Source organism: Argentina silus (assembly GCF_951799395.1).
Source record: "Argentina silus genome assembly, chromosome: 16".
Lineage (NCBI taxonomy): Eukaryota > Metazoa > Chordata > Actinopteri > Argentiniformes > Argentinidae > Argentina > Argentina silus.
The window spans coordinates 17,000,430-17,072,518 of NC_139670.1; the positions used below are offsets into that span (position 1 = coordinate 17,000,430).

Genomic DNA, 72,089 nt, shown 5'->3' on the forward strand with positions numbered 1-72,089 from the left:
AAACACAAATCGTGATCATGATCATCTAGTGATTATAATAGGCAAATAATAGGCTAGGCGAATAATAATAATAATAATAATAATAATAATAATAATAATACAAATATTAAATACAACAACATTATTGTTATCATTATTAATAATAGTATATATGTGTTTAGTAATAACAATAATAACAATATTAATAACAATAATAATAACAATATTAACAATCATGTTTATTTAGTTTTGCTAATTATAATTTAGTTTGGAATTCAACATCCACTGGGCTACTCCTAACGTCAAGGCCATGTGTGGATTTAGTTGTAACGTCGATCATGTTAGATCTCATTTGGAGAAGTGTGCTAATGGTGGACGCTGGACAAAAGCAAAGTTAGTCATGCAGAAGGTGTGTGGGTTTGAATAAGATTTGCTTGGTGTTGCCAAGACCTCCCGAAGAAACGAGCCTCCTCCTTATTGTGTGTGAAGTGTTCCTTTTGTGTGAATTTACGGGGTGAGGCTTCAATGATCCCCCCACAAATTTGCATTTAAATAGCGACATCAACCGATTCGCGTGCCACACACCAGTGGGTTCCCCAGATGTCAAGGCAAAGTCAGTCAGATGGCCATTGCCCAGCTGTCCTTCCAACATCATACCACAGCACACACAAAGCTTCAATATACACGGATTTCCTATTTTCATCTCCGATCGGTAAATCAGCGTGTGGCTATAACGTTGTTATGGCAGGCGAACAACGAGAAGGAACAGAAGCCAGTGAAAGGAAACGATACGATAGCCTAATATTGGCCTGTTTTAAACAAGGCATGATCTAGCATCCAAAGACAATCTAGTCTACTTTTGGAAGCTAAATCAACTCTCACGTAGGTGATAGGCTGTAAGTTTTGATAAAGTGACCGAAGGTTTGATATTGTTAAAATTTGTCAAAATGACAGGCACATTTGAGGATGCCAGTTTGAATAGCCTACACGACTCTTCCAATTGAGATCGGTTTTATCCCATGACAATTCTGCCAATAAACTTGCCGCTAGATGTGATCTGATAGTGGGTAGGAGTTGCATGATAATAGGGCCCTGCGTGAGCTCATGTTCGAGCACAAATCAACTTGAAATACTGTGTGTAGCCGTTAGAAAGTGTTTTAACCATGGGGACAGAATTACAATTAGCATGTGGCCGTAGCCCACGTTTTGATGCAACCTATATATGTTAGGCCGAGGCCTATAAAAATATCTCGAGATGTCCACAGTTTACCTACCCTTTGGCCATGTCATTGACGCTATTAGATGATCTACTTTTAGTGTGTGTGTGTGTGTGTGTGTGTGTGTGTGTGTGTGTGTGTGTGTGTGTGTGTGTATTGGAAGTGTATTGGAAGTAGGCCTGCCATCATTAACCAACCCAAACGACATGCTGAATGACTGCGCATCACAGAGAGTGAAATAAATCAATCCCAGTTCTCGGTAGGCCATATTAGCCTATTCCACGCCCTGATCGTCGTATAAGAAATGACATCATTCATTGATAAGACATTAAGTTGAAATATCCACTCACTGTTACAGCGGATGGAATCTGATTTCAAAATGAGCTGCGACGAGGGAAAAAAACATGTTTACCTCGTCGTTGACCATGAATAGGCTAGATCCCTAATTGCAATTAAAAGGTTAACATACAGAGCATCCTTTTTTTTATTTTATCACTGGTTTTGGTCTTACATTTGCTGTTTATTTGGAATACTTCTGAAAGAGTAGGCTACTGCAAATAAAAAAAACTGTTTGGAGGCAAAAATGTCCTCTCTAGGCCTATGTGGCGACTTAAATTGTATATAGTACCGACACAGAAGTCAAAACAACAACCCGGAGTCAACACATAAAATAAGATAACAAAAGAGAGGAAGGAATAGTAGCCTGAGTATGGACTGGCAGCCCAGCATCTGTAACCTCAGGCAGCACTGCTGCGACTTTGGCTCGAAATTTGATGAAGAGCGCCTCCTTTTGGCAATTGTAAGAATCAGTCCATTTCAATTTCCAGGCAAACTTCCTGAAAAATCTCCCAACCCTGTACAATTTGAGACGCGAAGGTCTAATGACTTAGGGCAAATATATCACAGCCTCGATCTGTTATTTTCATAACATCGTACTCGTATAGCATAGTGCCAAAATAATATTTGCTTGATCGAGTTTTTTTATAAGCAAATAGAATCGCCTTTAATTAGCCTGTCACCACAAACGATAAATAGGCACTACAGGCCTGTTGGCATCATTTGTAAAAACATAAATCATAAAAAAAATAAAATAGGAGAGCCTACCAATTCTGTTGAATTCGACTTAACTGTTAAACGTTTATATAACACTTAAGCAATATTATATATATATATGAAAAAAGGTATGGTGTGTATCGAGTATGGTGTTCCCAAACACTTCTTAAGCTACTGTACAGTTTCGTTTAAATGCTTAACTAGAGCCCCTATCACCATTTCAATTCAGAACCTTAGGTTCCAGATATTGGACAATTTTGATAAGCCAAGCATCTTGTATAGTATGTGTCCAGCTGTGAATCAAAGGACTATCTGTTTCAAAGGCTTTATGAGAGGGGAGAACGAATGATAGCCAGTGTCATTATAGAAACAGGGTTCGATTAGGTAATTCTAGATATTCTAATTGGCTTTAATTAAACATGCATCGTTCTAATTAACTCTGAAATTTAAGCAACCGCTGAGACGTTGTCAGATTCAATGTAGCCTAGGTCTAGTCCAGATGTCCTATAAATCAGTCTTCAATTAGAAGTTGGGATCTTCTTTCTAAAGAGAATTTGAAACTTGTGTTTTATTTGAAATGATGTAGATCATGGGGCAATTATATGGGAAAATGAAAACACGGGAGACACTTTGGTAGTTTGGAGTTTTGAACGTTACAAACCGCAGCTCCCAACGTCACTCTCTTATCAACGGAGTTCTGATACCAACATTACTCCACCTGCACAGTTTCAGATTGACTAGGTAGTGAAAATGTATTTTTTTTTACATGTATTTAAACGTTTTGTTGTCCGGATCACCAACATATGAACACGATTGTCATTACAATTAGGCTTTTCTGCTTTTTTGAAGCAAAATCAAAATGATAACGCATGAAGATGATAATGAATTTCTATAAATATAATTGTTATTATAAAGGCAGTCTATGCTACAGTAGTCTGATGGGCTACTGTAACATATACTAACGACACAACTAGAATCCAGCTGTAGAAATAAAACATCATCGATAAGAAATTATTATTATAAATGTCTTTTATATTAACACTGCAGAACATGTGAAATGGTGAGTTATGTCAAGGGCCCGGGTTGCCATATCATTTGCATTTTCATTCTGGTGCTAAAATGAAAAGAGAGATGCTGTGCGGTGTGCCGGAGGCATAGCCCGAGGCGATACTGATAGAAAGAAGGAGAAAAAATGAATAAAGAAACCGAGACCTATTCTTGACAATTAACATGTAAAATATCCAGTGGAAATCGAGATGGAATGGAGAGTGGTTAGGTCAACCGCACCTCATCACTGTATATCAAATAAGAAAGACTCAGGCTGGCTCATTGAATAAAAAAGTTTACTTCCGTAATTAAAGATTTGACAATGTGCACCTGCTCACCTCCTCATCACTAACTGGGGTGTTATTGCTCTAATCGGGTTTATAGATGAGATACAGGTTAGGGCAATCATCGTGCTTTGTGGGATGAGCCCATGTAATCTATAAAATGCTTTCAATCAAATTAAGATTTTTTTTTTGATGATTCAATGCGTTTCCCCTCGTCGATACTAGATGGGCTGTAACTGTTTGGGAGAAAATGTTCAAATCAAGTGTGATCAACATAACTACCCCAGGCCATTCTGCGACCGAGAATCCCTTCCTCCGGTTGAGGCGGCAGCTTTGCCCGCCTGAGAAACGCCATTCCGTGGTGACACTGCCCCACCTACTGGCCTTGACTGTCATGGAAAATCATTAAACTCAGCAGAACTTGCATTTCAAACATTCCAAATGAATCTCCGCCTAAATAGGCCTTGGCCTGGTAGTCAATGTACCAGAAAAGTGACATTATTGGCTTGATTATTATTATTTGTATACTTCATTTCAACCAGGAAAGTGGAAACGCATGGCTGCATCCTTTTGACAACAAAAAAACTGGTATAGGTACATTCTCAACCCTTAAATAACAAGTCGTGGGACACCTTGGCCTAGAACTTCTGTAAATGTATCAGTAGCCTATGTAATTTTTATTTTTTATTTTTTATAAAATAAAGGTATCTTGTATCCACCTAATTTTCAAAAGCCGGCATATCACAAGAGAAGAGGAGTTTGTGTAGACTGTTGTATTATAAGCAGGCCTCTCAAGATGTGTCTGCATCTAATTGCCGTTTGGATCCCCTCCCCTCCTCACTAGCCACACCAAATCAGTGTTGTACATGTATGTGTGTAGTAAGTCTCCACATGGTGTGTTTGAACTTTCTATTTATTACATGGTTTTCTAACAGCAGTATTGGTTGATGCTATACAGCACCCAGTAGGCCTAACCCTGAAATTGGTGCTGAGATGACTGCAAATACCTAGCTTTACATTTTGACCTGTCAGAATATGAAATATGAGAAAATGTATGCTACTGCCTCAAACTTCTCACCTGTGTCTTTATGGACAGTGAAATGTAAAGGTCACATGATTGAGCCATTCAAATGTAATTCAGTGGTTTTAAAATATTTGCATGTGCGTTGCCTAATTACGCCATGTAAGATATCAAGCTTTAATTTGTCTTTGAAATACTATCCTTGTATCGATGTCTCATGGTTTTCAATGTATATTTAAATTTCTCTTGTGTATTTGTTCGACTGCTGCGTCAACATTGAAATGTAAAAGTACACTGTTAAAACATCCATGTATAAAATGATGTTACAAAAAAATATGTGCTGTCATCGCATATTTCCTCTGATATACAAATGCTGTAAAAAAAATTAAAAAATAAAATAAAAATCCAAATTTGGAACTGTCTACTAAAAATGAACCGGCCATGTTGTTTGTACACACCAAGCTTATATTGTAGATAGTTTGAGACGTTTGTGAGCCACACATAGTGAGAAAACATGAACAATTGGAACTAATTCAAATGTGTGAAGCCTCTTTTGTGAACACATAGAAAGGACTCGACAGAGCTGAGGAGGAAAATGCAAAGCAAAAGCTAAAAATAATCATCTGCAATCTCCCTCAGAATAATGGTGGGTGGCTTGGGACCCTTTGAGGTGGCAAAGTGGCGAAGAAGAGGAAACACTCCTGAATTAAACTGTGAAATTCAAAATCCGAGTTTAACAGCCTCACTCCTAATTTGCAGCATCTTTCATTTCCTTTTGTGCGTGTGTGTGTGTGTGTGTGTGTGTGTGTGAATGAAAGAGGGTGGGAGAGAGTGTGCACATGTGTGAACATGAGAAAGTGAGTTAATAAGAGTGTGTGTGTTTGTGTGTGCGTGCGTGCGTGCGTGCGTGTGTGTGTGTGTAAGAGAGAGAGAGTGAAAGGGATTCCGGACACTGAAAATGTGTGCGCTTTTACACAAGTGCTTGTTGAAATATCTGAAAACAAACAGAGACATAATTATTGTAAACAAAACACCCATGTGGTGACTTGCCCTACTTTCTGCAGCCATGTTTTGGGGGGGCCGGGGGAACGTGCATGCTGGAGATACAGTGGCATATGGACTACTGCATCTTCATTAGGACTGCGGTGATAAATAGATTAATTGGGTAGATTAAGAAGCCAAAGCTTTGATCAGAGATCCTCATTTTAAAACAACATCTCTGTTGTTATTCTGCATGACTTTGTTCATTAGGACATCCCGTTGATTTGAATATGTTGTAGCGTTTACAGTCTGGTCTGTTCTCATGTACTGTGAGGAGAAATGGGAGAAAAACACACACAAACAATTGTACGGTTCGTAGTTACAGATTTTTTTTTTCTCTCAGAGAAAACAGAATATTTGCCTGTTTGTATGAATACTCCTCTACAAAAGGCCTAGAACTGCAGTTCAATGCCTACTAATGGATACTTTAGCATCATGCGCCTTGTGTTGCCGTTGTGATGATCATCTCTGGATGCTGGGGGTAAGTAAATAAAGCAGGCTGATACAGTGGATGTGGAGAGGCCGGGATGCAGACATCTGTGGAATGACAAGTGTGATATTATGTGGGATAAAAAAAAAAGAAAACGTTCCTCTCTCCAAGAGCGGCAAGCATCTTAATTCCCCCTTACTTTTCACCCTCCCCTGGGAATTCCATTCGGCTTCTCCCATCTTTGACACGGATTTGATTTAACCTTTTAAGCAAGGTGCACCAATCCTCAGTAAACATTCCCAAACAAATTTACAACTAAAGGTGTTCAGATACAAACAAGCGACGTGGAGGTGAAACACCGAAAAAGCATTACTAATTCATAATGTACTTATTATTCGTTATGGGGGCCCTGGGATGACATAAAACACTCGGCATTAATAGTCTTGGCTCCCCCTCCTCCACTATTTGGCTCGTCTGAAGCTTTGTTCAATTCAAAACTACCTGCTCCTCTTGACACTCTGCCTGACATTAAGCTATCTTTGAGAGTCCTTTGCTTTCATGTGTTTGGTAACACTTCCAGCACCTCCACCATTAGCGGCATCTGACTTGTGACTGACAGGTCGACACAGCCATGACTCTCTACATACTTTCATGGCGCAATGTATGTTGCGGAAATCTTGAGGGATTGCTTTGAGGTTGGTAGAAGCGCTGTGAGCGCTGTCAAGGCACAGCCAACGCCACAAAGGTGATTTCAGTTAAGTAAATAACCTTAAAATATAAGAGCTTGGTTTGGTTGTGTGGCAAACAAAAGGTCTGGTTGAGGTCTCTATTCCCCTGGTGTGAAAGGAAAGGTGGATGTTGTTGTGCAGAAGAGAAATTAAGTTGCTGTGTGAATCAGCCTGGCACCCTTTGATTCCCTTTTAAAATTCAAGCAATATGCTTACAGTGTGTGATTGTGCTCATTATAGTCCTTTGTCCCTATGATTATGATCACTAACCTTGGAATTTGGAACAAAATGTCCCCCCCCCCCCCTCCAGTTATGTAATTAAACCAGATAGGAGGGGAATTCAAGGTGTACTTTGAACGGTCATTAAGTATGACAAGTGGGTTTATGATATGTCATGTTTGCATATATTGTTTAATATATTTACATGTGAATTAATTAGGAGGACCTACTGTAGTAATTATTTTGACAACAAAATAACCTAGCAGTTATTTTGCTGTTATTATATTTTGCATGGTGATGTCAAATGTTCTTCAGCTCTATTAGTTGTACAAAACCTAATCAATTGAACTGTTCTACTTTTTTGGTAAACTTTTTTTTCTTTATTTTTTCTAAAACATTTTTACAGAATAGGCAGATTTTTGGGATTATTACAAGTCTTTCCTTTGAAAACCATAATCAGAAACCTGTAACATTTCCAGAGAACAAAATTTACCATTAAAGACAGCATCAAATTGTGCTTTTGTGCATGACCTTTTGTTCTGCATCTTTGTGGAGCTCTGCTACTACTAAAGGGGACTACTTTTTGAGGCGAACAAGAAAAGGCTCCACGGGTATAGAGTTGCCATAGGGAACAATGACAAACGGTTCACCTTGCAGTACATGGGTGTAACTTTAACTGGAATATTGTGGATCAAAGACCCATAAACAAAGTAGGTGGAAATGCTGTAAGAGTATGCGATCCAGTAAAGGACACATTCATGAAGGAGAACAGACTTTAGGAAGTGGAGGAAGCCACTGTGTCACCGCCTCTCTCAGAATACCGATTTAACAATGATTCACTGAATCTAAAGGACAGATTCATAGATAAATACTGAATGAAAAACAATGCTTCTTCAAAGCTACAGGGGTGATAATCAGCCAATATTGTTTTTCACATGTTTCACGACAGGGTTAAACCGAATGAGGGTTTCCACAATCCACATCATACTGATCTGATAGCAGGGAGAAAAACAGTCAAGTGGACGTTTTTCCTCCAAGCGTAGCACCATGACCCTGTGTTCTTCTGCAGAAAAACCATTACAGTCCTCTAGTTCCCACAGGAGAACAATGGCAACTTGGCCACTTATGAAAATGTCAAATGAGGGTATATAGTTGCAGTAGAGGGCTACTGACAGTGGATGTGGAAGAAATATAAAGGGGGCCAAAAGGTAACCTCAAAATAAACAGATGTGCACTTGTCTGAAAACCCCCAAAGGAAATCAAAATAATTCGCATCCGCATTGTGCACATAAAATGATCCATGTCAGGGTTGGTCAGCGTGAAAAGCCACACCACAGCCTTCCCTTGTAGCCCAGCTCATTACTCTCTTTATGAAGTGTTCTTTTGGGGCACACACTTGATCTCCAAATATGAGTCTGAGGGTATTTTCTCTTCTCTTTATTAGCAGCTAAGCTCTTTACACTTGTAGCATATTGCAGCAGGTTACAAGCCTAAGCTTTATTGTCTGACATTATTGAAAACCACGGCTCTCCGAGCCGTCTCCCTGAGGTCAAGCTTAGGCTGAGAACACACTCATTTCTCCTTGTACGCTGGCTTGTAGCTGGGGGAGGACAGACAAGAGATACTACAGGCTGGTGGTAATACACTTAAATCCATCTTGGTCGACTTTCTTCAAACTTTAGCCTTCATCAATAGCATCTGTTCAGCTGAAGAAGAAAACATAATCAGCTGATACCCATGAATAGCCTGCAATACATCATGGATGTAGCTCAATGAAGGTCTATTAGACACATTATAATTGGTAAACGATGATCATTTCTGATTGCAATCCAAATGAATAACACCAATAAACTGACTTAAATCAATCCTGCCATAGCCATGTGCCAATATTTCTGATGACACAGCTATTATTCATTTACATAGTTTTGAAAATCTGAAGAGTGAAGAATGTTCTGTGTATCGTATTGTTTGAGCTTGACAGCAGAACAAGCTACATTCTTTTGTTGCTGCCGGACTACAACAACGTTTCCCTGATCAACGGCTGTGACAGTGATATGGAAAATAGATTTTGAGGATTTTAGAGCAGAATATAAGAAGAATAATGTCTTCCAATCAAACAGATGAGGTGGGGGGGGGGATGTATGGTAGTTATGTAGAATTGTTTACTTTAAAATCCTCTGGTGAACTGAGTAGACTGTGCAAGGGCACATAACTCCATAATGTACAACAGAGCGCCACCTGGTGTCCACAGAGGAAGACATGGTCGAGAGTAATTGAGTTTATGATAGAAAATGTGTTGTCATTTAATTATTCTGCCTAAAAAACCATTTTAAATAGAACAAATGAGATAATAATATGTGTAAGTAGCACTGTAGACACATACAAAAAAATCTAAATGCCCACACAAATGTAATCAATATTCCTTTATAGACAGTTTTATACTGCTTTAAAATAGTCACAATTTCTCTAATCAGTGTCAACTATAGCATACTCCTTGCATAAATTAACTGGTTAGCAGAGTGAAAACTGGCATTTAAGTGATACATAAAACAACATATATAAGGTAAACGTCACAACAAAATCAAGGTGAACTAGCCTGGAACTCTACATTTCAAATGCAGATTAAACTATTCAGGTGACTTAAAAGGTCCAGCAAGAACCTCTGACAGCACACACATTAATAGAGAAGGTTTCGGCATATGGTTCAATTCTGATCGCAATGGTTAATTCAGCCATTTCAGTCGTAATTTACACTCAATATCGAACATGAAAAAGTTCCCTCAAAATGTTTTCAGAATCATTTGTACTATTTTTTTTTTTTTTTTACATTCCGTCAATTCAAGTTATAAAAATATACAAAATATTTCTTCCCAAATAACATTTTTGTGTACAGGATCATCCATTTTTAAAAACAAAAAAAAATATCTTAAGAATCTTAACTTTGGGACAGACAAAGTTACTTGTGTAATACAGTAGATCCATTTGTTCAGAATGTGTTCCCTCATTATACACACATTACAAAGTTATTCATTATGGCACGGCCACTTCCTTATCTTGGCTGTAGATGTAACTACACTGCAGAGGTATTCATGTTACCATTCATAACAGAATGTTAATCTTTATGACATTGTCTATCGAAGAGTAACCCCCCCCCCCCCCCCCCAATACCAGTGTGTAGTCATGTAAACACCTGAGGCTAGATGAAGTGATACAGTACTTGTGGTAAAAGCTAGAATATGTAAGGCACTCTAAAGCGAAAAAGTCAATCCGTGGCTTGATCCCTCCTCTTCCTCGTGGTTATTCAGAGGTCACATGGTTATCAATATCCCATGATGTGGTTGATGTGCCCCTGAGAGGAGAAGAGACAGAGCGTCATGTGACACACAGGTAATCGTTACAGAACCACTTACATTAACATAACGTGTACAAGTACCCTTTTTAAAACTGAATTTCAAGTGTGCCATCCTGAGTCGTCGAGGTGAAAATTAAGTGCAAAGATCAAATGGCAGGTGCATTAGCCTGAGGGCCAACAATTCAAAATGTGCATATTTTATTATTCTGAATATACATTGATTTCATGAAAGTGAGGATTTCCCTGAAGAAACACAATAACCTGCATCAGCAATGTTTGTTACTATCTGCAGAATTCCGTCATCGTACTACTGCTGGTGACAAATGTTTCAGCTTTGACTATTTTACAATTACGGTTGTTTTATAAAAACTGACATTGACGGTACCAGTGTCACCAAGACTATGCCTGCTAGGGGATAGAACAGAATTGCCCAATGTAACAAAGTATGACTTTGCTGTTGTGAATGTAGGTGTTACCATGGCTGCCCAATTGATCTTAAGGCTTTGGAAAAGTCCTACCTCTACAAAGTGAAGAGAGTCAATGTTTGTATCATTGTATTGCATCATTGACTCTATCACAGGAACACATGTTGGCTAGACTTAATGACCGAAGTGAAAACTTCAAGAGAACCTGGGATCGCTTCTTCCATGTAACCACTGGAATGCTGATTTCATCTGGGTTTTTTTTTAATGTTATTTTCTGTATGCATTTATGTTTAAACATTTTCTCTTTCAGTTAGATTTCTGTAAACATGTGCTTCATTGACGTGTGTGTGTTGTTCATGCTGTGTGTGCAGTTTACGCTGTCTGTTTGTGCTTAAGGGTGTTAAAAAGAACTTTAAAAAAAATCTTTAAATCTTTAAATTACAAAAATATATATATTGTATTATATATATTGTAACCCAGTCCTCCATCCTACTGGATGTGAAGTGTTCCGACTACATACCGGCTCCCCTGCCATACACCGTGGACAACACTGCGGATGGCTGCCTTGGACTGCATACCCCTGTATAGGACAAAAACACAGTATTATTATCTAAGACCAACTGAAACTCCAGAGAGGCAGAAAAAGAAGAATAACATTATTCCTGGGCGACTATGAAGCATGTTTTAAATACTGTTCATTTAGTTCATTTGACTCAAGATAGGTCTCCTCCTTCCATATGAACAACAACAAACCACTACAACAGCAATTGTGGCATGACACCATATGATCTTTTGGAGAGGGTTTGTGATATCCCAATAACCACATCATGACACAACGTTTCACTTTGACTGAAATAGCTCACATTGTAAAACAAACAAAACAGGCATAGAGATAGGACAAGTTTTTAGAGATAGGACAAGAAACGTTGCGATGACTCATGTGTACTTCACTCCCTTGACCACTAAACGGTTACCACAACAACTTTAACAACTGGTCATAATAATAATAAAATAATAATAAAAAAAATCAACGATAAGAAGAAACATGCCTACCATTTTAGAGACGGGGTAGGTGCTGACCCCGTGGCTGTTGGGTGGGAACCCCTTCTGTGGCAGATCGGTGTCCCAGGTCTCCATAGGACAGTCTGTCACCGCGCCATATTCAACCGGGGGACAGCCTCCGACGCCGTCGCACAGCCGCTTCTGCTAATCAAAACAATACCGCATGGTTGGGCTTAGACACCAGAGCACACGGAAACACCGTGGGCTTTCAAAAGCACAACACAACACATCGACGTGAGTTAGCTACCATTTCCCCCCCCAGACCATCACAATGCAGCATGATAGCTACAATCGCTACACTAGCTCACATGCCATAGCCGATTGCTCGATCTTATTCAACGATGTACACGTCGCTTTATTAAGTTGGTTTTAGCTAGCTAGCTAGCTAGCTAGCGACACGGTGATTTCAGTGAACAAATGCAATCAGCAAGCGTTAGCTAGGTAGCTAGCGAGCTAGCAAAAGCTTCGGCTCTCCTACCGCTTGGCAGGTATTCCAGTTTTCAAGGTCCCCTTCGTGGCGCCTCTTCTTCTGAAGGGGTGTTATGTAATCCATAGGGTACAGTTTAATCAAGTATTCCTATTTAGAAAATGATAGTTAGTTCACTTCAAAAACAACACTGGTGTGTTGGAGAAACCGGTACGCGAGTTAGCTTTGTTGCTAACACACACGAAATTCAAGACTGGTTTGCTATTAACAACCACCAAAGCAGTGGAATTGCAAATAATAATCAACGCGGATGCTCATTGTGCAACTATATCAATTTTGTAATGAAAAATCTTTTAAAAATAAATGCTTGTCGGGTTTGATCTCTAGTGCAAGGACATGTAACGTCCTTGTGTCAGTTATTTCTCTCTGTCTGTCTTATCTGCTCTGGGACGGTGTCCTTGCTGTTAGACGGACAGTTACGACAGCCAACCCGTGTCGTTTTCACGCACTTGCCCGGAGAACAAAGTGGTTTGAATTATGTGATATGAAATCAGCGATATCACATGAATATCCACCCATGTTCTTTGATAATATCATATTCAGAATAAATAATAATACTAATAATGCTCTGAAAATAACCTATAACTTGGAAACTTTACAACTTTACAACACCATTCAAGCATTTCCTTGCAGTCTTTGTAAAGAGGGAATCTATTTCTGGGATGTACTTATATATATATTTCTGAAACTGGATGCATAATTGTGGTTTTTAGAACTTGGCTTGGCTTTTTCCCCTTGCTACATCAACAGATTTGTTTCATGCTCATTGGAGTGGAAAGATCGGTACAGTCGGTGCAAATAGTTATGCCTTGTTCCATCCCAACCTATGACACAATGTGTTGGTAATCGACTGCACTTGTCTGGAAACATGGCGAATTTTGTGGACGCTACATCCTCGCAGCAATTTGAGAACTTGCTATCAAAGTCTGGCAAGTATGTCGCATCATTTCATACAGAGATATTGAAGATAATACAACATCCATTTGACTATGAATGTAATGTGATGTCTATTGACATTGATTGCGACTTTTCAGTATGTTCACATGTACAGCTAGCATGTGATAGGCTAACTAAGCTACAGTAGCACATCATGCTGCTATCCATAATCTTGCACTAGCTATTTAGCTAATGATAGGGTTAGGTTTAGGGTTACAGTTACAGTCAATATTTTCACGCCAACAATGTCTAATTAACTTTGATAGCTAGCTATAATAACCTGTATCGCAGTTTGGGTATAGCTAATTGAGAATTGCACATGTTAGTGTGGTTTAAACAGGTCTGAACTGTCAGTTATGTCATCAGTCCATGATGTGGTGTCATGATGTGAAATTCCAGTCTTTACAGTGACATTTCACATGCGGAGAAGTGGACTTGTGTGTGTTGAATCTGAATGGGGAGGAGAATAAGCTGAATCATGATGACGAGGTTTTGTCATACACTGTATGTGATATTGAGTTAGTCAGTGATAATAACATGCAAGTATTCTGAATGAAATATTGTCAGCATCTTCAGCAAGATGTTAATGATGGGTTGTCGCTGTTATTAGAGCGCTATACAGTGCCTTCGGAAAGTATTCAGACCCCTTCACTCTTTCCACGTTTTGTTGTGTTATAGACTCAATTTAAAATGGATTAAATTAAAAGAATTTACCATCAATCCACACACAATACCCCAGAATGACAAAGCGAAAACACGTTTTTGGAAATTTCAGTAAATGTATTCAAATTGAAAAACAGAAATACCTCATGTCCATAAGTATTCAGACCTTTTGCTATGACACTCTTAAAATAAGCTAAAATGCAAAAATGTCATCAACAAATCACTCTTAAATTGAATTGAGTCCATCTTAATGCAAGGATAATAGTTAATGTAATTTTGGAATTAATATCTTTGTTTTTGTAGGGTCTCTGATTTGCATAGGAATCAGTTACAAACTGTACATTTAGGAGTACATTTATTGAGTGAATGTTGATGACATTTTTGCATTTTAGCTAATTTTAAGAGTGTCGTAGCAAAGGGTCTGAATAGTTATGTATTTCTGTATTTCAATTTGAATACATTTACTGAAATTTATAAAAACCTGTTTTTGCTTTGTCATTGTGGGGTGTTGTGTGTGGATTAATGGGAAATTCTTTTAATTTAATCCATTTTAAATTGAGTCTATAACACAACAAAATGTGGAAAAAGTGAAGGGATCTGAATACTTTCCGAAGGCACTGTACATGTCATCCATGGTCTTCCTTATCATTCCTATTAGGCTTGGGCCGGGATTAGAATTCCCTCTGTATACAGTAATAGCTTTTAGCATGACTCGAACTTGTAGCAAATCTCTTTCTTTAAGTCAGAATTATGACCTTGTCCACCCCCTCAGACAAGAGTGTTTGATCATGCCTTGTGATGCTTGTGTGCAAGTTCAATTTGGAGGAAACATGGCGAAACCTGGCAATATTTATTAAACAAGTCTTGATGGGTATAATAATGGTAACATATAGGTGGAGTCAGTATTGACAGAAATAAACTGGGATAAGTTGAAATACCTTCTTCACTCAGTAATACCTTATACCTCCCCAACCCTACTACATATCTGTTTCAGGTCCCTGACAGTAGTGCACTTCCAGGCAACATGGGCTCCCCAGTGCATCCAGATGAACGATGTGATGTCAGAGCTGTCCAAGGAACACACCCAGACAACGTTTATCAAGGTACAAAACCCTGAGACCATCAGAGTTTAAGTTAAGTTTAACTTAAATTTTTCAACTCTGTGCTACTAAAAAATGGCTAAAAGCACCAATGGTACATTCTACTTGCCAAGAACGAGCTAATACCCTTACTTACAAACAATGACAGGGCCAGCATATTGACCAGAAAAGAGAATTAAAGCAACTTTGAATTGTATGCACCTGAGGTAGGACAAGAAGACTCTAGCCTAGGCCTATTTCTTCACTGAAATATGTTTATGTCAGTTTGTTGCCAGTTGCCAGTTACACCCACGTTTTACAGTGCTGTGAGAAGTATTTTCCCAGAGAGGCAGGCTCGGGCCACACGAGCCTGCCGGGATCATGAAACAGTGTGTTGCCTGACTGGTATTCATAGAAGTTATCTCCCAGCAGCTGGAAGATTTGATTTCATTAATTTGTTGACGTAGTCATTTAGAATAACCTCAGATCACCATCTCATAGATGTGTAGTCTAGAGCGTCCTGTTTACAAGACTTGGTATTCCAATCCAGACCAATCATTTTTCATTGTGATAGCCTATTTTTCCCCCCCCCATCTCCTCTCTCCATGGCCCCTCTCTGTATCTACTATCTACCCTCGAATTTTGTCTGCTGGTCTGGTCCTAATGTGTTTCACTTCGGAGGACCCACAGGACCTGCCATACTGTGCTGCTGGCTCCCTCTGACCTTGCCTGCTTTATGAGTTGACTACTGTACAGTATGTTCCAGGGAGTGAAAGGAGAAGATGTTCTAAGGGTGTGAGAGGGGGTTGATTATGTCCCATATATGTTGTAAATAATTAATAATAATAATAATAATAATAATAATACATTGCATGTGGAGCGCCTTTCTAAGGACTCAAGGACGCTTTACAGACAGAACCAAAAATAACAGACAACCAAGAAGCAAAACAAACATTTCAGTAAAAACTAAATCTACGTTCAGAAAGATTGGATGATGTTCTGGGACGGTGTGAGAAGGGATAAGTTTCCAATCTATGGTGGTAGAGGAAATGATGAAGACCTAGGCCTATGGCTCAAATTCAGTGACAAGTACAGTGCTCTCTGTAATTGTTGGGACAGTGAAGCATTTTTTTTTCTTTTGTCCCTATACTTCAAAAGCTTGGAATTGAAATCAAACCATTACGACAAGGTTAAAGTATGTCTTGGTTTCACCATTTAGAAATTACAACACTTTTTTATATGTAGTCTCCCTATTTAATGGCACTAAAAGTATCGGGACAATTGGCTTGACAGGTGTCTTCTGGTTAATCAGGTGTGTTCCGTCACATCATTTGTGTAGGCATAAAAGAGCTGTCAATGTCTTGTATTGATTCTAGGCTGTGCATTTGCCTTTGGAGTCTGCTATTGAGGACAACATGAGGACCAAAGAGGTGTCAATGAAAGGCAAGGAAGCCATTATACAGCTGAAAGATATAAACAAAATCTATCAGAAACATAGCCATAACATTAGGCTTACCAAAAACAACAGTTAATCATTTAAGAAGAGTGAAGGAACTGGTGAGCTCAGCATTAGCAAACAACCTGGTAGCCCAAGGGAGACTTCTACAGTGGATGACAGAAGATTGCTCACCATAATTAAGAAACAAACCCCAAAACAACTATCCAACAGACTAGGAACACTCTCCAGGAGGTAGGCGTGGATGTGTCAGCCACTACTGTCTGCAGAAGACTTCACCAGCAGAACTACAGAAACAAAAATACCCCAAAATAAAACCTGAGAATCTATACTTTACCCTCATAGGTATATTGGTTTAATTTAAAATCCAAACTTTTGGAGTGTAGAGCCAAAAGAAGACGAAATGCTTCGCCGTCTCAATCATTACGAAGGGCACTATAGGTTACATGCGAATATTTGAGATGCTGACCTAAGAACCTCCAGTTATTATCATGTTGTATGCTGAAAAAAAGCTCACAACTGAATCTGTATTTCAAAATATTGTAAGCACCCCACCCCACACAGCAATATAGTCTACACTTTCTTTTAAAGTATGATTTCTTTTTTGGTTTTGACGGTCATTTGAAATGAATCGATATGCTCATGTCCCGTTAAAATGAGCAATTTATACTGTTCATATTTAGTGACTTTATGTCACTACTCTGAGCTCTGTGTTTCACTGCAGGATTGTGTGGCCTTATATAGGTGGTTGTCAGTTAGAAGGTTCCGGCTCATGGATCTTGTCAAAAGCACAAACACCAGCGTTGGCTCCAGGCTGCAAATAAGTGCTGTAATCGCGACATAACCCGGGTCAATGATTTATGGATTTCAATATCCGGTAGCTAAATATGATTGAAAATGTGTGGGGGAAATTTGCCGGGTCAGTAGTGCATCAAGGTTTCCCCCCCTATTTCTTGCCCCTGGGGGCATTTCTTGAAATTCAAGGCTAAAATAAAAACCTGCAAACCCCTTTTTTTTTTTTTTTTCTTCGTTTTTTATGGAACCCTTTTTGTACGATGGCACAGTCTAGGGTCGATAACTCGACTTGATCCCGTTGAAGTCTCGACGATCCTCCGATTTTCAACATGTTTTTCAGGCACGAAAATGGAAAAATGTCATCTATTTTTGATGATTTCAAGTCGAGTCAAAAAACTTTCTCGCTCCTTTTGTTTGTCGAGAGGTGCATCGCAAGTCCCGTTAATTTGTTCCTTGCGGATTGCCGGCGTCGAGAACAAAAGAAGTGTCCATCACACGGCCTAGCTGGAGATGGCGGTGCTCCCCTCATTTGTCTGCCTTGTTAGACGTTTCAAAGCGGTGAATCTGTGCTTGATTTCTCCCCCTGAAGGGAGTGCCTCCTGGCTAAATAAATATTGTGTTGGGGGAAATGCAGTGGGGTTCCTCATGTGTGGATGTAGACACTGCTTAATGGCTTGGAAAGAGAACAAAGGGGAATCGACTGCTCGGATGGTTCCCACACACTCTCTCTCTCTCTCTCAATGTGTTTTCCTACCGTCCATCCACACCATCACTCACTTTTTGAACCTTTCCCTTCTCCTCGGCCTCACTTTCAACCTCTCTCCCTCCTTCCATACACTACTCTCCATCTCGTTCCTTCTGTCTGTCTTCCCTCTCTCAACCCCTCAATCTCTCCATCCATCCATCCATCCATCCCTCACTCTCTCGACCTCTCTCTCTCTCTCCCTCCATCCATCCCTCACTCTCTCGACCTCTCTCTCTCTCCCTCCATACCTCACTCTCTCAACCTCTCTCTCTCTCCCTCCCTGCATCCATACCTCACTCTCTCGACCTCTCTCTCTCCCTCAATCCATACCTCTCTCTCTCTCCCTCCATCCATCCCTCACTCTCTCCATCCGTCCCTCTCTCTCTCTCTCTCTCTCTCCACCTTTGCTCTCTCATCCTCCCCTCCATCCCTCTCCTGCTCACAGCTGGAGGCAGAAGGAGTGCCCGAGGTGTCTGAGAAATACGAAATCGCCTCAGTTCCTACCTTCCTCTTCTTTAAGGTAAGTTCTTCGGTCATTCTCGCTTGAAACCGATCCCCCCCCTAATACAGGACAATGTATGAGTCGTAACGTTAGCAGTGCTATAGTTAGCATAGCCTACATCTCCTACGCTACCACACATTGAGTCATTGTCACATTTTATGAAGATAATTGTCTCATATCATATTCACACGTGTTTATAACAGGGCTGCACTCGTTTCTCAAGGGCGATGTGTGTATTCTGAGTTCGACAGATTCGGCCTATTTGTTTCCCTCCCTCCTGCGAATCACACGAATAGCCCTAGATGGGACTGTTCAGCGCTTTAATTCCAGCGCGGAACGGCTGTGTGTGATAGTGATTAGAGGCAGCTCAGATAAAGTATTTAAAGGGCCTCAGGAGCATCTGAGAGCCGCGGAGCCGACAAGGCTGTCTGTACAAAGAGGGCCCACACTCCGGTAGCAGGATCAAAAGGAGAATAATCACAGGTTAAGGCCGTGCCGTGGTTCCCACCTTATCGGGGCACCTCACAGACGGTTTACCATGTCAAAGACAGGAGAGAGAGCCCCGCGGTCCCGCTGTACTCTACTCCGTCTCTCTCTCTCTCTCTCTCTCTGTCTCTCTCTCTCTCTATCTATCTATCAGTCCTCCACAACAATACAAAACAAACAAACAAACAGAAAGAGTACTAAAATATTAATGGTGTTTTTTTCTTCTTTGTTTGTTTGGTTATTTTCTCTCTCCTACACTCGGGGGGTCTCAGAGCGGCCAGGAGATTGACAGGCTGGACGGCGCGCACGCCCCAGAGCTGACCAAGAAGGTCCAGCGGCTGGCGTCGAGCGCGGCCGGCCTGACGGGGGGCGCGGCCGGGGAGCCCCCCAAAGAGGACCTTAACGAGCGTCTGAAGAGGCTCATCAACGCGGCGCCCTGCATGCTCTTCATGAAGGGATCCCCCCAGGAGCCCCGCTGCGGTAAACACACTGGAGGGAGGAGGGCAATTAGTGTGTGTGTGTGTACTTGTGTGTGCGCGTACACACACACACACGAGTGCTTGCATATATTTGTGTATGTCTGTCTGTGTGGTGTGTATCTTTACGTTCTATATTTGTGAGATTGAGCAATAAGGGAGAGAGGAGAGGCAGGCATGATGGTCGTGGTGTGTGTGTGTGTGTGTGTGGGAGGGGGGGGGGGCGTAATCTAGCCCCATCACAGCGGGGTACTAATATGCCTGTCAGACCCTGAGTACACCTCTCTGCTGAGGGTCCCCACCTCTCCCTGGGAGGGCCGGTGAACTCCCGACAGGGGGGCGGGACCCGGGATGTTGTCAATAAAAGTCCCCTTTTCTTTTCTTTTTTCTTTTTTCTTTTTTTTCTTTTTTTTTTTTCAAAAGGATGATCTATCAATGAGGACATTCAGTCAAATCTCATTGGCCCTGGAAAAGATGATGCTTTATATGCTATAGGCTAGCTAGCCAGCCTCACCGGTAGAGGAACGGAATCCCCGCTGTGCATGAAGAAGAGGGAGAGCCAAGGACCTATAGCTCAGGAACATAACCGGAACCCTTGGTTGAAAGGCTGTTTACCGTTGCCGAATACAGTATTATGTTTTATTTTAATCAGCACTACGACTACTTTTTTTTTTCAATTTTATTGGATTTTAATCAAGATTTGTGATAGATGCCATGGATGACGCCTCATACTTCGCTTAAATCTATTCTAAAGGTGATTCATGGAAAACAGTAAATGGGTATCTGTTGGGGTTTGTGTGAACAGAGCTCCATTAGGTTCTCATCATGTTTAATCTAGTACTTAACCAGCCGTACCTTACCTAGACCTCTCTGAGAGCCATGGGGGGTCTCAGCCTTGATTTTAAAAGGTTACACATACCCATGTAAAACACACGCAGCTACACAATACATTTGTGTACGTGTGTGTGTGTGTGTGTGTTTGTGTGCGTGTTTATGCGTGCGTGCGTGCACATAACAAGGTACCTTTTCCTTGAAATAAGAAATCAGCCTTTAATGTTGCTTTATCCCGAAGCGGAGCGTCTGCGGACCGCAGTCATTCCCGAACCCCCTTTAGGAAACAGAGAGGAGGGGAGGGAGGGAGGGAAAGCCCTCACCAATCAATCCTGCGTGTCTGGTCCATGTAGCCCGCAGCCAGAGAAAGCAGCTGGACCGCTTGTTTGCCCGGTGTAATAGAAACAAGTTAATATACTGCCAACCGTATAACCATTAGTCAGGGCCCTCTAGCTGTTTTATAATGAATTCCCGGATGAATGGGGGAAATATCAGAATGGCTATTTCACTGCAGGCTCTACATGGTGTCAACACATCACCTTATACCCCCCCCTTCTCTCTCTCTCTTTCTCTCTCTCTCTCTCTCGCTTTCTCTCTCTCTCTCGGTTTCTCTCTTTCTCTCGCTCTCTATCAATCATACGCCTCCAAATACAAACATCCATCCACCCAGATCATAACGCATACTTCAGATACTTGAGCAATGATATTAATTGGCCTCCGCTACGACACAATTTCTGTATGTGTGTAGAAATCGTTTTTTTTGGATCAGAATTGCATATCATCTGAATTTAAGAAAGAAAGGAACCGGATGTGTTTTTTTTTTCCTTTTTGAATGAAAATATGATGACACTTGTTGTATTCATGGCTGACCTTTATTTATCCAGGTACTGCAGGGAGTCGAGAAGACACAAACATTGAGATTAAGACTGTGTGTCAGTGTGTCAGTGTAATGAACCCAGTCTTTGTGTGTGTGTATGTGTGTTCGTGTGTGTGTGTGCGTGCGGTCGTTCGTTCCCACCAGGCTTCAGCCGGCAGACAGTCCAACTGCTGAAGGATCACAGCATCCAGTACAGCAGCTTCGACATCCTCTCTGACGAAGAGGTGCGGACGGAGCTGAAGATCTTCTCCAACTGGCCCACCTACCCCCAGGTCTACGTCAACGGGGAGCTGGTGGGGGGGCTGGACATCATCAAGGTCTGTAACGTTTCGTTTCTACGACGTCAGGGCGAGGGTTGGGGAAGAACCTTCTCCAGCTCGTACCCCCCCCCCCCCTTGGTTCTACGCTTCACAGCGTGTCGCTCGTAACACTGGATGTGTTTAGGTTTTGTGAAGGTGGATAGGAATGGTTTGGAATGGACCCCCACTGTAGCCCCCTGTACAAGTTTCTCTCCTATTAGTTAAAAAAAATATTTTTTCTTTCTTCTAGCATTGTGACTGCCTATGGCCCCTGGTCCGAGCATTGATTACTTTATCTTCTGATGGATAGATGATTCACTTACTTAAACAAATGTATTTGTTGTAAGTCGCTTTGGATAAAGGCGTCTGCTAAATGCCATAAATGTAAAAAAAAATTGATCATCCAAGGTCTTGGTGGACCAACACGTCAAACTTGGCCTTCGTTTACCCAATAGAAAGATCGGGAAAAGCTCAGCCATTTCGCTTTACCAATACAACATCCCATATTTGGTTCCTTAACCTGAAAGATGGAAAGTTCTGTTTATCTGGGCTCTTGTAACTCCCAGCTAATTATTAGCATGTTGAACCAAAAAAAATCAATGGAGCCTAAATGAGCGTGTTTGAAATGCTCAAATTCATCTTCCGTTCTTTAAAACAATACCATTGAGTCTTTTCAGAGAGTTTGAGGTGATTCGATCGCGACATTTCAAACATGCTCATTTCGGATCTAATGACTTGGTATTGGTTAAAGTAAGTCCTTAGTGACAGTGTCCGGGTAACCCTTTACTTAGTACAGCCGTCTCTTAAACGCTCCTAAATGCTTTGTTTTTGCCGACCCGGTTTTGGGTAACCCACCCCCCCCCCCTCCGTGGCGGTACACTCCCATGGAGATAATTCTAGCTTAAAGACATGAGAGGCCTCCTGCTGGGGTAGGTGGGCTAGATGAGTGGTGGAGCCCTCTGTGCCACCCCCCCCCTCCCCTCCCTCCCTCCCCCCCTCCCTCCCTCCCTCCCTCCCTCCGCCTATGTTGTAGTAATCACTCCCCAAGCCCAGACGTTCTCCGCTGCCCCGCCCTCGTTAGGCTAACAGCTCACCTGTGTAGTGTCCTGCTGTGCCGCAGCAGTTGGGGAAGACACGTTTCTCTCTCTCTCTCTCTCTGCGCTGAGAGAGAGAGAGTGTGTGTGTGTGTGGGAGAAAGAAAGAGAAGAGAGAGAGAGGGAGAGGGTGAGGGTGTGTGTGGTGTGCGTGCTTGCATGAGTGGGTGAGAGGTGGAACAAAGGCCCACTCTGGAAGTCTCAGGGAGGAGACCTAGTTTTCTGAGTTATGTGTATGTCTATTGTAGGAACTAGCTGAATCTGGAGAGCTGGAGAATACCTGCCCCAAGTCAGTGACACTGGAGCACAGGTAACCCCCCCCCCCCCCCCCCAAAAAAAAAAAAGATAAACACCTTAATACACACACACCTTAATATACACACACACTAATATACACACACACACATGATAACATAAGATAACACATGTTCAGTTTCATCCACTGTTCTTCCCTCCAGGTTGAAGTCAATCATCAACAGGAGTTCAGTCATGCTGTTCATGAAAGGAAACAAGGAGGTAAGTATCGATGTGAAACAAACACACCAGGCCATCAAGTCAATTCAAGTAAAGTGTGTGTGCCACATTTACCCCACCCTACATTCATACTTATGTGGAAGAGATTAGGAAAATAACACTGGAAATACACTTGGAAGAGGAGAACCCAGATTCGGCGCTACTATTATGAAATCAGCACTACTGTACTATTCACCCTCCTGGAGCAGAGTTGGCTCACTCCCCCCCCCCCCCCCCCCCCCCCCCCTTCTAATAAAGCTGCAGGACTCTCACCTAGCTTTTCATACACCTATTGATTTTTACTGCACACAGATGAAAGAATCTTTGGAGTAGTTTAAAGCTAGTCCCCAGAGCGTCTCTCCCTCTCTTTCACTCTCTCTCTCTCTCTTTCCCTAACTCTCTCTCATTCGTTCGCTCGCTCGCTCCTTTTTTTGTGATATGGATCAGGATTCGCTTTCTCTTGAAAGGCTGTTTTTAAGTGGGTGCTTTGAAAGCGATAGGAACTTACTGTATAAAAGCCTAGTTTGGTGGTGTTCCTCTAGACTGTAAGAAGTAGGAACTCCTCTCGCTTCAGAGTGCTTTAGCTTTGTGTGTTACCTTGAAAGACCCCCACCCCCCCCCCCCCCCCCCCCCCCCACACACACACTATGAACGCATTGTTATTTTTGCTATTCTTAAGTATCTACCGCCTTTTCATTTTTGAAGACAAGAAACATTGTTTCCTGTGATTTTGTTTTGTGGAGTTAAAAAAAAAAGAATGTAATTCTGTTCTTCCGCTTCTTCTGAGCATCAGAAGTGACTATACACATTGTCTCATTCTGAAGTGTTTCTCCCTGGTTTTACAGACAGCCAAATGTGGATTCAGCAGACAGATACTTGAAATAATGAACAGTGCAGGGTAAGAAGATTTCTTTTCACCTCGTCGTGTTACGTTTGTTGGTAATTTATTCCTCAATTCAGACGGTATACTGGATCTTGCCATAAGTTAAGATGTTCCCCAGTGTGCAGACAGAGTACCTTTAATCATGTGAACACCACTGTTGCAGGGTGGATTACGACACGTTTGATATCCTAGAAGATGAAGAGGTAAGAGCGGGAAAGATATTTGAAATACATTCAGATAATCGCTTGCTTTTATGTTTGCAAAGATAGTCAAAAGGGGGTTTTATTTTTATTTTTTTCCCTGTGTAAGCTGGTGTTTTTCTCAGAATGGCTCTCTTAAGCATCCCAAGTTCCTTCTCACCACGGTACATTTCAAGCTTTGAGCCCTTGAATAACCCCCAAACAAGTGAGAGTCTATCTCGGTTGTACCATAAGATCTTCCACCATGTCTATCTCGGTTGTACCACCATCTTCCATGTGTGTAACCCATGTTTCTGCGTGACTCTTCCTCTCGCCCATTCCCAGGTCAGACAGGGGCTGAAGACGTACTCCAACTGGCCAACGTACCCTCAGCTATACGTCAAGGGGGAGCTCATTGGTGGCTTGGACATCGTCAAGGTGAGTTTTTTTTTTAAATGTATTTATTTATAACATTTCAGACCTTAAGACTTGTTCCACTTATTGAAGGGATGTATCACACCACGTACCACCACACCACCGTGGAACAGTGTCACACCCTGGTCCTCTGTGGCTCAGTCGGTCGAGCATGGCGCTAACAACGCTTAGGTCGTGGGTTTGATTCCCGCTGGGACCGAAATGTATGCACTCACTGCGATGTAAGTCGCTTTGGATAAAAGCGTCAGCTAAATGGCATGTCTATCTACACCACCGTGGAACAGATGGACCCAGCACTACCGTCGCCCGGCCACCAGATGTCACTAAAGCACCGTGCTCTGTGGGCTTTGAAATACACCCGGTTCCTCATGTACAGTTTCAGAAGGCATTCCGAGTTCATCCTAACCCGGTATTAAAACTTGACATTGAGACATTGTGTTCCGTCTTAATACCAAGGCCTTTTCTTGTACATTAAACTATGCGGAAAGAGGTTATTACGCAACAGCCAGATTAAGAGCTCCAGGCAATTACCATAAGAGTAATCCTCTTAAGTGTATGCCTACTTATTTTACCAGGGCCCTTGCTTTTGCAAACACCTTTTACTCTGGGTTCTTGGGAAAGCTGACCTGAAGCCACGTGTGTGTATGTGCGTGTGTGCGCCCCATCTAGCTGGCTATTTAACTCAGCTTGGAGTTGGATTCAGATAAGACTACTGGGGATCCTTAGTTAGCTTGAAATCAGGTGTGTGTGTCAGAGAACTAGTCTATGGATGCGGTAGCACCACCCCCCCCCCCCCCCACACACACACACACACCGTTCATACTTTCATCTTCTGTACAGACAGGTTTTTGTTTACCTTCTTGGCAAAACTGGAAGCTCATCATTATCATCAGGCTTTAAATAACAACAAAAAAGCATGTGCTTTGCCATAGCCCACCTGCTTTGGAGTTTTACCTAATTGTGGAGTAATACACCGCATGAAACTTGTAATCGATTGTGCTTGAGGGGGGGGGGGATCTTCAAAGCAGTGCAGTCCAAAGCAGTGCAGTGCTGTGTCCTTTCTATCATTTCAATAAACCACAGGATTGCAATCGATTTCAATGAAATGTCCTAAACCACAGGCACCGAAAGCATGTATACGCTTGTCAAATAATATCTTGTCCGTGGTGCTATGAATCAGTTATTTATGACCGCTGTCCATGGTTCTTATATTGCTTTTTTAACTTTTTTTTTTAAAACATTGCCACGGTAAGCCTTCACCTGTCATGGAGCGCTGAAGTGTTTGTTATTGTAACATTTGTTCCCAAAAGTAACTTTGTAAAAAAGAAAAAACTATCATCAAAATCAGCTGCGTCAGCACAGCAGTTCCAATATTCACGACACAGCACACCCTCTCTCTCGTATGTTATTGAGAAGAAGAAGATAGCTTGCGAGTAAGAATGTGATTGTACTGTCATAAACTCTCCTGTATCCCAGTTCATAATATGAGAACACAACTTGAACCGTATGTGTTCTGTTGTTCTTGGACTGGATTCCCTCCCATCAGCGTGGCCATTCTCTATAATTGGTCGGCAAACATGACAATACATTTGAAAGAATATACATTTAGGCTGTTTTAAAAGCAACTGACCATTTCAAGAGAAGGCTAAATGACAAAGACCACGAAAAACATGACACATACCACCACAGTTAAAGGGTTGCAGTCCTATTTGCTATTTCAATGCTGCTACATATGTTTTTCCAATTCTTTCCAGTGTCCCTTCAAGAAATGGCCATGGCATGAGCAATGTTACATAACCTGATGAGCCTACTGTTGAACCACCTGTCATCTATAAAACAGGGGACAGTTGATAGCAAAAGCTGCAATTTCGAACTCTGCCAATGGTGTTTGTTGGCCTTAATGCAGCCTCTCCAGAACGCAGGGGGGCATAGATTCTGCGTGTGAAATATCAGATGAGAACGTGGGTGCGATATTCATGAGACACACCCCTCCAATGTGAGTTTCTCCACCCCCAAACGCCCAGTTGGCACAACTGCGCACACTGAGCTGCCAACAGATTATATGCCAGAGCTCTGCACACGCACACATTTGGCACGTAAAAGAACACATCCGCACGCATTAAGGAAATAAGAACAGACCCCCTTGGTGCGTGGGGGGGGGGCCAGGAATGCATCAATGAGCCAGTAAGCGCTGCTGGGAAAAATAAGTCTTTTGGCTGTTCTCTCATGCGTCCTGTGATGATGGAATGTCCCAAATGTTTTGATTTTTCCACAGGAACTGAAAGAGAGCGGCGACCTTGCGTCCGTCCTGAGGGGTGAATCCTAGACGTCCAGCGGCGACCTCATCGACACGACAGGATGGGGGGTCGGTGGGAACAAGCTCTGTCGCTACCGACAGGATGGAGGGGGGGGGGGAAACAAGCTCTGTCGCTACCGACAGGATGGAGGGGGGGAGGGAAACAAGCTCTGTCGCTACCGCACAAGTCTCCATCATCCCCGTCTTCACCTCAGTCCACCAGGGGTCGCTAATCAGGAGCCAAGAAACCTCTCTTCTGTGAATTCATATCCACCCATTTTATTTTATTTTTCCTGGAGAGAGATGTGTACAAAAAAACAACAACATCGAAATCTAACTCTGCGTCCAAAACCTCCATTGATCAAAATGCAATTTGTTTTTTGCCAACTGACATTAGAATAGCGAATAAAGTCGGCGATGTTACCTGACCTGATGTTTGTTTGTTTGTTTCCTCCCCCCCCCCCTCCCCCCTCCCTATCACCTGGTACACCGCTACAGCAGAACACACTGCTCTGTAGCGTGTGTGTGTGTGTGTGTGTGTGTGTGATACTGTGATTCACAGGTACAGGTACACGCATCCCACTTGATCGTCCCAGGGTCTGTTTATCTCACGCTAACGTTTTCCGTCGGTTTATGTCAGTGGGGGACGACGACGACGACGACGACACATGCGTTCCTATGCTACAGCGGTGGCCAGCCCCAACCCCCCCCCCCCCCCCCCGTCCTTATCTGGAGTGCCAACCACACAGCGGAATGGAGGGGTAATGAAGCTTGCACGAGAAGCCGGTGTCTGAGGGGAGCACACAGCCGAGTTATTAAAAGTAAACAAAGCATAAATATTGATGGTGTGGGCGAGCCGGTTCGGCTGGCTTTGAGCCGGGGGTTGGGGGGCGTAGAGCGGCGGTGCCATTAGCGGTGAACCGCACACGCGCGCACAGACACACACACACGCACGCACTCAATCCTTCACTCTTGGTGGACCACACCTGTGGCTCCTCAGGTAATTACCGCTCTCCAGCAATTCCTCTATATGGCTTCGCCTTATGGTGCATACGTGACAAAGGCCTGGTGTCAAGGTCCTCTCTCTCTCCCCCTCTTTTTCACCTTACCCTCTCCTCTCTTCACTTCTCTGCCTCTCCTATTTTCTGCCTCCTCTCTGGATTTCTCCTCTCCTCATCCCTCCTTTGCTTACCCCACGCTGCTTTTCCTACCCTCTTCCTCCTCCTTCTCCCCTTTTCTCCTCTCATCGCCACTCCTCTCTCTCTCCTCTCCTCTCTCTCTTCTCTCCTCTCATCTCTCACCATCCTCTCTCCTCCCTCTCCTATCCACTCATCTCCACTCCACTGCACTCCACTCATCCAGCTTCATCACATCCCAGTGCTCTCTGTCTTTGAACAGAGAGTAAAGAGCTCCCCCTCCAACATCCTCCTCACCGGTGCTCTGGAGGACCGCTCATCTCCACCAAATCACACTCATTTACATGTGTTTTCCAGTCCAATGAAAAAACACGATCCCTATCCAGTAATGATGCCTGGGAGATGCTAATGGTTGTCATAATGAGTTTAGATGAGGATGAAAACAAGCAAAAAGTGATTTTCTCTCATTCAGCCACAAGGTGGAGCACTTGCACATTTGTCAATCCTCTCAGCAACAGGACATGAGTGTTGTGTTCTTTTTTTGTGATCAATAGTTAATACATTTTTCAATCATAAATCCAAGGAGAGATCATGTACAAGCAATGTGTACTTCTGTAATGTTATTTGAAGGGACAGTATTTACCTCCGTTTTGCCTGAGTGAAGTGTATCAATTTTCCTTTGCATTTATTACAATTGTAATCTGATATTGTAGAGGGAAAATGAGTAGTAGTCTTAAAGAAGAGAATGGCAGTAATTAGGTATGAACTGAAGTACATTGTTTTATTATCAAATCATATTATCAAATAAATAGTTAATTAGTGATAGGCGCTGAAATGGCTCTTGATGTATTGTTTGGACTGGAGACAGAGATAGAATAAGGGTGATTTAACGTGTGGTCATCCGAGTGAGGGACGTTCCCACATCACAAAGTGCCCATCAATAAGTCCATGCACGTCCATGCACGTCCCTGACACCAATGAAAACGCGACACACTCCAGAAGAAGTTGGAACTTAATATTTATTTTTTGATTTAATCATAAAATAAATGAGAAAAACAGAAAGCGAGCCAGCACTCGATGTTTCGGCTAGTTGACTTTTTAAAGGATGTTATTGAATTCTAAACTCGTGGAAAATGTAATCAGTCAAGATTATTATTATTTTTTTGCTTTTAAAGGGAACTATATTTCCCTAGGAAGACTTTTCCTGACACTGCAGATGGTAGTTAGCATTCAGCTGGCTCCCCAGAGCCAACACTATGGTGTCAATCTATTCACACAGCCTCCAGCATTTGATTATTCCAGAAAGAGTGAGATCCTGAGACCAGTACCACTTTTTTTTTTTTCTCTCTCTCACCCCTTCTTGGCTTGAGGGTTATTGAGTTTATCAAGATGCATCGCTAATGATTACATTGCGAAATGTTTTGATTTGAATATATATTTTTTTTAGGATACAATTATAATGACCAGCGGGACAACATGCCCTGCTCTACAGTACAGACCACTCCATCTTCCACAAAGCAGCCAGCGATTCCAGGATGGCTGTAACCTTGCTCTCTCTTTGCTCTAAGCGTGTTTTGTGGGCCTCATTAAACTCGGTTCATGTTCATACATGTGATTTATTATTCCTCTGTCTGAGTAGCAATAAGACGGGGCGGTAGCGACCAGGACGTGGCAGAGAAGGGATGGTAACTGCCGTATTTCACACCTCGCCTCCATGGCTTCATATTCCAGGAATGTTTAACCTTGACAAAAGTCGTACGGCGAGGGGTCATAGGTGCATGAATATTGGAGTGCTAGAGACGCACAGTTGGGAACATTCATTTGGGATTCGACGGATCAATAATGTAATCTTCTGGCTCTGAGGTAAAACAGAAGAGGTTCATAACTACCAATAAGGACGTTGTCAATGTTGTCCGCTTTGCTTCTCTGTAACACATGATGATGATGATAAAACACATTGGTAATGCAATATTGTGCTTTACGTTGGGTGGTTTTACTACAGCAAATATCCATAAAGATACAAGGAGATGGTAGTTTGAATCTTTGTGCCAAACAAACTCCAATGATCAAAATATTCTTGTCCTCAACAATAATATGGTCCCAGACTATGAAAAAAGCCTCCATTATCGGTAAGTGACATTAGGCCTGTGGTGTGGTTTTGATCTTCAAAGGGACCTATCCGTAGGGAGTAATGACCTATATTACAAGTGGCTCTTTGTGCACCATCATGCTGTGATACCTTTCTGTTTGACTCCTGTCATGTCCCCAGTGTAATGGGAGGAACAGTACGACCGCAGGGGGAAAACTACATTATTTGCAGAGGCAAGAGTTTAGTTCATCCATTTGTTCCATTATTCAGTGAGGGGGGAAGTGTGTGTGTGTGTGTGTGTGTGTGTGTGTGTGTGTGAGAGAGAGAGAGAGAGAGAGAGAGAGAGGATGAGAGGCAAGTACAGCCATACATTATTAGAGAGGGAGGAAGTAGAATACCACCTGGGACTTTCTCCAAGCAAAAGACTTGTCATCTTGTTGCCTTGAAGAATGAACTACATCTTAAAGCAATGTTCAGAAAGGACTCAAATAAATCAACTGAATGAGTGAGCTGCTCTCAGTGTACTGACTATGACCAACAGTTCGACATCTAAAGCATCTCGACAGATAAAATAGAATTGAATTGTTTGTCAGAGTTGAGATATTCTCAGCGTTGAGAGGAATTGTGTGACTGTATTCTTTCTCGTCTGTGAAATAAATGAAAAGGGATATTCTGTTATGGAAACTCCTCTGTTTCCCCTGTGCAGTGATGGGTTTATCTCTCTCCACTGCATCCATTTGAGTCTGCATCTCCCTTTGACAATTTCAGCTTTCAACTCTCTCCAGGGCCCAGGGTGAATTCCGTGCTTAAAAACCATTAAAATAGTTTCGATTCCGAGTCATGGGACTTTTTCCGGCTGGATGGTTGTGGATTGATTGCACTTCGGAGGGGTATTAGTATTGCTGTGATGCACTGGCCAACGCACATCCTGGATGTCCCTGAAAACCATTAAAAACCTTGGAATGCAAAGCTTGGAATGCACCAACTCACCCACACAGAGAGAGAGAGGGAGAGAGAGAGGGAGAGAGAGAGAGAGAGAGAGGCTCGGCTTCATCCCTCTATTTGTCTTCTCTCCAGGGATCTCTCTATCAACCTTGTTCTTTCTGCTCATCATGCTGAGTGAACTTCCATCAGCATCTAGAAAGCCAAGGAAAACTCCTGCCACCAGGTGGCGTCAAAGACCATGCTACAATAAATGGTCACGATTCCTGTTGTACCCTGAATGTACACATGGGGGCAGTACCGGCCAGTAAGCAGTGCAGTAGCAGTAGTAACTGGAGTTAATGTTGTAGTTTAAACGGTATGGATGTTTTGGAGGATGAGCCACAGGACAAATGGTTGACTGTTAATTTCTTGCTTTCACCCCAATTACCGAAGTCTGCTCTCTTCAAGTATTTTCTGAAATGAGATATTATTGCATGGATAATTTAAGTCCCGTATCGATCAACCTCAAATCGCTGTACGCCATGAAAAAGGTCTCAAGAATGTGTTATTGAGATATTCCAAAAGAATAACTCAGATTAACTCAGATAAATGTAACTCAGATTCCAATGTAGCAGCCAATCTGGACGGTTGTAGTCATCAGGCTTTTACAATATGCTCAGCAGCACTGGTCACAAAACATCCTTGCTGGAGTACCACATTTCAAAATGTATTTCCTAGAATTCAAGTAGGGCTAGATAACGATGGGATGGAGGATAGTGTGTGGCAGTTGGTGTGCAATGCTAATTCATCGAAAGAGTTCCATGTATAGACCACACTGCAAGCGAACAGAAGGTAGGCTACTGTATACTGTTGTGTCTTTTCCTGTCATGTTGTGTCGAAAGTCATCGCAGCCTCATGGCCTACTCGGTACTCTAGCCATACATGTGACTTTACTTAGCTAAAAGCAAAGTCATGTACTGTCATACAACAAAAGTGACCTCTTTCTATTATACATTGAAACGTTCGAAACGAAAACGAAGTGCTTTCGCTTTTGCACTCCATCAGAGGAGATATGTTGAAATCGTCTCCATAGTCAATGCTCATGTGTGCCGAGTCTGACAGTCACACTATGCAAACAGTCTCCTGCAAGTATCCATTATTTCTGAGTCAGGCGCAATGTTGTCTAAGCTATTTGACGAAGCATGATATTAGACTTTCTCTGACATGTAGGTATAAGAGGCTCGTCACTGATGAAATCAAATCGACAACGTAGGACAGGTTATTTATTTTCCATTGAGCATAGGGGTAATACGTCGTCTGACATCGAATTACAAATACAAATACAAATCTAACTCACCTGAGCGATCAACCAAATGAGCTGTGATGACGACCAAATAAGGACGTGTTTTTCCTCAAACGCAGCCATTGTGAATATGTCTTACTATTTTTGACAGTTAATGCAGGTTCCAATAATACCTATATCATGTTACCAGTAACTCGACACATTGTTTTTATTTGATTAACTTTCAAGCTGTGTAAACTAATGGTTAGTCCTGCCATGGGGGACTGTTCGTGGAAGAGCACTGGGTGGAGATAACCAAGATGCACATTGTCTGTGGAACACACAGTATAGGACATACACGTTAATAAGACGTAAATGAAACTCAACACTAACTTATCCCCTGAAATGGAACATTCTAAGATCGTCTCATTTTCAACGACGGAAAGGGCCAGCACTCGCGATTCCATTTATTAGCAGCAGCAGCAGCAGTCACAAATTGTGCCGTGTTTCCGCTTTAAAGCCTTCATCAGCCAAGTAAGACCATGAAACAAAACACAGAGGGTGATTGTGGATGGACATGCCAAGGAGGTTGTTTCGGTGAGTAACGTCGAGTCCCGAACAACTCACTGAATTGATATCTAGGCCTTTAGCTCGCTGGCCTAACACAGTCATGTTGCTCACAGGAGGTCCACGTTAAAAAACAATCGGTCAAACATTCATCTTTCATTGATATAATGGTTATTATACGATACCAAAATGACCTACGGAGATGACACGGGCATTCCCTCAAGCTCTCTCTCTGGCAGACAGACGGCAAAGCCGCTGTGTCATGGTAAGTATCATAGTCAGTAACAGAGTTAGAAGTTATTTATCTATCTCTTGTGCTGTAGGGGAAGTCTGTTTCTTGGTTTCATTAAATGTCCATTTGAATTTTCAATCCGCCTCTCCAGTGTAGCATTTCTCACCGTCTGCCCAGTCTGCTCTCAGTAATAACAGGATGTGGAGACAAAGCATTGATTTAGAAGATCTACCAATGCAAGGGGTTTACTCCTGTGTAGACATGTGCGTGCATGTGTCTGACCGAGTTTGGGTGTTGGGGCGGGGAGGGGGGGCGGAAAGAACCCCCCCGTGTCGTCAAGATGCGGAGCCACGGTACTGCCTGAAAGAGGAGAGGGGGGGGGGGAGGAGAGGAAAGGAGTGGAGTGGAGGTGGGGGGGAGAGGAGAGGAGAGGGGAGAGGAGAGGAGGGGAGAGGAGAAGAGAGGAGGGAAAGTAGCCTGACTGGCAGTGTGAACCACACATCATTTTGATTGAGCTCTGCCCTCCAACGTGTGTGTGCGTGTGTGTGTGTGTGTGTGTGTGTGTGTGTGTGTGTGTGTGTGCGTGCCCTGGAAAAACCAAGAAACGAGTTGAGATTAGCAAAAAAAACAAAAAAAAAACCTAACCGCCTTCTAGGTCTCAATTTTGTATAGGTGTTAATTAGCAGAACTGATAAACCTCTCACGTGTCTGACACCCACAGTGATCCTCGACCTGCCGCTCACTGTTTTAATCTCTATATGTAGCCAGAAGGGTGTCTAGTTGATCATGCTGTCAGAGCATATGTCTGTTAGTGTGGCACAACCAAATAAGGACGTGTTTTTCCTCAAACGCAGCCATTGTGAATATGTCTTACTATTTTTGACAGTTAATGCAGGTTCCAATAATACCTATATCATGTTGCCAGTAACTCAACAGATTGTTTTTATTCGATTAACTTTCAAGCTGTGTAAACTAATGGTTAGTCTTTAAATACACACACACACACAACTTTAAATATCTGAGGTAACTACTCTATATGTCATCCCATATGCAAACCATTAGGAAAAGGCCTTTATGAATGCATGCAATAGAGAATGCACATATCCAGTGCTATTAGAAAGTATATTGAGACTGGTGCAATGCACTTAAGAGAAGGTTGCACTTATGAAGAGGAGGATGCTCTTATGACTGGACCTAGGATGTAGTCTAGAGGCAGAGTGAGCTTGTTAGGGGATAGAAGGTAGAACTCTCTCGTGAACCATTGTTGTGGTCCCCTTGAGGAAGGAAATCCTCTTTAATTGCTTCAGTTAGACAGCCTTTACAGTAGAATTTATGCAGGGATACTTTTTACAGCTTTGACTTTTGCTCTTCTAACAAAATACCAGCACAACTGTTGGAAAACAAGCGCTGAACTCAACTTCATTCACTGTTTTATAATCTACCATTGGACGGTAGGCAGCTACTGAAAATTGTGACTTCTATGCAATCAGTGGCATTTCAGAAGCTTTGTCTGTCTGTCTCTTTGCTCTAATGATGAGGAGCATTGCCTTGATTTAATTGGGAGGCTGATAGCATAGATTACGCTCTCATTCCAGAATCTGATCAGTCATAAAAGGTTTGGTTGACAGTCTGATCTGAATAGCAACTGTATAGATTCTTTTTTTTTTTATAGTAATATCTCATAGAAGTTTTGTGTTAGGGGTGGCAGGTAGCCTAGAGGTTTGAGAGGCCTGGCCAGCAATCGATAGGTCGCTGGTTTGATCCCCACCCCAAAAGCAAGGCACTTAACCCCTAACTGCTCCAGGGGTGCTGACGCTGTGCCCAGAGCTCTGTTCTCCCTGGGTGTGTGCATGTGCATTGTCTTGGGGGCATGTGCAGAAATACCGCATTCCAAACAGTGATTGATTGATTGGCAAATAAAACATTGTTTTGGTTTGTTACACACAGGTGTTAGTTTTAAATTTCAGTGTGACCCAGGCTGGGCCTGATTTTCTGACAATTGATTTGGGTTAGGGTTATGGTTAGGGTTAAGGTTACCACTTTGGTATGAGTGGGTTTTTTTTACGTTCTCTTGCTGTTTCTGTCAGTCCTAATTACTCAATTGATGTTTAAAGGCTGTAAGAAGAAAAATGAATAAACATTCCCAATTCACTAATGTGCCTCTGCTCTGTCATGCTCTCTTCACCTGCACCTGAGGAAGTTATCAGGGGAAGCTATTAGCAAACATTAGCAACAAAAATTGTCAAACAAAACCACCTTGTCAAAATTTTCCCCAAGGAGATTTGAACCTGTGTAGTTCAGATTGTCAGTCTTGGTTATCCTCCTCTCACCCTCCACTACCTGCTGCCTCCATCTGACTTATACCAAAGCATTCTTTCTTTTATATCATAGCTACTATAATTACGTCTCATAATGTCACTAATAGGATTCTTCCTTTTGTATTAATAGCTATGAGAATTGCGTCTTATAATATTATGAATAGGAAATATGCTTGAACGTCAATATGTGCACATGCAGGTTATGATGTATGGCCAGGGCTGGTCATACACACAACAACTCACTGCAATAACAGAACAGTTACTTCCTCCCAGTCATTGTGGCTGAAATTACAGAGAAAGAAATAGAAGAATAGGACCAACTTGATCCTCTTTTTGTGTGACAGAGAAATTACGAACTCAGGGACAAATAGTCCTCTATAGAACCAACATGGAGTAACAGAACAACAACTGCTGGTTCTAAATAGAGACCAAGGAAAGTGAATGAGAAATGCACAGTAAATGGTCCTCCAAGCGACTCTTGTAAAGAAACAGCTTGACAACAAACACATTTTCTTAAGGATGTCATACAATACATTTGAATGAATGGAGCACATATGCCTACAGTAGCAGTAGACAGTGAAACAGCAAGAATGAAGGAAAAGAATGGTTAAGGAATGTAACAAGAGGTTTGCTTGTGAAAAGATTGACAACCAGGTAAAATGTGAGACATACTTTCTCTGCTCCTCACAAACTACCTCTCCAAGGAGAACAGGAGCCAGAGCTATTCTCCGGAGGTGGATAAAACTATTACATGCCTGGATTAGCCTAGGAACAAAATCATTCCAGACACATGGTTGCTTGGCAAAGGGCATTAAGTAGTTCATTAGTTAATTTGTTTGTCTTTGGGTGGGTAACTTTTTGGATAAGAACAAGGGTAGGGTGACCACCACTGCAGAGCTGGATCCGAAGGAAATTTAGCTTGATTTGATTTGAATATTGAAAAAGAGGTGGGGAGTCCAATGTTGGCTACAGAGCTTATCTTTGCTGCAGAAACCCCCAGGAATAATATTTTCCTGCTGTCTTGATAGTCAAGAGCCCAGAAAGGAATATTAAAAATACCCAGGGAGATGATTATAACATTTGCAGACTGTCAAACATAGACATAGCTGCACTAATTGTGTGTGCTTCCCAAACCATGCAAATATGAATCAATACAACATCGGCACTTTGACGAGAAACAAACCAAAAATGAAAACAGATGCTGCATAATCTCAAGACATTTTTATATAAATGGTTGGAGATAATAAATTACCAGGACATCTATAACTTTGTCTTCAGAAATTAGATGCCAGTAAATCTCATGAAGCAAACTCTTGACAGCCTGGCCCTTTGAATAAAATCATTTCACAGTTCCTTGAAACTGAAACAAACTCGCTGTTATCTGGAAGTCATTGGAACCACCTTGAAAGAATTCTGTGGTGGCTTCGGCAACATGAACACCCCATTGTGGATTCTTTTAATATCCTGTATGTATCAAATCACATTCTGTATCTTGCCATGCCTGCAGTGGTATAAGATATTATAGAACAAACAGATTATATCTGAAGGGATTTGTATAGAACAGAAGAGGAAATGTAAATATGCACAAGATTAAAAGGGTACATGTACAGTGTACATGTAAGGGTATATGTATAAATAAATATGCACAGTCTGCACTGGGAGGGGAAAACATATTTAAAAAGTGTTTGATGTTCAGCCATTAAGTAATTCATAAATGTTTAATGCTCATCAAGATTCTCTACATTAACATTCAAATATTACTTGCTCACTGTATGGTGATGAAATCTTCCTTTTGAAAAACTTTTTTGAAATTCGGTTTGTGTCCAAGCTGTAGTATCTGTACGCTATGAAAGTTGTCACAAACTACAGAATATAAACGTACAGTACCAGACAAAAGTATGGACACACCTTGCCAAGAGTCTGCAAAGCTGTCATCAAAGCAAAAGGTGGCTACTTTGAAGAATCTAAAATATAAAACATATTCTGGTTTGTTTAACACTTTTTAGTTTACTACATAATTCCATATGTGTTCCTTCATAGTTCTGATGTCTTCAATATTAATCTACAATGTAGAAAATAATAAAAAAAATAAAGAAAAACCTTTGAATGAGAAGGTGTGTCCAAACTTTTGACTGGTACTGTATCTGGAGCCATTCATAATATTTGGAGACAGACGTCACCATTATGATTGGTTGCTAACAAACTGTAAATATGTTCTGATTTGGCCCGAGGTTTATTACGCTTACAGGTAAGGTCAATTTAATAATTTACTGGAAATGACCATCAATTTGCTATCCCACTGACAGTCTTTTTCTAGCAATCCTAACAATGTCTCCAGTTTTGTTTACATTCTGCAGTTTGTGAGGTATAGACTTTCACAGAATATTACCACTTGTGTCTTCTGAACAGATTCTTACAGATCCCAATGTTAGAAATCCAACTTTCAGATGGTGCAGTTCCTGTTGATGTGACCTGCATCTGTAATCAGAATGGAAGAATCTTACATAACTGTCCTTTGCTCAACCACCAACTGTGTCTCAAACCCCCGGTCTAAAGGAATCCCTAAGGTTGACGTTGATCCATGCCAAAACATCAAAGTAGACATTGGTTAAGATACAATCACACAACAAAGGCTCTCTAAAGCTTGGGAATGCGCTGACCCATGGATCCCAGTTTCTGTATTATCCCAGTTCCCACTCGGCCGTGCCTGTAAACAATGCCATTGTGTCGAGAGTTGTCATGGGAACGCTTCGGCAGGATGAGTCCAGCGGACCTGGTGACCCTTAAGAGGAGCGCTCATTACACAGTAATCCCTGAACACACACTCCTGTCACCGGGCTCCCAGAGCTTAGTCTGTCTTATCCTGCCCGGGGTCAACTGCATCCATCTTTCCTGGTGTTTCCCACATATGAGGATAATTATACAGCAAGAGAAACTGTGTGGACTCCTGTGTTGTTATTAAGACACTTCTGGAAGCTTCCCGACCCTGTGGACCCTGGCAATAAAGCTATTACTTACGATTACTACTGTTTTCAAGAGTACCACAGGGAATGAATTAGTTTAAGGACCACTATAGGTTTCAGTGATGTATGGAGTTGCTCTATACATGTGTAGTAACACTGCTATTACTTTAGTAGCAACATTGTACAATATTAACATGTTACATCGTACTTTGGTAATGAATTTGCAATTGCCTTGTCATTGAACATTGTGTGACTGATAATGATGAAATGACAGCTTTACTACACAGACAAAGAGCAATTTAATGATAGGTTTCCACACTAAGTCCTATGAAAATTAAACTAACCAGTGTGCATGATGTCCTATTTGTCTCACTCACAGACACAAGTATTACAGTCTATATTGCAGATTCATGTTAGGGTACCTATCAACAATTCCCTGGTGCCAATTAGACTGCTAAGAGGGTGGTAATACAGGTTGGGTGAAGAAAATCTCTTCAAGGTAACAAAAAGAGAATAAATATCCCTGCCACCGAGTACAACATCTTCGATTCACCAGAGCACAAGGGAGGGAGAGAAATGCATTGTGGGCTTTCAAAGCCCTCAGATGTACCCTGTCCCCTTCAGATGTCAACCCTCTGAGGAAGAGTGAATCAGCTCTCTCCTGTTGTATGAGGAGGAGACGGTTGCATGGCCACTTCTGAGTAAACAAACTCAATATTTCATCTGAAAGAGAGGAGGTCTGAGAAAATGTGCGTGGCTGGTCCCAAGATCAGCCATATTGGAGATGTCATCTAGACCTCCAGGGACAGGGGCACCCCCACTCTCTCAGAGTCACATTTTCCTGACCTCTGATTGGCCACCTATTTAAAGGGTGATAACACCTGCTATGTAATCCATAATTGAAACAGATCTCTCTCTTGATTGGAAAGGAGAGGAATGTTGCATCGAAGGCAAGGATCCAAAGGGCAGAGAGGACGAGGAAAACAATAAATGCATACGGGAGATGGAAAATGTGTGTGTCACATAAGAGGGAAGTGTAGAACTACCGTAGATGACATTGTGGAACGCTATATGGGACAGTGTACAAGAGACTATGTAGCCATTCACTTTCAGTCGGTTCAGTAGGTCATGTACTGGCAGGAAAGAGAAGCAGGGGTTATCACCGGATAAGGTTGGATTGCTTTGTACTATATGAAGCCATCCAAACCATCTTAAAAGGATAGTTCACAGACATTATATTCAGATGGTTCCTTAACTTGAAAGTGGTCTATGGGCCAGGAGAAACTGGTATCCATGGTTCAGTGTTGTTTAAATAGTCATTACTAACTTCAGCTAACTATAGCCGCCGCTAACAAATAACAATGGGAGTGACTGGGGAACAAAAAACAAATCAATATTTATGACCAAATCACTCCAAATGAACTCTCTGACTTGGAAGTTACTTTGTGGTGTTTTGTCCACAAATGGTGTGTCTTATTTTGTTATTCCCCAATCACTGCCATTGTTTTTTTTGTTAGCGGTGGCTAAAGTTAATATTGGTTTCAACAACTCTGAACCATGGATTACAGTTTCTGTTGTTCCATAGACTTTGCTTTCAAGGTAAGGAACCATCTGACTATTACTTGTAAAATAGTAAACTATCCCTTTAACTTGAAGTTATTCACAAACTAGAATGTGGAGATGCTTCAAGTGAAAGTGTGATTCTTTCATCTCAAGGAACATGTTGGTTTCGCTACGAGCCAGGCAAGTCTGAGATGCACAACCCATTTTAGTCAGCACTCCACCGCTTGGTATCACACATCATCTTCAGTCTAAAGTGAGCCCAAAAATGGAGCAGAATATCAATTGCTTTAGGCCAACTATTTCACTGCAGGGTCTCACAAAACGGATTTGAGGGGCCCCATGTTTTGCCAATGGGATGAAAAGCTTAAACTTGTAAACAAGATGGTTGCTTTTTTGGGGATGCCACTCCTGCCTCTCTACGATAGTGGAATACAGTATGTGGCATGAAATCATGCCGAGAATTATGCACTCATACATATTGAGATAATTATTTACTCTTAATCATGTCTGTCTGTGCATGTTTGTGCCAAGGAGACTATCTTAGCTTATTTTCATTTTAAGACCTTGGAAATTGACTGTGCCAAGTTGATTTTTCTCACCATTCCTGGCCTTATATGCAGTCTGTAGTAAAGTTTCCAGACATCAACTTTGCTTTTCAAGTCAGCACAGTGATGTTCTGCTGAAGACAGGAGGAGCAGAGTTACCTCGGAGAGGAAAAAGTCAAATGTTTTTCAAGGATAAAATATTTGAGGGTTTTCTTATTCGCGCTGAATTGCAAATGAACAAATTTGGTCATAAGGGGAAACCGTTGCTTCTGTCATGGATTACTGCTTTGACGGTATAGAGAGGCCTGACTCCCTGTATATCCCAGAGCTGTAGCATCAGGAGGACAAACCAGAAGGTCAGAGGTCAGATAAAAGAGAATCTCCTGGTTTTCCAGGGGGTGTGTGTGTGTGTGTGTGTGTGTGTGTGTGTGGGTGCTAGGGTGTGAAGCTAACAACATCAAACCAACTGCTGCCAGCAACAGTGTACACCATACGCTCAGAAAGGATCCAGCTGTTTTGATAGCTGCAGTAGATCATCTCTTCAAGCCACCCATAGGGAAGTGAGAAGGGAGACTTCCAAGACCCAAAGCCTAACATTAGGATTTTGTGATTTGCGTACAAAACAGAAACATCGGTACAGGTTATCGATGAGCAGGCCACCTTGTGGGCACAATGGACAGCCAACTCACGATGATGGGTGTAACCTTTAGTCAGGCAGGACAACTTGCCAAAGGCTGTCAAGCACGCTGTGATGGGAAGCCCTCTGCTTGACAAAGAGTGAAGAGGAAAATAAAATGAAGTCGAATAAACAAAATGGACATTTTGTATTTTTGTATCAAATCAATGTCATAAGCTACATCGTTAAAAGCTGTTTGTTGTGTTTGTGGTGTGTCTGGCGTGTTGAGATAGCCTCTAGTGTTAATTAATGAATCAGTTCTGCCATTTATACTCGCTGACTTGACATTTGCGTCAGTTTGATGATATTTAGGCTTTGTACTCCTTAATAGCTTTAATTAACTTGAACAGGGGAATTAATAGGATGTATACAGTTGTAAACAGATCAGTGACTAGTTCATTAGGTATCAGCAATTAATGAAATGTAGAGTTTAAAGTAGTGATTGGTAGATGATTGAGGGATAATGGTCGGCCAACCGACATGGCATGCCAACATGTTTGAAACGTGTTTGTAAATCAGTAACTCCTTTTTAATTACATACAGTCATGAGAAAAAATTAGGACACCCTATGAAAACCTTTGTCTTCTTCAACATATTCAAACATATGGACATTTGATATTCATTTGAACAATATTGAAAAATTGAGGTAATATAACTAAACAAATACAACTGAAACAAATTATTAAAAAAATTATTGGTAAAATGTAATTAATAGAAATGCAATCTTCTTGTGAGGAAAAAGTTAGGACACCCCTACATTTAGTTCCACTTAAAATGCCTAAAATTATAATAAAGAGCACCACATCAGGTGCAAATGATTAGAACATCGTTACAGAGGATTTTGGAGGAGCCTGTCCTATTTAAACCTCAGATATTTAGTTTGGTTTGCTCTTGATTGTTGAAGTGAGTTGCATCACCATGGCGAGATCAAAAGAGCTCTCTGAGGCCTTCAGAAGAAAAATTGTAGATGCATATGAGTCTGGGAAGGGATATAAAAAGATCTCCAAACTATTCGAAATTGGCCATTCCACTGTCCGGAAAATAATTTACAAGTGGAGAACATTTAAAACCACCACCAACATGGCCAGGTCAGGCCGCCCAAGCAAGTTCAGCCTAAGAGCTGACCGAAAGATGCTTAAAGAAGTCTCCAACAATCCCAGAATGTCATCACGAGACCTACAGGTATCTCTTGCCACAATTGATGTCAAAGTACATGCATCCACCATAAGAAAGAGACTGAACAAGTTTGCATTACATGGGAGGTGTGCAAGGAGGAAACCCCTGCTGTCAAAAAAAAACATCAGGGCAAGACTAAAGTTTGCCAGAGAACACCTAGAGAAAGACCAGAACTTCTGGAACAATGTGCTTTGGACAGATGAATCCAAAGTTGAACTATTTGGGCACAGTAAGAGTAGACATGTTTGGCGCAAAACCAAGACAGCATTTGAGAACAAGAACCTCATACCAACTGTGAAGCATGGGGGTGGAAATGTCATGGTTTGGGGCTGCTTTTCTGCAGCAGGGCCTGGTCAGCTCACCATCATAGAATCCACTATGAATTTTGTATTGTATCAGAGGGTGCTTGAGGAAAATGTGAGACCATCTGTTCGAAAGTTGAAGCTGAAGCAGATGTGGACCATGCAACATGACAATGACCCAAAACATTCCAGTAAATCTACCAAGGAATGACTCAAGAAAAATAAATTGAGAGTTCTGGAATGGTCAAGTCAAAGCCCGGATCTTAATCTTATTGAGATGCTGTGGATTGATTTGAAACTGGCTGTGCATGCAAGACACCCCTCGAACATCACACAGCTGAAAGAATTCTGCAAGGAGGAGTGGGAAAAACTTTCTCCCAATTGATGTCAGAGACCTGTAGACAGTTATAAGAAACGTCTAATTGAGGTTATTTCAGCCAAGGGGGGCAATACTAGCTATTAGGGCATAGGGTGTCCTAACTTTTTCCTCAGTAGGAATTGGCATTATTGTTAATTTTTCGTTAAATAAATGATTACAAAGTTACATTTTCATAGTTTTTTGTTCAATTACATCCCCTTTATCTATAGACATTGTTAGAAAGAAGATAACATATTGATATGTCCATATTTTTAAGAGAATAACTTAATATTTTGGGGAAATAACTTTTTCTCATGACTGTAGTTTTGTTTTGGCAGAAGTGGATTAAAGAACCTCTCCGCTACATAATGACAATGACAATGTTGTTACTATAGTAATTACAGCATTATTAATGACCAAAAACTGCATTTTAAGTGAGAAGTTATGACTTGCCAAAAGACAGGAAATTCAAAATGACCACCCATAACTTCACCTATGCACTAACAAGGTTTTCTAGTACACAGCTTTGATACCTGCAATAGTGCTGTATGTTGGTCTACTGTACTCACCACTGGGCAGGTTGGCAAGACAACTTCTTACTTAAAACACAGTTTTTGTTCATTCATCTCCTGGGTTTTTACACCAGAAAGTGATCTGCTGGTTTTAAATTACAAAAACTATCCTGCGAGACAATACCATTAGAAAAGCAAAAACATTTAAGAACTAGGCTTATTCATAAACATCACAGTGGCTGTCTTGTTTGGATACAAAACTAAATGTCAGCCAACCTAGGCGAGAAACATGCAACAATAGGCCGGTAGTGAGACATAATAGAATAGGATTTTTTGACCAACACAATTGCATGAATGTCGCAGAGCACCAGCGATCAACCCAGGCAGCCAGACTCAAAGTTTGGACAGTATGAATAATGTAGTGACCATATATGTCACCTGTAAGCTGAGGGGCTGGACCTATCTCCATATGTAAACACAGTAACACTAAAACTATGATAGGAACATGGATGGGACAAGGCTGACCTGTTGTTTTGCAATGTTTTTTTCTCATGTAAAAGAGTGGGTTTATTTGGCGTGGGCTATGGCCACAGTACTAGTCTGTTCGTGCTTTATTAAACTGAATAATTAAAAAAAATAAAAACTTTTTACATCAAGTCTTGAGTATTCTCTTTTATGCTATGCATTGAGTTCACTAGCTAGCTAGCAGCTACCATCGTGTGAAAATGTAGTGAATGCATGCTACCAAGCAGGTCACGATAATATTACCAATGCAAACGTACGCAGGCAAGCAGTTAACGACCTGGACTTAGCTGCATCATCGGCATTGTCATTGGACATACAGTACCAGTCAAAAGATTGGACACACCTTCTCATTCAATGGTTTTTCTTTATTTATTTTTTTATTATTTTCTACATTGTAGATTAATATTGAAGACATCAAAACTATGAAGGAACACATATGGAATTATGTAGTAAACAATGTATGTAGTAAAGCTTTGCACACTCTTGGCAAGTTTGTGTCCAAACGTTTGACTGGTACTGTATTAGAGGACGTATTATGCCATTTACATTGTATGGATTATTTACATGATTGTCGTAGAGAGGCATCAAAGTTTGGACGGAACAGCGGTGAGCCCGGCCACATAAGTAGCCATTATTAAAACACCACAGCTTCAGTTTGCTAGGTGGGAGGGGCTCCTCCAGAGAAACCTGGCCCGATACGGCAAATGATCTCCAGTTACACGGAGGATAGCAAGCAAATGTTCTGGTTTATCGGGCATAAATGAACGTTAGGGCATTCATTGTTGTCCTAGCAAAGGCACCCCTTTCAGCAATTTCATTTCAATTTCAGCACAAATCTAGGCATGGCCCCATGCATGCTGTGATGACAACGTTGTTAGCTATGGGTACGAAATATCATAGAAATCGGTGGTCAAAATGGCTGAGAAATTAGCCAAGGCGATTTGGCATTTTCAATTACACAGACACAAGAGCAACTCAATGTAAAGTGTTACAAAGTTATGTGAGCTATTGGGGTCTTCTTAGGTATCTTCATAAGTACCTCATATACCTTTATAGTGTGTAATAAATGGCATCTGAGGATACAACCAAGTGTGTTTAAGAGCTAGTCTCTGAGAGCTGGTGTTCCGCCAATGTGTCGTCCAAACTGTTGAAAAATCAATTGGGTACACTTCCCTGCCAGGTCGTATGAGTAGAAGATGAGGGGCTATTTGCCTTATTTTTCCATAAGTGCTTTGGCCAGAGATAAAAACAAGACCATCCACTCCAGAAAAGGACCCTCCACACACAAGCACTTTAAGTCTACTCCACACCACAGCTTTTTGGTCAATTAGAAGGACCGAAACAGCCCCCACCCCATGACATTTAAAGACAAGACAGTCCTTAGCTGTCAGGAAAACTGAACTAGATAGGCCATGTTGTGCCTTGCATGAGAATTTAGGGGGAGAGCCTATAGGTGAGGTGTGGGGCACTACTGTCAGTTTGCACATGTAATGTAAGAGACTGAGGTGAAATAATTTGCTCCGTGTACTGATCATGCTGCATGGCAGATATATACCTGCCTTGTCATGTCAGAGGCTTGAACAAAGAACAGGGAGAACAGGTCGTTGCTTCTTTCTGGCTTAAAATCCCTGATTGATCCATTTCACAATTTTATGCTCAAGTGAAGCGGCCAAGGTCTCTCAGAAATGAACATAAAGTGCTGTGGACTGCATGACAGTTATAGCTGTCCAAGGTTTAACGGTGAAAATACCCCAAAGAATCGCTACCTCAGGGGAGATCAATATTGTAAAAAAATATGTATTTTTAAATGGAAGTGGCTTCTATATCTGAAGGGTTTTTACCATTGATATATTCATATGAACTGGGTCGTAAGATTTCATGCAAATTGGGTGTTCTGCTTTTTGTATGAATTCATACAAATTTAGTGTGAAATCCTGTCTTGTCACAATTCAATTCCCTTTTTTTTGTAACCGTTGTATAAAAACAATAAGGCGCTCAAGTTCGTACTTTATCGTGAATAAAGCCACAGCTGAGGGCCTTGTGTGCCTTATTGCTTAAATGTAACTAGATACAGTTAAGTATAACCGTCCAATAGATTTCTTATGAGAGACAGGATTGTCGCAGTGAAGCCAGGAAATGCCGTTTATGGGTGCCCATCATAGCGTTCATAGCGACATATGCTTGGTGGCCCCAACACAGGCGCGGTCGTTTGCTAAAGTAGAGGCGCGTATAAGTGTTTTTCTGACCTGCATCGGATTTACTTCATGGACACACTTGCCTTGGATGTGTGTGTATGCTTGTGACAAATATGCTTCTTGCGTGGGTTGTGGGGTATGAAAAAAAATAGGTCCCAGGGAGAAGACTACATATAATATTAGGAAATAATAGAAACCGAAATCACATCCAAAACAGTATTATTTTGCTCAATGGAGTACAAAGTTTAACATGGGTTATCTTTGTTTTATACCTGGTCATCCACGATATGGTCATCCAAGATATGACCAAAAGGCCACCTTGCACAAGCCCTCCTCTGTCTCTTTCTTTGCAACCTGAACTCTGTCTGATAACATCTACAGTACCTTCCTAACATTGTTGGTTTGGTTGAACAGAAGCCTCTAGGCTATTTTCCCACAAAGACTAAAAGCCAGGGCTTACTTTGGGTTACATAATGTGATTTAAAATTCAGACATTTCCAGCCTCTTTAACGTGATGCCCCAGTCATGTACTGTTTGTCTTGACACAAATGAAGACTCCTCCTGGGCTTTAGTGTTTCTTCTCTCTCGTGGATTTGGGCCAAGGGGTTACACAGAGGAGAGAGAGAGAGAGAGGGAGGGATATGAAGGCTGAGGTGAGATTGTTGTTTTTGCTCAAAGTAGTACCTGCCTTAGTCTCTGAGTGCCTGATAACATTCCTACAGGTTCTGCCCACAGGGTATTATTGGTCTCCTGGGCTTCCTACTGCCAAGGGAAACGGCCGGTGTGTGTGTGTGAGATGTGAGTGGGCAATCGGTTAGGAGTGAGAGGCAGTTTCCGACTCCAGGAGATGACTCTCCAGCATATCTACTGTTTTATTTATCTGGATATATTTCTAACAAGCGCCACTGGTTAAAAATTCATACCAACAGCAAGGGGTTTTTCATATTGATAGGAACATCAGGGGATAAAAATGTCAAGATGACGAAGAGTGACGATTAAACGATGATGCGACCTGTCGCACAGGAGCTGGACAGAGGTGTTTGGTTCCTACAGCCCTGGATGGGAAGGACTCAATCATTCATGGGTTGTTTTTGTGGGTACACAGCTCTCGAGACTCTGAAGCCATCAGGTATTTATTTGATTTTGTCCTTCAGGTTTCTGAAATCAGAATTCGGAAAACACAAAAGATCAATTTTATACCTCAGCTGCTCACAGCAAAGATCGTTACGGCTGCCATTCACACATCCGGCTTAGAGGCTGACTCTTGCGCTGCTGTGGGGCGTCTGTCCAATTTGATACCTTCATGCCCTTTTCAGTTTTAGTGGAAAATAAATCTGACCTACACAGATGAATGCCCACACTTGTACATTGTTAAAGCCAGCAGTAACAAGATGGGGGGATGGTAGAAAATATCAAACTTCCTTTTTTCCATCAGACTAGAACTGAATTCTACTGTTCTACTCTCCCAGCTATTGGTAATACATTTTCACCACACACAGTAAAATGCCTTGAGATTTAACATCTTCATGTACAAAAAACCCCGTGTAAAAAAAGGTTTAACCCCCACTAACACCACTTTGTCCTGAAGATCACTCCAGAGAAATGGCGAACGGAGAGGAACTAGGAGATGGAAAAGTGCCAGGAATCCTTATTTATGGACAGAACAAGACAAAAAGTTCTGCAATTTATTTTCTCTCAGGAGACTTACTTTGTATTTAATAGTTTGAAACAATCCAGGTACCCCTGGGCAGAGAAAGCAGTAGCTCTTAAAATGATTTATCTGTATAGATTGAATGTCAGCTGAGATAAATGGGGGTCTGAATCCTGCAGAACCACCATATGAAGCAGTACAGGGTGCATGCTTGCACTCAACCTGGCCTCTTAAAGAGCCTTGCTTCTTTTAGCCTGCAAATAAAATGACATAACATGGCCTGGAAGATTCTTTGGGTTGCTTATAAAAAATTCATATAATTTTAAAACGTCTCATCTAATCAAGATAAATGTTGAAATCTAAAGTGATAAAAAAGCGTCCAGCTTTTTTACGACTCCGGTAACTCACAGATTGAGTGGCATGCTCACCGTCTTTAAGGCCCTTTCATTGTCCTGTCCTTTTCCTAAAACACCACATCATTCAGAACTGAAACTAGATGCAGGGGAAAGCAAAGCCATGTTCATTCGTCAGTAATAAGAGATTTCCGTAGCAGGTTCAGACCAGTATACACATTTTTATGGCTGTCACTCTCACGTATACAGCTCTTATCTTCTTTAAACTAAAGTTGACCTTTAAACCTTTAAACCTATTCTCAGCATTCTCTGTTTGAACTCACACTGCATGTAGACCTTCAGAATTGTTTCACATGAAACACCAATGTGCTCAGAATGAGAAGAATGCAACTGAGGGTGTTTTAATCACATTCTCAGGCAGAAGCAGGACTCAAAAGATGCTCTTCTCAGAGTCAAAAGGAGGACAATTGGTCATTTCAACATATTGGTTTCAGCATTCAGAAATTAAAACACTTTTTATGCATAGTCCCCCTATTTCAGTGTACCAAAAAGTGATGGGACAGATTTATCAATTATCCAAATTAAGCAATCATTATTTGGTCGGCAATCCTTTGCATGCAATAACTGCCAGAAGTCTGTGACCCACTGACCCCACCAGAAGCTGGGTATCTTCTCTGGTAATGCTCTGCCAAGCCTGTACTGCAGCCATCTTCAGTTTGTTTTGAGGATGATTTGCCTTGCCTTGTTTCCTCTTCAGCAGATGAAATGCATGTTCAATCGGATTTCAATCTGGAGACTGACTGTTAGTCAACAACTTTCCGCTAGACACCAATAGCAGACTCCAAAGACAAATGCAAAGCCTAGAATCAATACTAGACATTGACAGCTCTCTGCAGAAATGATGTGACGGAACATACCTGATGAACCAGAAACACCTGTCAAGTCATCCTGAAATAAGGGGACTATGAATAAAAGTGTTGCAATTTCTGAATGGTGAAAGCAATATGTACACAAATACCATCAAATAAATGCTGAGAATCTCTACTTTAACTTCATAGTAATTGTTTGATTTGAAACTTTTGGAGTGTAGAGCCAAAAGAAGAAGAAAATGCTGTATGTAATGACTCTGTTTAAATATTGATTACATATTAACTTTACGTTGCTTAGATATGCATGGTCCACAGACATCCATGGACATCCATTGAACTGGCTATTGATTAGATCAATATTAGGAACAGCAAATGAGTGTGTCACACTAGGCATGTCCCCCATCGATTGAATGGATGAATGGTAACATTAACAGTGATAACAAAGTTCCTCACAATTCATTCCAGTGAAACACTATGAACAAGTAGTGACACTCTCAGAATAGCTTTTATAATGTAGGAGTGCTAATAGCAATTATAATGTAGAAGTGCTAATAGCTAATAGCAAGTGCCACTTTATCTACCTACTATGAGTGAAACATTTCACACACACACACACTCCACATCTCAAACATTCACAACTTCACCGTCAACCACATTTAAGTAATACGCTGGAGGGTTTACTTTATTGAGCAACTCGAATCCACTCAATGAACTACGAGCTTGCACTCAATACTGTGCAACCCGGGCCTACAGCCATAGAGTCTTCATATAACTAGCTGTTGGTTTACTAGCAGATAAAACCTCAGACTCTTTAAACAGCCACTCGTCAGCTGTCATGAGATGACTCCTGCAACCCGGAACACCCTTATTTGATCTGAAATCCTGCTTGACTCAGTTTTTTATTGCTATGGAAGCCAAGATAGGAAGAAGTCAAGTGACATCAAGGAGGGTCACTTCAACTCTGTCTCAGTGTCAGGCATGTAATCAAGACTCCTCAGACAGTGAGTCCACAGTGTGCTGGCTGCCAGACCCCCAGAATAAACCCTGCAATTGCACAGAGTACACACAGTCAATGGAAAGGTCAGCACAGATCATAGAGAACCCAGCAAGCTTCTTCAGAGGAAGGGGGTAGAGTCACGTTTAGGTGAGCCGGGTTTTGATGCTCTTCTGTGATAACCGAAAAAGAAAAGTCCTCGAAAAATATCTCAAATAAATCCTCTGTGGATATACTTCAGTTCGGCATCACTGAATAGTTAATGTTTTTTTTTTTCTCAAACCGTGTGGAGCTACAGTATAAAGCGTGGCTCCTGCTGTTTCCCCTCGGAACTGGGTGGTAAAGGAAGATAAACATGGTTAATAGGAATGGTTCTTTCATGAGGCACAGGGAGGTCTCTTCTGACAGATACCTGTTGTCTTCAGTCGGGGATTTCCAGTCTGCATGCTTTCATGGAGCTTTAGATGGAGAGAGGTGGAAGTCATATCTCGTGGAGAGACCTCACATCTATCCCTGTGGGGAAAATGCTGAGATGAATAATAAAGCAGATTCTTTATCTCTACGATCCACTTTTCACATGAAAATATCTCCTCAGTAACTGTCAAATTGACATTTCAGAAGAGGATCTATCAGAGAACTGAACTCTCTAAGCAGGGATTGAAGGACTTTCAAGTATTTCTCGTACCTCCAAGAACCTCAATATCTGAATATTTCATATAACTCCCATTTACAGTTGCAACTAAGCAAGCTAATACGAAACAGTATGGTAATGAATAAAGAATACTATTTCACCTTTCATTTGCAAATGGTTTAATCCCCAAAACAGACATATTATACATCAAACATGTTACAACAGGCACTGACATAACTAAGATGAACCTCTGTGAAAGCATACAGGACACACCACAACAACAACAGAGATTATTACAGAGAGAACATCCAGAGTAAATTATCTCTTGTTTCTGTCTTTGAAGTGTTTGACAAACATGGTTTGAGAGAGCCTCCTCCTTAGCGAACACATGGCTAATGCTTTAGCTGGGCTGGCTTTGATCACCAGTGTGAGTTGAAGCTCCTGCAGCTGTTCCTAATGCAAATTGCTATCAGCCAAGGGATGGATGATTAGTTTCGGATCCATTTCAAGAGTGAAAGTGGAGTTAAATGGGAAACTTCTCTTGTTGTAAAATGAAATGACAGTGCTATGGTTGTACCATATAATGAGACTTGCTTTGTGTTTGATTTTGTTGTGGAATTAAACTCCACTTAATTCATGGGAGTTATGTGATATGTTCATGGGAAGAAGTGATATGTCAATAGGAGTAATTCTAATGTTGGTTTGTTCAATTACCTGCCCGTCCTGTTTCATGGGAAGCATAAGGAACTCCTTGGTGTGGAAAAGTCTCAATATAAAGCCATTACTATGGCTGCCAGAGAGCTGGCATCAGAGCAGGGCTCCCTGTGTGGGGTGTTGACATGTTTGATGATAATCACATGGCCATCAACGCAGCCAGCCAGTAAAATCAATAGACCTGCCACATGGCTGACATTGAGCAAAATCATAACCCTTCTCCTGCCCAGATCCTTTCCATTTTCAAGATCAAATGCCTGTTGACATCCTCATATTGAGCTGTTACATCTCTACTCTAAGACATCTATTTTGCTTAGATGACTTCACCTTCTCTCGGCAAACATTGTATGGTCACAAATGAAATCATTTAGCTCTATTCTAGGAAATAACGGTATCTTATCTCCTTTGTATGCTTCATACACCCAGGTTGGACACCAGTGATATTGTATTGTAGTGTTTGTTGTGGTACAGTATAATATCTGATCATATCCCTGGATTTAGTTGATGGTTAAAATGTGCTTAACACTGGATGCCGGAGAACATGACGAGAGTAAGCACTAACGTCAAAAGTGGGTGAACACAATTCACCATTAAAAAGAGGTCTGGAAACTGTGATTAACCTGTGTTTACCTGTGCTTACCCTCAACTATATCCCTCATTGTATTGTGAAGCATCTAATCAGGTGTTCACATTGTAAATCAGCAGATGATTTGTCCCTAACAAGTCAAATTAAGGTTTCCTGAGACATTGTATGATGCTGTAATTTGAATAAGACAGCTGTGCTTCATGTACATAACCATTATAATACTTGCTACACTGAGAATACCATGTACTTTGTTAAGGAGCCAGAGAGAGAGAGGTTTTTAACATTCTTTATAAACCTTATAGCACAATACAGTGGTGATGTACCACGACTTATCTGTGAGTTGATGCAGACCGTGCAGTATGTTTTCTTCTTTCTCTCTACATTGAGAATGTTTAGGTCTCAATGGGATGGTCTAATACTCTCCATCCATCTGAGTAGGCTGCTCTGCTGTCATTTGGAACACAGAACACCAGATGTGTTGGCCCGGAGGTCACAAGAAAACACACGGAAAAACCTCAGACATGTATTACTGTTTCTCTGGGTGATATTTGATATGATGTTCTTTTGACAGATCTGTGTGGCTGGAAATGAGCGGTGCGAAGCCTGCAATTCCCATGAAACCTTCCATCCATTTATATTTCAGCTCCATATCCTCCGCCTTTTAACACAGCCCACAGATTCTGGGTTAGGCTCCAAACAATAACGAAGAGTGTCAAAAGATGATGCATTGTGTATTGGTTTGATGAAACTAATATCGCTGGGGGCAAGCTTTATTGGGACTTATGTACTCACAGAGAGATACTAAACCATTTACCAACCATGGCAACACATCAATTTCCCCAAATGGTCGATTCGCCGTATTGTGGATGTGACTTTTTAACTGCTGTAACGTTTGTTTGAAACTCTTGATGACTCCAACTGTGGAGCCCATCCATTTTATGGCCTCCGATAAACCCGAAGAATATTAGCACCATAAACAAAGATAACATATGGTAAGCATTTCATAATTGACATGGGGAAAATGGATGTCATTAATCTTACATTAGAAATCAAAAGGAATTGACTTACTTTATCTTTGTGCTATGTACAGTAGCTGCAGCACCCAAACCTTTAAAAGATACAGCACCCTCAAGATATCTGCACTTTTTTTCCATAGGTGGTGAAGTCATGACCTGATAAAGCCCGGCAGTAATGGTGAATGTTGACTCACCAGACATCAGATGATGTGAGTTAATCACCCAGGAGGACATCCAACCCCGCCCTCCTCTGGCAGTTTCTCTACCCACTGACTGTGAGCTACATGTGGGGGGTGGTAGCTCTGCCCCCATGGGGCTACATCCCTCGATACTCTCCTTGCCAGCTGGTGACAAGTGGAGAGTCACTCTGTGTGATCCTGAATGTTAATCAGTGTGACTCTACGCCCGTCTCCTCAGCCCGAGCAGCCAAATCAGCAATTATGAATGGAACACGAGAGAGTGTCGACCATTCGCTGCCCAAAATGGAATTAATGAGTACAACTCTGACCTTGGCCTGTCATTGAGCTGGAAGTGTGAGGTAAATTAATTCACTCTGCATATGTTTAAGAGGATACTCATAGTTAGTTGTTATTTGGCACTCCCTACTGTAAATGCAGCAGATAAGAAAGCATATGTCACCGCCTTGTCTCAAGAGCTGTTGATGAGATCTGACAAGATGTAAATAATATGTAAACTATCATTAAATACACGCTCAAGTGACGGTTGGTATTTTTGCACTGCATTAAATTAATCATCATTAATATCATTACAGTTCTATATGGAACCAAATACGGTTCTATGCTGATTGGGCAAGACGGCTGTACGTAATAATCCACGGGAATCCATAAGACCACACCTCTCACTTTGGGGAAAGCTGCAGGGTTGTGCCATCAATGGCCAGCAAAAATACCCCAAACTTCTCCTCACCGTTCTCTTAAACCTGACACTAATGTTGTTTCATCATTAGCCTGCTATGTTGTTTTGGGTGTCGCTAAGAACATATTTGAACAAAATCATTTACAGCATCGGCAAACTGCCACCATGAATGCCGAAAATATGACCGAACATTCTAACAACCATTATGATAGACTGTTAGCATTACAAGCCAGCTAGCATCCACTGGTTGATGTTGAAATTACTTTTAATCTCAACTGGTTGCCCTGGCGCCATAATGGCTGCGTGGTTGTTTAGCTCTCACTAATTTCACTGTATTTGAATACTTTCCCATTATTTTTTAATGAGAATTAATTTTGAACAATTATTGTTTTTGATAGTTAATTGTTTTGCCTACAATATTCTTCAAAAAGAATGTCAACTTCAAGGATAAACTGGACTACTACAACAGTGGGTAACCAGTTAGCCTACTCCTGCAAACTGCAATTCCAGTGGAATTTAAGGCTTTTCTCCAAGACCCTGGGCCTACTAGGGTGGAAAACGTACAGAGGAAAGAAAGCAGGACGGCAGAAATCCATCAAGCCTAATTCCTCCAGAGATGCATTACTTATGTAACAATGCTCCACTGGCATCACTGTTGGAAATTTGACTACCAAGCCATTCTCTTTGATGTTGACATCCCCACTCCGAACCTGAAGCAGAAACGTACCATCAAGTTCTGGAACCTCAAGGCCATCAACACTAACTCTCTCTCTCTGCCATCTTTGACTCCCCTACAGAACTTGAAGTTCTACAATGACACTCTGTCCACTTGCCTGGATCAACTAGCCCCCATGAAGACCAGGTCAGTGTCATTCACACACTATGCCCCCTGATAAACCCCTGAGCTGCATCAACTGAAATGTAGAGGACGTCAACTTGAGCGACTCTTCAAGAAAACCTCTCACTGTACATGCTGAGGCCTACACAAAACACCAGCAGCTGTACAGAGATGCTCTCCAAAGTGCCCGCTCCTCCTACCCCTCTGATTACATTTATGGCATTTTAGCAGACGCCTTTATACAAAGCGACTTACAACAAATACATTTGTTTAAGTAAGTCAATCATCTATCCATCAGTCATCATAGATGACTGACCGACCAACAGTGCATTGCAGTAGTCAAGGGCGAGAGATCACATGTGTTTGGACCTAAAGTTGTGCTGCTTCTCTGGTGAGGAATGGACATATCCTTCTGATGTTGTAGAGGAAGAATCTACAAGAGCGTGCTGTCGCTGTGATGTTTGCCACACACGATAAGTGGTTGTCAAGGATCACCCCAAGGTTCTTGGCTGTATGGGAGGAGGTCACAGTAGAGTTCTCTACTGTGATGGAGAAGTCTTGGAGAGGGCAGGCTTTCCCTGGGAGGAAGAGCAACTCAGTCTTGTTAAGGTTGAGCTTGAGGTAGTGGGCTGACATCCAAGCAGAAATGTCTGCAAGACACGCAGAGACACGTGTTGCCACCTGTAAGTCAGAAGGGGGGAAAGAGAGAAAGAGTTGAGTGTCATCTGCGTAGCTGTGGTAGGAGAAACCATGTGAGAAAATTACCAAGCCAAGAGATTTGGTACCTGCAAACTTTGGTACCTACCACTCTGTGGTAATCCCAGAATACTTTTCTGCACTATTAACTAACTCCTCAAACCAATGGACAATCTCTCTCACTCAGTCACCACTGACAAATGCATTTGTTTTTGTCATTCTTTCAAACCAATATCGACAAAATCTATAACCAGCTGGCCACCTCCTCTTCTGAGCTGGACTCTGATATCTCTCACACAAACAGCTCCTTCTCCAGTTTCTCTGAAATCACCACCTCTGACCTTACAAAGGTGGTTGCAGGTATGAAGACCTCAACCTGTGCCCTGGACCCAATTCCATCCACCTTGGTAAAGGCCTGCCTCCCTACGTCAAAGTTGTAAACTCCTCCCTCTCAACTTGTAATGTCTCCCCTGCTCTAAAGCTTTCTGCTGTCACCCCCATACTTAAAATAACCTTGACCCATCTCAAACCTCCCTTTCCTGTCCAAAATATTGGAACAAGTTGTCGCCTCTCAGATGAAAATCTACCGGGAATGAAAATCATGTTACAATTCAAAAAAGTGTTTTATAAACATGTGTTGCTAATGCGTGACTTCAGGCTACTTTGACCAGGTTGCTCTGGAAGTGTCCTAATGTTTTCCCCAATCTTGATTCAAGATCCGGGATTTTGGAACTTGAAGTACTCAGATCAGAACAATCTGCCGTCTCGCCCAATATGTATAAGGCACCCCTAAAAGTTCTATATAGAACCACCCTAAAATGGTTCGAAACAGAACCATGTGTGGTTCAATTTATGAATCATGGTATAGAACCTTATTTATGTCTAAATAACCTTAAATGGTTCTATTTGATAGTCTAAAGAAGGAGGTATAAGGAACCTTAAATTGTTCTATTTTGAAAACATTTTAAGACATTTTTAACTAGTAGAGGTTCTAGCCTAGCTTCAGGAAGAGTACAGGTAATTTCACATTGGAAGATCACAACATCACAACAGCTCAAAGTTAAACACTTCAAGATACCTCAGAGGTGAATGACCGTGTGTGATAAGTTTAGTTGAATGAAGTGGAGGGCTGCACCGATAGACCTCAACCCAAGCAGCCAAATTAGAAATTATGAATGGAACACGAGAGCGAGTGTCAACCACACGCCAATGTGTGAAGACATGCATGAACATGATCACAGATGTAATACAGTTACAAAACCAACATCACAGGTACATGTGTGATAGTGAGATAAAGAATGGAAATTCCCAATTACCATAATTGCCTAGAAACAGGAGGGATGCAGCAGGTTTTCTGGATAATTGTGTTTTTTTTTGGGGGGGGGGTTAAATTTAAAATCTATATATATGTATATGGGGCAGAGTCACAGTTACAGCAGTAAACAAACAGAAACAAAACAAGAAAAAAAAGATTGCTAGAAAGTTAAATAAAACTAATTAAAAAAAGAAATGTGTGTATATATACGTATAGCAATAATTATTCATCAGTAAGACAATAGTTGCCCTGCCACTGCCAAAAATCCAAATCAAATTATGATAAGAGAAGAGATTTAGGAAGTAAACAGAAGCCAGTCCCCCTTGTTTGATTCTAACTCTATTACATCTGTGCTCATGTGACTTCATAAAGGGGCATTGTGTGGGATGGGATCATTCTCCTACAGCAGGAAAAAGCTGTTTCAGGTGTTCAAAAAATGCTACATTTTCCAAATTCCTTCCTCATGTACTTCTTGCCCCCTTGTAAAAATTGGGTGCATGATGCTCCTGCACACAGTAATAACAACAATCATGCTCTTAATAATTTCCCATCAATTCAAATATGGTTGCTTTATGGATGCCTTCTTTGTATTAATCTCAGCTCCAACATCTTTTTCCCCATCCTACTGCTAAATCACATTATATAACAGAATGTAGATGCACCATGGCCTGTCCTCCCTTGCCCTGCAGTACTGCTTATTCTCTCCCTTCTCGACATGTTTCCTATCCCTGCCTGCCCCTCTGAGGGTTCCAATATAGAGCCATTAGAGCTGGAGTGGGATCAATGTAAGAGCGGAGAGCCCAGAGAGACCAATAGGCCAGTGAGGAGCAGGCAGTGGCATCGCAGGGACAGGTCTCTGGGCTTGCAGCCAACATCTGGGTTGTCTGTGCTCTCCCGCGTTAGCGAGAGGGAGCTTGATGCTAATCCTGGTGGTGACAGTTGAGCAACAGGCCTAGGTCGGGGAAAGGCTCAGAGGACTATCCAGTCTCCTGAGTTTAGGTAAAATTGCAACGTTTTGCACCAAAAAGTTGGATATTAACTTTGTGCCAGTCAAAATGAGCCTGGGTTTACAGAAGAGCAGGGGTGGAGATACAGTTTGTTTACCTCCTCTGAATATTTTGATCTGAAGTTGAAGCAGAGCAAATAGTTCCAGGCATCTTGGAGGAGGGGGGGAGGTTCTTTCTTCTTTTTCACTCATTGGACACACTTTGAATACGGGCAAAGGGTTCAGCAAAAAAAAAAGTGTCTGACAGCGACGTCTAGACATTTGTCATCATCACTCAGTGTCTTTGAAACATGTTGTCAGTGGTAAGGCAAAATGTCAAATTCGGTGTTATTCGAAGTTATTCAAATTTCACACTTTTCACAAAAAATCTAAGAGAGAGACTAGATGACTCAATATATCAAGCTGTCCCTCATACAAGTGTAGGGTTTCTATGTCTACAGTATGTATAAAACTTGGGGAAGATGAGAGGATATGTTTGTGAGGGAGTGTAAACACACAACCCTCATGGGATTCCAGCCTATTTTCATCCATATGACTGCTTTGCCAAAGAGACACCAGAAAGTAGATCAAAAGCACCAATGTGATCAGTATTTAGTGTATTCAATGTGATCTTATTTATTCTGAATAAAAGGGTTAGGGTTAAAAAATAATATATAAATAATATATAAAATCTGACCTATGCACTGACATGGTTTTCCAGCAAACTCAGTTCTAACTCCTGTTTTCAGAAGAATAACCAATCTAGCCCAAATATTTCAGAAGTTATGCCACATTTCACATGATTTCATAAATCAGGTATATCGCAGGATGTGTTTTATTTGTGGGTCGCATTTGTCCCGCAGCGAGATAGTTTCATTAAACACCAATTCCCAATCCAAGCATTTTAATCTTGCAGACACTATAGAGTATCAACCCAACATGTGTGTAGTGTAGAGTACAAGGTAGGAAAACATTTGAGTTTGACGAATGCAGTGTTCTACACCACTGGATGTGTGGATTATGTGGGTTGTACAGTGCTCATCCTTTGCTGGCTATGTATCTCCACTGCTGGGGAGATATGTTTAAGTGGCTAACTCCACACACTGTTACACATTATTATATCATTATTGGCTAGCCAGCAGTACCTAGCAAGCTAGCATTAGGCTTGTGTTGTGTGAGATATTGTTAGTGTGGCGGTAGGAATAACTTATGAGGAGATATGTTACTAGTTACAAATGCAGCTTGGTGATGATAACATTTTGGTCATTATTAGAACATAAGCTTAATCTAAATTGGTAGGCTAACTAACATTGTAACCTGAGAGGGGACTTAAACACCAACCTTGAGTTAGAGCAGCAGCTAGTTAGCCATCCTAACCTTATCCAACCCTAACCCTAACCATTTTATTAGATGTGTGTCTGTACCATGCATTTACCATGTATTAGCATAGACATAGATCAAATATCCTTTGACTTAACATTGGAAGGCACAATTGCAAAAAAGGACTATAATGAAAACCGATGCACATGAACATTTCTAGACATTTCAATGCACTGTTTTAGGTTATTAGCACTCTAGCGGCTTCTCATTGTAAACAAAGTTGTCTTTTTTTAGTTCTTATCGCACAAAACATTTGCTATAAAAAATGCTACATTTTCACACAATCTGTTTTTAATGAAAACGGCTGAATGGATGTTTCTGAAAATTTGCCAATATTTAGTCTGTCATCACTCATATTCAGTAACGGCGGAGAAAGGCAAAACAACTGTTTTCAATGCAATGTGCAAGGCACACACAATATGGAGGCATGCGGCTCTGTGTTATGTCTTCATAATGAATATATAATAGGATGCTCTCTGGTGACTAATATTTCCATATCATTTCTCTAATCACTTGTCGTGTTATTCTCATATATTTGAGGTGAATGGAGCATTTATATTTTGGCGATTAGTCACTGAGAGGAGAAAGATTCACAGAGGCCAAATCAGACTGAACAAGGTGTAGAGAAATACACCCTGTAATCTTTTTTTGCTTCCAGGCGCACTCCCTTCAAAATTGGAAAAATGGCTGCCCTGGCTCCCATTTATAATACCCATTAATTTTCCAATGAGGGGTATTATATTTGTTCTTCATGGTGCAGGCCCGACATAAATCTCTGAGGAGGCACAACTATTTTAACAAAAACAAAAACAGACTTGAGCTTGGTCATAACAGGTTGGATAATTAATGAAATACGTGTTTGTAGCCATAGACAGCTGTCTCTTCTAGGTAGGTAGGTAGGTAGGTTTATTTACGCAAACTCTGTTGCTGACGACCAGGCAATACCTTCAGCCCAGGCACCTGGCTTTCATTCGGTTAGTGGCTGGCTCCCACTCTCACACAATATCAGACTGACCAACAAGAGGCAACTTCAGATAAGCATCTTTCCAGAGTTCAGCCTAAGGCAATCAAATGAACTTTGTTTTTGTAGGCGGGAGGAGCAATGAGGGGGATCTTGAAACAGTTAACCTGAGCGGATAAAATGACTTGACAAAAGACCTTTCAGATTGATGAAATGATTAGGTCACAAAACTGAGGGGGCACAAAATTCAAACTGGCATTGCCCCCTGAAGCCCCTTCCTGGTGGAGCATTTGGAGAAGCTCATGCAGCCCCGTACTATGTCTGACTACTGTCTCTGTGACTGAAAGAGAATAAGATGGCTGCTCTTTGGTTGATCATCTTCACATACTAATGTGAATAGGCCTGTATGAGAAATACCTCCTGAGTGCATTAATCATGGCCGGCTAGAGAGAATGAAAGGCCATCAATCACCCAACGAGGTGATATGGATTAAACCATGAGGCAGAAGCCACTGAGACCTCTGTTTTCTTTTCCACCCCATTTGAATGGAATTGATTACTGCAGCATCGCATGCCTAGAGCACAGGAAGAAGCTGTGACCTAGGCTATACAGAAAAATAAATAAATAAATAAAAACATATGATTACCTTAATTACAAAGCAATTTGGTCTTACGTGGAAAGGCGTACTAACATTTAACCTCTGCCATACAGATACTATGAGCTGAGATTACAGGTGTGTTATAGCTGTGGTAAGTCTGAAGGCTTGATTCAGATTTGAGATGACTAGACAAGACTAGTCTGTCATTCACATAAGGTTGGCTCAACACTAACAGATTGCTACAACCCAGCAGAATCAGCATGCATACTGGCTATGAGCAGATTCAAAAGATGACACATTCAGTTTTTATTTACTATTACTGGCAGTGAGTCACTTCATTATGCAAATAACAAGATATTGATAATGCAACAAATTGCCAAAATGTACATGGCCATGCCAGTTTCTGGGAAGAATAAACTATTAAATGTTTTCACTTTTCAGGTGGAACACTAGTAAATACAATCTAATGGACTGCAAAGTAACCTTGGCTCTGTCACAAAACAACAGTGCCCCTATGTCATTTTCTTATTAGATAACATGACAATTTCATTCTGGATGGTTCCATGATTGCATCCTCAGTTACACCATAAAACACATTACGGTCATCAGTCTCAAGGACACAGCTCAGTGAAGACTGATGCAAAGGTTTAGCTAGACAAATAGAACTGAATTGACCTTCAGCAAAAAGTAATTCAATTTCTGTGTTTAGGTACGGTAGTCTATAAGCCCCTTGAAGGAGGTGCTGTATTTTCGGAAGACTCTAATGACACCTTTCAGAGGAGTATGAACAGTAAGGAGATGATTTTTTTCAACACACAGACCCGTGTTACCCGTGTTAATGTCTCGCCTGCTGCTTCTTTGCCTTTTGTCCTGATGCCACTGAGCCATGTGAAACATGCCCTGAGGAGGGCTTGGATCTGATCTCTAAGTACGTCTACGAGGTTGCGACAACGGGGAGAAGCCACCCCAGGAGTCCTTGGCAGAGCTAGGGGCAAATATCAACAACAACGATTGACATTCCTCTAGCATGTAAGGTGCTGGATGTTGAATTACAAAGCTAACCAATAGCTGCTACTCCCCAGCCAGTCCTGTCAATCTGAGAGGCAATAGAGCGATATTTCCAACCAACCACCCATCGGAGGGCAACATGAAGCTAATACCACATTGCCTATACTATATTTATCCCATCCACTCAGATACTGTATATTGTAAGTGCCTATTTGGAATTCAGTGATTAGTCTTTGTGGGGGGACATGCAGCGTTCGACCTGTAGAGGGAGCTACAGGACCGTGGCCAGGGTTACGGAAACGAGGCTGGTTGCAGACCTGTTGCGAATGAAGCCTTGTTAACTAAATGGTTTAAGATGTGTGTGCCTCTGCTTTTGTAGAGGGGCTGGAAAGCTGCGACTGGAAAGTCGACGAGCCATTATTGAGTGCACGAGCAAAAGTGTTAATAAACGGGGTTTGCCCTTACCACACCTACTGAGTCCGCCTCTGTGTCAAAGGATCGTGGCACATTGGCGCCCAACCTGGGACACAGAGTGAAGGCGGATAGAAAAAAAGAAATATGGAGACATTAAGCGCGGCCATCGCCAGGATGACCCTCATCCAGGAGCAGCAGGCCCACCTGCAGCAGGAGTAGCAGTCCGCGGTGGGAGAGATGGCGACAGCGAGGGCTGAGGACCGTGCCCTCCTCCGGGAGCTCATCGGGGCCATCCCAAGGTCGCCCCAAAGTCCACCTCCAGAAGATGGGGGACCTGGACGATCCGGAGGCGTTCCTGGCGGTGTTCGAGGGGACGGCGAGGATCTCGGGGTGGCCGGACGGCGAGTGGGCGTACCATCTGCTGCCCCACCTGTCAGGTGAGGCGCAGCTCGCTGCCCACAGCATGCCAGCGGCCGCCCAGCGGGATTATCCCTCCCTAGCCCGGGCGATTCGAGACCGCCTGGGCCTCACCCCGGAGGAACACCGTCGCCGGTTCCGGGCCCTGACGATGGAGGAGGGGAGCCGGCCCTTTGCCTACGCCCAGCGGCTGCGGGACAGCACGTGGCGGTGGCTGGACCCAAGGAACAGCTCGGCGGAGGAGGTCGGGGACCGGGTGGTGATGGAGCAGATGGGTCTATACGGTTCTGTGTGGATTATAGAAGGGTTAATGCGGTCTCCAAATTCGATGCCTACCCGATGCCCCGGGTTGACGAGCTCTTGGACCGGCTTGGCATGGCCAGGTTTTTTACGACATTGGATTGCACGAAGGGATACTGGCAGATTCCCCTCTCGCTGGTATCCCGGGAGAAGACTGCATTCTCCACTCCGCTCGGGTTGTATCAGTTCACGGTGCTCCCTTTCGGGTTGTTCGGAGCCCCAGCCACTTCATGGACTGCATTCTGCGGCTGCACTCTGTCTATGCTGCTGCCTATCTGGATGACATTGTCATTTACAGTGACACCTGGGCGCAGCATGTGCAGCGTGTGGCTGCTGTTCTGCGGTCCCTGAGGCAGGCGGGGCTGACGGCCAACCCGAAAAAAGTGTGTGATCGGGTGGAGGGAGATCCGGTATCTGGGGTACCACTTGGGTCGAGGGGAGGTGCAGCCGCAGGTTGAAAAGACTGCGGCCATCGCCGCCTCTCCGCGGCCCAAGACGAAGAAGGAGGTGAGGGCGTTCCTGGGGCTGGCTGGCTATTACCGGCAGTTCGTGCCGGACTTCTCAGAGGTGGCCAGTCCCTTGACGGACCTCACTCGGAAGGGTGCCCCGGATCTGGTCCAATGGTCGGGCCAGTGCCAGGGGTCGTTCGAGGCCCTTAAGGGCGCTCTTTGTGGAGAAACGGTCCTGTATGCGCCTGATTTTAAACTCCCTTACTCCCTACAGACGGACGCGTCGGATAGAGGTCTGGGAGCAGTGCTGACCCAGCGGGTGGAGGGGGCTGACCGGCTGGTGCTGTACCTGAGCCGCAAACTGTCGGAGAGGGAGGGCCGGTACAGCACGGTGGAGAAGGAGTGCCTGTGTCGCGCTTTCACCCTCTATTCCGACCATGCTCCCCTCCAGTGGCTCCACCGCATGAAGGATGTGAACGCGAGGATCACCCGGTGGTATCTCGTGTTGCAGCCCTTCAACTTTTCGGTCGTGCACAGACCGGGGGCGCAGATGGTCGTGGCAGACTTCCTCTCCCGGGCAGGGGGGGGGGGGGGAGTAGGCTGTCGGCCATCGTGTCCCCGGCCTGTGTCGGGCGGTGGGGGTATGTGGGGGGACATGCAGCGTTCGGCCTGTAGAGGGAGCTACAGGACCGTGGCCAGGGTTACGGAAACGAGGCTGGTTGCACACCTGTTGCGAATGAAGCCTCGTTAATGAAATGGTTTAAGATGTGTGTGCCTCTGCTTTTGTAGAGGGGCTGGAAAGCTGCGACTGGAAAGTCGACGAGCCATTATTGAGTGCACGAGCAAAAGTGTTAATAAACGGGGTTTGCCCTTACCACACCTACTGAGTCCACCTCTGTGTCAAAGAATCGTGGTACAGTCTTAAGAAGCTGGAGAGGAGACACTTATCTGATCTAAATACCCATTTCAACAACCACACTCAGGTCCTCAACAAAGTCAGAAGGGACAAACAAAAGAGATTCATTAACATTCAAGCAGTTGGTAATCTAAAACGGAGGAGGAGAGAGGGGTCACGAGGGCAAGAGGATCTACACAGGGGGAGAATTAAGTGTCAAGCTTCCTGTAGTCAGAAGTGAACATGGGCCTTGTTAAAAGGGCAATCTGGGATTGGTACATCCGTGTTTGGACTTTTAAATGAATTATAGTATGTATCCATTGATTCTTGATTAATATAACTTAGAAATGCCTCATCTTCTCAGTTCAACCCCATCAGAACACAAAATATAAGTTTGTTTGTCAATGTACTTGTTAACAAACACGGTATAGCATCAAAGCATGGTTCAAACTATAATGTTGAACTCATGGATGGCCACTTCTTGCATCCATAGTTCTGACTATAAATTTGATTTCTCCAGCCCCATCCCTTTGTTGTTGTTTGAATCCCAGATTGCCCCTTTAAATGTTCTACAGTACCTATAGAGCCCCCCGCGTCCCAGTATTGGACAGGTAAGCAGGCATCAAGCCAGGTTAATTGTGACAACCAGCACCTAAGTCAGGAATACTGAATGGTTCACAATGAGCCCCCACAAACAGCATGCAAATGTATGATGAAAAAAATCCATCAAGGAATGGAACAAAACATATCAAATGTATTTTTAACCATAGAATAAGATCATTTTAGGGCTAATAAATTAAGCGGCTTCATTGGACTCCGAATCAGCCTCCCTGGAACTGAACTGTCCTGACTTCGAACTTCAGGTTAGTTAAAGGCAGATATCTTGAGAGAACTCTGAATTGTCTATGCTCACTTTCTGGAATCCCCACCTGAACACAGGAGGCAGAGCTGCAAGCCAGATTCCCAGATTTGTTGCTAAAGGGCTACATTATATGGCATGCCAAGTAGGTTTGCCAGCTTGTTGATAAAATAGCCTCACTAACAATAGAGGTTGGTGATTAACTTGACGGGCAGGAAACAGTATTTATCCAGCCTAAGTTGTTTCATTTATTAATATGATAAAACTATTAGAGCTACTTCCTTTTGGTCCCTGTTGCTTCGTATTTCAGGGGAAAAGGCATTGTTATACTGCAATGGGCCTCACAAAGACATTTCTCAAACACTGTTCTTGTGTAATGATCAATATGATAATAATATATACCATTTACCTGACGCTTTTATCCAATGCAGTGAGTGCAGTGAGTGCATACATTTTTCAGTAGATATTGACCCAGTGGGAATTGAACCCACAACCTAAGCATTGTTAGCACTATGCTCTACCATCTGAGCCACAGAGGACCACCATATAAACTACAGTCAATATTGATTACATTATTGATGCAACAATGATGTTGTGCATTAACACAGTACAGTCGTTTTCAGATGTTCATTCTGCATGCTCACTTTTGTTAACCTTGCCTAAACCATAATGTTATATTCAGTATCTGTCAGTAGGCTATATTGGATAAGTGTACATTTCCTTTAGAGGAGCTGTGCCTCTCAAGGAGCTGTAACCACTCAAAGTGATACATAGTTGTGTTGGTAACGTAGTGTTTATTTCACAGACAAAGTTTCACAAGCACTGTAGTAGACATTGCGGCTACCATAAGCAAGTAAGTAAGCAAGTGTGTGTGTGTGTGTGTGTGTGTCCATGTGTGCGGCAGGGAAGGGTTACACCAAAGAGATAATGACAGAGAGAGAAGGAGGGAGGGGGGGGGGGGGGGGGGGGGGGGGGGGGGGGGCTTTAGCTCTTTCTCTCTTTACACAGTGTATATATATACACAGTGCCCTGCGTAGGTAATGGGACAGTAAAGATAAAAAATATGGCTCTATAATCCAAAATAATCCAATTTGGCTCTATAATCCAAAAGTTTGGATTTGAAATCAAACAATTTGTAACAACATACTCAGGAGGCAGGATACAATTGCAGGCAATGGTGTTTATTAGGATCCAGGCAAACGTCCAAAAACACGAACGGCAAATCCGTAGTCAAGGTTGGAAAAGAGTTTGGTAACAAATTGGTCAAAGCTATCAAAGGCACGGGCAGAACCGCGAGGGGAAACAGACGTGCACGATAATACAAAGGTGGGAAATCTAATACTGCCTGAGGTGGAGTGAAACTGAAGGGAATATATGGGGAGTGAGAACAAAGGGTGATTGGGAACTAATGACGAACAGGTGAGAGTGATTAGTAGGCTGGGGACGTGGACCTTTGGAGAGAGGGTGTGGGCGTGGTCCTGACACAATTACTATGAGCTAAAAGGCGATATTCTCAGCTTTTATTTGAGGGTATGTGTGTACATATCGGTTTTACAACATGTTTTATACATAGTCCCCTATTACAGGGCAACAAAAGTAATAGGAAAATTGGATTGACAGGTTGTTTCTGGTCACTGCCTATTTGTGTAGGCATAAGAGAGCTGTCAATGTCTAATATTGATTCTAGGGTTTGTGTTTGTCTTTCGAGTCTGCTATTGTTGTCTGTCAACATGAGGACCAAAGAGGTGTCAATGAAAGTCAAGGAAGCCATTATTAGTCTGAACAATCAGAAACATAGCTAAAACCTTACCGAATTCAACAGTTTGGAACATAACATAAAAAGAAAAAAAAGCACTGGTAAGCTCAGCAATCGCAAAAAGGCTGGTAGACCAAGGCAGTACTTCCGCAGTGGATGACTGAAGAATGCTCAGCATGATTAAGAAAAACCCCAAAACAACTGTCCCACCAATCAGGAACACTCTGCAGGAGGTAGGCGTGAATGTGTTAAAGACTACCATCCGCAGAATACGTCACCAGCCGAACTATAGAGGCTTCACTGCAAGGTGCAAAAGCACTATCCTTAAAAAGGATGGTCAGGTTACATTTAGCTAAAAAGTACCTACAAAGTCTGCAGAGGTCCAGAAAAAGGACTTGTGTTCAGATAGGATGAATATTATCATGTACCAGACTGATTGCAGGTGGAAAGTTTGGAGAAAAAAGGATCTGCCTAAGGTGTACAGAATACCACCTCATCTGTGAAACATGGTTGAGGGGGTGTTATGGTTTGGGCATGTATAGCTGCCACTAGAATTGGCTAAAGTGTCTTCATTGATGATGTTACTGCTGGCAGCAGCAGCAGAATGTATCAAATCAAATCAAAGTTTATTCATCAAATACACAATATACATGATACATTGCAATGAAATGCTTTGGGCAGAAACATCTTGTCTGCTCGAGTACAAGCAAATGCCTCCAAATTCATTGGATAGCGCTTCATCATAGATAATGACCCAAAACTAGGGAGTGTTTCAGGGCCAACAAGTGGAATGTTCCTGCCCAAAGACTGGCCAAGTCAATTTTCAGATTTAAATCCAATTGAACATGCATTTCATTTCCTGATGATAAGATTTTAGGAAAAAATAACTGAAGATGGCTGCAGCACAGACCTGGCAGAGCGTCACCAGAGAAGATACCCAGCATCTGGAGGGGTCAATTGGTCGCAGACTTCAGGCACTTATTGCATGCAAAGGATTCCCGACCAAATACTAAACATAAGTGTTTAATTTGAACATTATATGAATCTGTCCCATTACTTTTGGTGTCCTGTAATAGGTGGACTATGTATAAATGGTAAAACCAATGCATACACAAATTCCCTCAAATAAAAGCTTAGGATCTCTATTTTAACCTCATAGTAATTGTTTGATTTCAAATCCAAACTTTTGGAGTGTAGAGCCAAGAGAAGAGAAAATGCTGAAATCTCATTTCCTATGCAGTGCACTGTACAGTGTGTGTATATATAGAGCTAAAGAGAGAGACTCCTACCCCTCCCCATCTCTCTCTTTCATTATCTCTTTGGTGTAAACCTCCCCTGCCGCACACATGGACACACACACTTGCTTACTTACTTGATTATGGTAGCCGCACTGTCTACCACAGTGCATGTGAAACTTACCACTGTCTGTGGTAGTGGTGCATTTCTAGCCTCATGCCTCCTGTGACGCTTTAGTAGTTCCTCTTTTCCTCAAGTCTCTGCACAGCTTGCTTGCAGAGCTGGCGCCAGATGAATAATTCGGCACACACAAACACACACACACACAGGCAGACAGACACACACGGACACACACACACACACACACACACTGACATCAATAGTACATTCTACCACATTACGGTCTTGTCGAAGTCAACGTTTATTTCGTCGAAGTCAACGCTTATCTCTGTCAAAAACATGCCCGTCATGTCTGAGAGCAGTGCCATATGGGAGACATGCCAGATTCTCCTCCAAAGTGAAACACATTTCTGTCCCACCTGCCTCCTTTGGTTCTGCATGCCATTTACAGTGATGCATTGCATTCATCAACACTAATGGCTTCGCCTAAATTTCATTTGTTTCTCCTATGGGATTTTCCATTAACTCCAATGAGTGACATTATCATACCTATTTGGATGTATTTTGTTTTGTGTGATGAAAATTAATATGCTAACATTCATAGTATGAGGAGGAATTAAAAGCAGATATTTGGGCAAACAATATATGGTGCACAGAGATAAAAAATAGCAGCTCTCAAGACAAAAAGATATGAAAGAAATAGAGAATATTGGTAGCACTTCAAATGATTATAAGCCTACCCTTTCTAATGGGGTTGTAAGGGGGTTTCAGTGTTTTAGTTTCATTGTATTTATAATTGTTTATGTCTGGATGGTTTTCACCTCAAGCAAGAAAACACTTCTCTGGGTAATAATTGAGAAAAGAGTGTAGGCCTATGATACCGAGTCTTACAGAAGGACTTAGCTACCATGTCAAGGGTATTGTTAAAGTTTCTGTAAGCAGGCTTCATAAGCAATTTCACAGGATTTGGGGGGATTTGGGCAATTAAACGATGCTCAAGACTGACAGTGTATTAGGCTCTTAATGGGATTTAAAGCTAAATGCTCCGTATTGTGAACATGTTCTATCTTCAGATAGTCTTTTTGAAGTGTGCAATCAACAACGAAAGACTAAAACCCTCTTACCAGGATGCACAATAGAAGAATCCTACAAATCAAAAGATTATACATCTGAATGCTGATGCCAAATTAATGATTCTTAGAATGATTTGTACGCACTGTCTGTCAAGTCCATATATTCGGCTTGCTATATCTCATATTTAAAACCGTTTTAAAGCAGGTGAATGCTGACCATTTCAAGCAAAGCACAGCTGTTATAGAATTAATAAAACTCCTTATCAAACCTCTTATTCAAAACTGAAACTGTACTTTAACCAGAAATGTACTTAGAAATGGCAGAATATGATGTAATTTAAAATAACAATCCTATAAAACTGTAATATTAGACAGAATATCTTTACAGGTCGTACAAAGCAAGATCTTTACACATGATTAAGCTGGTAAAACGGGCCATAAAGAGTTATGACAGCTCATGTAAAAAGGCATATTACTCACCGATCAGAATAGTCAGAATAGTCTAGAGGAGTAGAGATCAGACAAAAGCTCCTTGCCATTTCATAGTGAATTATGAATTATTTAGTGGACAATGGTTTTATGAAACTGTCTGGCACTTTCCTCCTCTCCCTAATGCAGATATAAGGACACATATTTCAAAGTCAATGTCCTGTACTGTGGCACATTTGGCTCTCAACGACTTTATAACAGTTATGATTCAAACATTGTAGACTTTATTGACATCACACTTAATACTTCAATATCGCACAACATTTAATATTCTTTGGATTAAAAAAAAGGTTTTAAAAATACATTACAATTAAATTACAATTTCAACCACAAGCTTTTGAGGTAAAACAAAATCACTCAGACGTTGGTCAAAAAGCCTGAAAATGTGTGACAAAAAACGTCACGAAACCAGGCTGTCAAATGACAGATGCACCGAAATATTGTCATTAAGACAGGAAGAAGTCTCTCAGAGAAGATGAGACACACTGCTCAAGACAAACCAATAACAAAGCCAGATGTCCACGTTAGAGTGTTTTCACCTTCATCTCAACGAATTGAATGTCACTGTGTTACTTTGAAGCGGCTGGTGCAGTTAAACACGGTGGTTGACATGTTTGATTGTTCCGTTCCCTCCCTCCCACTCTGATGTGTGTATTGATCTGTCTGTCATGTTCATGTGTCTGTGTTCTCCAATAGACAGACAGTAAACACCCGTGGGAGCATGTGGCCTTGGTTTCCTTTCTACTATGCAAATTGTCCATCGTCTCAGTTTGTCTACCATATGTATTGGTGAAGGCAAGCTAATAAAGGTTATTCATAATGGAAATGTTTTTGTGTATCCTCTAAAGGTGTGTTTTTCTTCTTGTAAATGAAGCAGTAGGATAAGTAAAATCGTTGTTTAGATTCGCTTGTATACTCACTCTTAAACACCCATAGAAATGGGCTGGGGTCAGATCTTGAGAAAGAGATGTGTACAGAGCAAGAGTCTAGTAGGATAGCTTGTTAGTATAGCATAATATTTTGGCCCAATGATATTGTAAAAACATGTTTATAATGCATTATTACCAGAATCCCTGTAGTTATACATATATAATAGTATGTATGTTGTCTACATTTCTCTCCTGCAGACATGGCTCAGAGATTGCAAAATGGTGGATTCAGAAACCCAGTCTTAGAAGAAGTAGAACAGCACTAGGAAGGCGAGTGTGTGTGTGTGTGTGTGTGTGTGTGTGTACGTGCATGTACAGTATAATCTTCCTTTGAAATGACTCTGTCAACATTCAAGAGAAGAACAGCCTGTCAAGGCCAGAATTCTGGATGATTGCCCAACACACACCCTATTGCGTTTACACAAAACAGTGCATGCTACATAACCCTATGATAGCCCAGCAAGTAATAGAGAAAAATATTTCTGAAAATATAATTTCTCATTAGCCTTTTAGCGTTCAATAGTGATAATGACCCTTAGACTGAGTCTGTGGCTTCCATTGTCTCTGATGTTAACCATTAGTCTCGCCTGGGTTAGCTAAATAGCTTACTGCTTTGTGTTAAAAAACAGATTAAACGCCCACGTATAATTCCTCTATTGATTCCTGGAGTTTTAATTTCAAAACTTTGTAAGATCTTTGATTCTGTGGTTGACAGTGTTTCAAGGCTGTGTTCTTTGCCTTTTCACACATAGTGGAGGGAATTGCATACATTATGTGGTATGGCCTTGGGCTGGGCCCAGGGAATGCCCCTACTTGCCTCTGGTTGGGGCTGCCACAGCCAACAGGTTTCCCTTAAGACAGCAGCCAGCAAGTTAGGCTGCAGTAATTGGCATACCTTTGTCCATTAGGTCATCATTGGACATTTACGCCTCAGGCTGTGTTCCAAATGCGTTCTTGCGCTCTATCTAGAGCATATCTTAGTAGTATACGCTCTAGATAGAGTGCAACGCATTTTGGAACACAGCCTCAGCCTCAGTGTGGTGTTGGGGCTTCCTTGTAGCAGAAGGGCAGCAGCCAAGCTCCCTACAGTACTGGACGTAGACGTAGATGTGGACGTTACCGGACTGGGCCGGGCCGGGCCCTAATTGACTGCTGGGGTATTACAGAGTTTAAACTAAGGCCTGTAAGCTGGGTAGCAGCCCAGGCCTTGAGTGTCTGGAATTCTTTTTAGTGGAGTTATCTGTTTTAAGTTCAATTAAGCCTGGATAGGTCCTCTGTGTAAGTTAGGCTTTTTGATTTGAAGTTCACAGTTTCTGTTAAGCCCGTTTTATTTAATAAATATACCAGCAAGCCAGGTTTTATCCTGTGCCTCTGTGTGTTGAGCCTCTGTAATTATCGCTCATCACTACCCCCCCTTGCTTTCAAACC

The 72,089-nt window shown here is 42.0% G+C and overlaps 2 protein-coding genes across 4 annotated transcripts; one reads left to right on the plus strand and one right to left on the minus strand.

The window, feature by feature from the left end:
- Positions 1-9,443: 9,443 nt before the first annotated feature.
- LOC310817287 (uncharacterized protein) lies at positions 9,444-12,711 on the minus strand. Of its 2 annotated transcripts, none has more exons than XM_083687797.1 (4): positions 12,337-12,711; positions 11,850-11,999; positions 11,317-11,376; positions 9,444-10,368 (listed from the first exon to the last, which is right to left on the minus strand). In XM_083687797.1, the coding sequence occupies exons 1-4, from the start codon at positions 12,409-12,411 to the stop codon at positions 10,339-10,341; spliced, it is 315 nt and encodes a 104-aa protein (XP_083543923.1). In that variant the 5' UTR covers positions 12,412-12,711; the 3' UTR covers positions 9,444-10,338. The 2 variants fall into 2 exon arrangements, with proteins under 2 accessions (XP_083543923.1, XP_083543922.1); XM_083687796.1 differs by having other exon boundaries at positions 11,850-12,002.
- glrx3 (glutaredoxin 3) lies at positions 12,055-27,318 on the plus strand. 2 transcript variants are annotated; one of them, XM_083687795.1, is made up of 11 exons: positions 12,055-12,092; positions 14,939-15,047; positions 18,465-18,539; positions 19,280-19,487; positions 21,336-21,508; positions 22,833-22,894; positions 23,043-23,100; positions 23,943-23,995; positions 24,144-24,183; positions 24,505-24,597; positions 26,870-27,318. In XM_083687795.1, exons 2-11 carry the CDS (start codon positions 14,991-14,993, stop codon positions 26,918-26,920), a joined length of 870 nt encoding a protein of 289 aa, XP_083543921.1. In that variant the 5' UTR covers positions 12,055-12,092; positions 14,939-14,990; the 3' UTR covers positions 26,921-27,318. The 2 variants fall into 2 exon arrangements, with proteins under 2 accessions (XP_083543921.1, XP_083543920.1); XM_083687794.1 differs by lacking the exon at positions 12,055-12,092 and adding an exon at positions 13,148-13,278.
- Positions 27,319-72,089: the final 44,771 nt, after the last annotated feature.

What these genes read in the sequence shown, in the direction of transcription:
- LOC310817287 (XM_083687796.1), bottom strand. Translation starts at nt 12,411, where the DNA reads ATGGATTACATAACACCCCTTCAGAAGAAGAGGCGCCACGAAGGGGAC. An exon ending in ACTGGAATACCTGCCAAGCG is followed by an intron (nt 12,003 to 12,336) that starts GTAGGAGAGCCG and finishes TGTTTTGATTAG; the next exon opens with CAGAAGCGGCTGTGCGACGG. An exon ending in CCTACCCCGTCTCTAAAATG is followed by an intron (nt 11,377 to 11,849) that starts GTAGGCATGTTT and finishes TGTCCTATACAG; the next exon opens with GGGTATGCAGTCCAAGGCAG.
- glrx3 (XM_083687794.1), top strand. Translation starts at nt 13,172, where the DNA reads ATGACACAATGTGTTGGTAATCGACTGCACTTGTCTGGAAACATGGCG. An exon ending in CCCCCAGGAGCCCCGCTGCG is followed by an intron (nt 19,488 to 21,335) that starts GTAAACACACTG and finishes CGTTCCCACCAG; the next exon opens with GCTTCAGCCGGCAGACAGTC. An exon ending in GAAATAATGAACAGTGCAGG is followed by an intron (nt 23,996 to 24,143) that starts GTAAGAAGATTT and finishes CCACTGTTGCAG; the next exon opens with GGTGGATTACGACACGTTTG.